General features: G+C 43.7%; 5 protein-coding genes across 8 annotated transcripts; 2 read left to right on the top strand and 3 right to left on the bottom strand.

Annotated features, from left to right (window-relative positions):
* Positions 1 to 2,066: 2,066 nt before the first annotated feature.
* tmod4 (tropomodulin 4 (muscle)) lies at positions 2,067 to 17,047 on the top strand. 2 transcript variants are annotated; one of them, XM_030392808.1, is made up of 10 exons: positions 2,067 to 2,197; positions 9,688 to 9,865; positions 10,305 to 10,461; positions 11,601 to 11,720; positions 15,239 to 15,331; positions 15,590 to 15,720; positions 15,856 to 15,963; positions 16,086 to 16,229; positions 16,339 to 16,483; positions 16,589 to 17,047. In XM_030392808.1, the coding sequence occupies exons 2-10, from the start codon at positions 9,764 to 9,766 to the stop codon at positions 16,609 to 16,611; spliced, it is 1,023 nt and encodes a 340-aa protein (XP_030248668.1). In that variant the 5' UTR covers positions 2,067 to 2,197; positions 9,688 to 9,763; the 3' UTR covers positions 16,612 to 17,047. The 2 variants fall into 2 exon arrangements, with proteins under 2 accessions (XP_030248668.1, XP_030248669.1); XM_030392809.1 differs by lacking the exon at positions 2,067 to 2,197 and adding an exon at positions 2,322 to 2,340.
* Positions 17,048 to 18,908: 1,861 nt separating this feature from the next.
* Positions 18,909 to 21,511, bottom strand: scnm1 (sodium channel modifier 1). The gene is made up of 8 exons (XM_030392811.1): positions 21,342 to 21,511; positions 21,074 to 21,144; positions 20,889 to 20,977; positions 20,643 to 20,737; positions 20,138 to 20,238; positions 19,908 to 20,032; positions 19,699 to 19,819; positions 18,909 to 19,567 (listed from the first exon to the last, which is right to left on the bottom strand). Exons 1-8 carry the CDS (start codon positions 21,390 to 21,392, stop codon positions 19,456 to 19,458), a joined length of 765 nt encoding a protein of 254 aa, XP_030248671.1. The 5' UTR covers positions 21,393 to 21,511; the 3' UTR covers positions 18,909 to 19,455.
* A 221-nt stretch (positions 21,512 to 21,732) lies between these two features.
* Positions 21,733 to 25,153, top strand: lysmd1 (LysM, putative peptidoglycan-binding, domain containing 1). 2 transcript variants are annotated; one of them, XM_030392813.1, is made up of 4 exons: positions 21,733 to 21,866; positions 22,135 to 22,350; positions 22,836 to 23,155; positions 24,317 to 25,153. In XM_030392813.1, exons 2-4 carry the CDS (start codon positions 22,171 to 22,173, stop codon positions 24,498 to 24,500), a joined length of 684 nt encoding a protein of 227 aa, XP_030248673.1. In that variant the 5' UTR covers positions 21,733 to 21,866; positions 22,135 to 22,170; the 3' UTR covers positions 24,501 to 25,153. The 2 variants fall into 2 exon arrangements, with proteins under 2 accessions (XP_030248673.1, XP_030248672.1); XM_030392812.1 differs by having other exon boundaries at positions 21,747 to 22,350.
* A 5-nt stretch (positions 25,154 to 25,158) lies between these two features.
* On the bottom strand, positions 25,159 to 34,074 carry tnfaip8l2b (tumor necrosis factor, alpha-induced protein 8-like 2b). Its single transcript, XM_030392814.1, has 3 exons — positions 33,687 to 34,074; positions 27,217 to 27,537; positions 25,159 to 26,420 (listed from the first exon to the last, which is right to left on the bottom strand). The coding sequence occupies exons 2-3, from the start codon at positions 27,529 to 27,531 to the stop codon at positions 26,178 to 26,180; spliced, it is 558 nt and encodes a 185-aa protein (XP_030248674.1). The 5' UTR covers positions 27,532 to 27,537; positions 33,687 to 34,074; the 3' UTR covers positions 25,159 to 26,177.
* A 3,876-nt stretch (positions 34,075 to 37,950) lies between these two features.
* On the bottom strand, positions 37,951 to 50,483 carry LOC115566807 (soluble guanylate cyclase 88E-like). 2 transcript variants are annotated; one of them, XM_030392807.1, is made up of 18 exons: positions 50,355 to 50,447; positions 50,058 to 50,114; positions 49,619 to 49,795; positions 49,073 to 49,205; positions 48,602 to 48,776; positions 48,203 to 48,294; positions 47,502 to 47,759; positions 47,272 to 47,416; positions 46,488 to 46,613; positions 46,230 to 46,350; positions 45,333 to 45,462; positions 44,795 to 44,941; positions 44,022 to 44,168; positions 43,553 to 43,709; positions 42,194 to 42,303; positions 41,613 to 41,702; positions 41,111 to 41,229; positions 37,951 to 39,221 (listed from the first exon to the last, which is right to left on the bottom strand). In XM_030392807.1, the coding sequence occupies exons 3-18, from the start codon at positions 49,744 to 49,746 to the stop codon at positions 38,852 to 38,854; spliced, it is 2,448 nt and encodes an 815-aa protein (XP_030248667.1). In that variant the 5' UTR covers positions 49,747 to 49,795; positions 50,058 to 50,114; positions 50,355 to 50,447; the 3' UTR covers positions 37,951 to 38,851. The 2 variants fall into 2 exon arrangements, with proteins under 2 accessions (XP_030248667.1, XP_030248666.1); XM_030392806.1 differs by lacking the exon at positions 50,058 to 50,114 and having other exon boundaries at positions 50,355 to 50,483.
* Positions 50,484 to 60,948: the final 10,465 nt, after the last annotated feature.

Raw genomic sequence — 60,948 nt, 5'->3', positions numbered from 1 at the left:
GGGGAATTCATGACAAGTCGAGGAATGACTGTAAGACATGGTGTTACAGTAACCACAACAAAATAAAAGTGCTCAGTGACGAATGATGTTATGATGAGATGAGAAGTGTTCGTGTGTGCATCAGGAATCACTGAACTCAAAGGACTGAACTCAAAACTTCAGAGACCGGAGAAGAAAAGAAGAGATGGTCTAAAAGAAGATGTGTTGCTGCTTTTAATGTTTCAACACGACGTTAAAGGAGAAGGAAGTCACCGAGAAAACAAACGTTGGGAAAGAAAAGCTGAAAGAGAAAGTCAAAGAGATGAAACCTGTGAGAGAGAAGGAGGAGGTGAAGGAGGAGATGGAGAAGAGGCTTTGAAACAAACAAAGAGGAGGAAAAACCCTGCTCGGCTGCTTTTTAAATCCTCATCCTTTATCGTGTTATAAGGTTTTAAATTTAAGTACATTTAAAAGTAAATCCTCCTAGTTTTGAATGTAATAAGAATTTAGGTCAACTTTCGATATGAGTTTCAAATTGGATCAGAAACGAGAATATTTATTGGAGACTGAATCAGCTGTCAGCGATCAGCCGTCCTCTGCAGCTGTTGTCACTCCATGTATGTCGGTGGACAGGTACTTGATTAAAGGGCTGGTTCACCCAAAAACATGACGCGAGGAGGTGGGGAGTCAGATTACAGCTGAGGAGACGCGTGAAGAAACTGAACAGAGAAACAGAACCAGTGCAGATCAAGACTCAAGACACAAGGGTCGGAAAAAAACACAGCTGGGTTCATTTCTATTTTATATATAAATAAATAAATAAATAAATAAATAACCTCCAACATGACATTTGTTGTGAATTTCCAAGTCTGAATAAATCATTCGGTTTACATCCTAAAACATCAACTTTTTTAAATACTTGCACATTTTACATTTCTGAGAATAAAACTTGTTTTTTTATCTTACCATTATCTGACTCTGTTTTTACATTATTGGTAAAAACTTTATGACGATATCAGGCAGGATGTTTGATTACAGATGGTTACATCATTGGGTTTTGTTTTGAACAGGTTAAGTACAAGTTTTATTCCTTTTTTAGGGAAATTGCAACATGATTGGTTTTGTTTTATATTTTAACAGGTTAAGTGTAATTTCTATTCCTTTACAATTCTGAGAATACATTTTTATCTTAACATTATCCTTCAACAATATTACAATATCAGGCAGGATATTTTATTACAAATTATCACATTATTGTGTTTCGTTTTATATTTTAACAGGTCAAATTCAAGTTTTTATTCCTTTTTATAGGAAATCATTGGGTTTTATTTAAAATCTGGACAGCTTAAGCACAAGTTTTATTCCTTTATTAAAGGAAATCATCACAATATTGGGTTTTTTTTTATATTTTAACAGGCTAACTGCAAGTTTTATTCCTTTTTATAAGAAATTATTGGGTTTTATTTAATATCTGGACGGGTTAAGTGCAAGTTTTATTCCTTTATTAAAATAAATTATCACATTATTGTGTTTTGTTTTATATTTTAACAGGTTAAATTCAAGTTATTTTCCTTTTTATAGGAATTTATTTGGTTTTATTTATTATCTGCACAGATTAAGTACACGTTTTGTTCCTTTTTTAAAGGAAATGATCACAATATTTGGTTTTATTTTATATTTGAACAGGTTAACTGCAAGTTTTGTTCCTTTTTTAAAGGAAATGATCACAATATTGGGTTGTGTTTTATATTTGAACAGGTTAACTGTAAGCTTTGTTCCTTTTTTTGAGGAAATGATCACATTATTGGGTTTTCTTACATCACTGTGTGCTGTACAGCTCCACTCAGTCCACTAGATGTCAGCCCGGCTCTTTCCGTCCTGCTGCTCTCACTTTTTAATTGAAGGACTAATGAGTGTTTGAGTTCATGCCCCACTTCTCTCTCTCTCTCTCTGTGACTCTCTGCTCCCCCAACAGCCAAAATAACAAAATGCTGACTTCTCAAAGTGCCGTCCGTCAGTATGTCTGTCTCAGCACAGCAGCCCTGAGGCCTGACGAGGGAGAGAGGGGGGAGGTAGAGTGACATAGATAGAGAGAGGGAGGGAGAGAGAGAGAGAGAGAGAGAGGAGGGGGGCAAAGAAAAAAAGAGAAACAACTTTCTCTGGTTTCTAACTGCAGGCTCTGTAGCTGGAGGGGCTTCAGCACTGAGCTTCTGTGAAGGTAGGTGTGAGGCTGCGTCCTCTGTCTCTGTCTCTCTGTGTGGCTCGTTGTGTTTGAGGGGATCCTGCTGGCATGTTGGGCCGACCCACACTGGGGTCATTCTCTCTGGGTCGCCTGTTCTGAGACGGCTCATGTGTGAGACTGTGGGTTCACGTTTGGGGATGAAGCTGCAGGATGAATGAGTGAATGTTTCTGGATTTTCAGTATTCAGACTCTCGACTGTCGGAGGCTTCTGCAGAGGGTCAGCCACCCCCCCTCCAAAAAAAAAACTGAAATAACTGTCTGTCAGAATGAAGCGATCAGCGTGGTATGTGGAAGGGTTAAGCCCGTCCAATAGCTGTCCAATCGCTGTGTAGTTAATTCGCCACAGGGGGATTTGGAGATGTTGTCTCAGGGGAGGCTGTGGAGTTTGGAAACCAGGAAAGGAGGGTTAGGTTTGCCCTCCATCTGCACGATGTCTGATTTGTATCTGTCACTGGATTAAATGTCTTTTGGGGACAGATGCCTTTAATAGGAATTTAATAGGCCTTGCTCTTTAACCTCACTGCAGATTCAGCTCAGTTACTGTGTGGGAAAAAAAAAAAGTCGTCCTCAATTCCACCTGTTGCTTCTTTACTTTGCTCCCAAATTCGCTGGCTTTTCCTTGCAACAAATACAAAGTTAAAGCTCAATCTACGCAGCCGGCTTCGTTCCCTGGGCCTCCGATACAGATACAAGGAGCAACCCAAGCCGGGGAGGATTCACACGGCTGGAAGTAGCTGACTTGTGAAGCTAAAATTAATCTGAGGGGCAGATCTGGAATGTTACACTCGGGCGGTAAGACGTGCAGGAGGCGACCTGCGGATGGTGACAAATCTCCTGAGCTGTCCGGTGGCAGAACGGGAACCTCGCAAGCCGGATCATTTGAGAGAAGAAAAAAAAGAACCCCTCAGTCCACTTCTGCGACCGGCGCACACAGAAAATAGCAATGAAACCGAGAGCAGTGACTTCAAAGTTTATTTTCTGCTCAGGAGAAATAAACTCCCTGGCACAGGAGCGGAGTGTAAATCATTTTGGAGCATTTATGAGTGTATAACCTTTGTCACTGTGTAATCTAAACCCCTTGTAATGGTCTCTGACTTGTAAAAACACACAGTAACTCGTCTCCGCTGCTCGCATCGACGCAGCACTTTGGACGCGGAGACGCCGGAGCTCCTCAATTGACGAGGATGATTTAAAAAAATTGGACAAGCGTACGTTCAGTGAATCATCAAGATAAGTGCCTCCACCCATCTCGGCTCAGAAATCAAGAAACTACAGTCGGTGTGTCCTCCAACAAACATTCAGCCATTAAAACTCCACCTAGTTTAACTGCTGTGACCAAAGTGCTCTTGGGCATGTTTTACTATACAACTGGTTAGACGTAACTGGTCGCAATGATCAGCTGTTCTGGATCCAGTTTGTAGAAAACACCCAGTCTGTCCAATATGTTCTTGCAGCTCCAGCTCAGTTCTACAGAAGCCTTCATGACGGACAACTTGAAGCTTGACTCTCCTGTTTTGGTTTGATCTCCCGGCCGACGGGTCAGAGTTCATCTTTGAGTTTAACTTCGACCTAATGGACGTGTTCAGTCATGCACCGTGTGTAGAAACAGAAGAAGAACAGTTGTAAATGTTGTAAATGTAAGTTTCAGGGAACAGAAGATACGTGTGGCTTTTCCATTTCTTTATGCTGCAAATGAACGTTTCATTAGCCTCAATTTTATGTTGCAAGAACGCACAAAATCATAATAAAATACCTGGTTCTGTTGTATCGCACGGCTGCAAAGTGTCCTGACATCTTCTCAAAAAATATCCCGCGGTCTCACGCTTACAAATGTTGAAACCACAACCTGAACGGTGGTCTCTGGCTTGGCAGGAGTCTCGCCTGGCTCCACCATCGCGTCCACCTCCAACATGACAGTCAACTTGTACATTTAATGTGATATTAATATAATTTATGTTATGTTTGACGCCCTCAAAGTTTCTAAAGACAGGACACTCACGAATTAAGCTCGCAGTAACATGAAAATCCAGCGCACCGGTCCGTTCATCCCCGTGTTTATTGCACCAAACAGTTTGGAATTGATCCGATCAATATCACCTACACCTTCAGTCCATCAGCCTGTATGCAGCAACGGCGCTCTGTCACATCAGGACTCCTGCAAAAAGCCCTGCAGACCTGCACAGGTGGTTTCAATCATTCTGCATTTCAATCATGGCTTTGTAAGTCTTTTTATCAGTGGTGTACTCAGTAAAGGTCACGCTACTTTCTTTGCTCCATCGTAGGAGGTCTTGAGGGCGCTACTGTGGAGTGTGCACACATTTAACACCCAGAATTAAAATGGTGGAGGGTAAAGTAAATGCACCGTGTAGCTTCAGTCGATCTCCTATCTGGGTGGATTTGACGGCGCGCTAACAAACTCCACCCTGTTGTGATAACGATGACAAATTCTGCTCCGACTCGTTAGGAAGAGTCTCACGTCGGTAACATGTTTCCCCGTCAGAATGTGGACAACTTGTTCCAGGTCAGAAGCGAAAGAAATGTGACCCCGCGAGCTTTTTCTGGTCTTCGACAACCAATCAGGCCTGAGTCGCATACGACGGATAATTGAGACCCGGCACGCTTCCAGATGGTGGTTTTGAATATTTAAAGATAAAAGCTGTCATTAATAAAACACCAATTAGAAATGAAGACATGCGTTTATAAGCGGGGCTCAGCTGAGTGTCACGACGCTCATAAAGCGCACAGACAGACGCTGCAGGTGCAGAGAGAGCGAGAGAGAGAGAGAGGACGGGTGGAGATTTAAAACTGGAAAAAGAAACGAGCGGGGCCAGCTGGCAGCAGCAGGTGACGTACCGCCGCTCCCACTTTGTTTTGGTCCGTATAGAAAATCCTGCTGGGACCGCCGGGGACAGATGCACATTCACAAACCGTCCAGCCTGTTTCCAGTGCGGTCGCAGGTGTGTGGAACGTGCCAAATTAAATGTCAAAACAAATGAAAACACAATGTGGGGCCGGAGTCTTTGTCACCCTCACACGGCGCTTTCTGCCAAAGTCCTTTCACCTTTTGAAAGATCTTATCTATTTCATATTTTAACAGCTGACGGCAAAGTATCGATCTAATCTGGAAGAGGAGACGTAGAGTTGTAACCAGAGTCAGTTTGTCTTCCTCAAACTGTGCAGATATATTAAAGTGGTGCGGGCTGCTGGTACGCGGGCCGAGCCCTCCCTCTCAGCTCAAGTGTCAGAAAACAGCCATGTATTTAGCTCAACAATAAGCGAGGCTCAAAGGCTTGACAGCCGGCAAATCACATGAGCCTCGTTGGGACGGAGCCCTGGGCTGCATGCACTCCTTAAGACTGCTTTCTGCATTAATTAGATCAATAAAAACGACACTGCAACTGTTACAAATCTCATATTGTTGACGTACAGTGTTCACATGTTGCATTATATTCAAAAAAAAGGGGACGGAAATCTCAGAAAGTATCTAAATAGTCAAACCAGAGAGAGAAATAATCACAGTCTGGATCAGAACCTGTGCCGTCAAACCAGCCACCAGGACTTCTGTGAGGTTGTGATGTCACAATGCTAGCAGAGCTGATGTAGCAGCATGGTGGGTGCTGCCTTGCTCAGGCCTGTCAGAGCTGACCAATCAGAGCGCAGTGAGGCGCAGGGGGGCCTTAAAGAGACAGGCGCTTAATAGGAGAGCTCAGACATTAAAGCGTGTAAAGCATGATAAACATGATAAACAACCGTGGAAATACAGTATTTTCATATGAATGACATCATTTGATGACTGATGTTAATAAATCAAATTAAGAGTACTTTTTCTCAGGGACACTTCAGCACTGAGGAAACTCGAAGTTGAAGTTTTAAAACGGAATCTTCTGGTTATGTTATATTGATGAAAGTTGCATAAGAGTCGAGAATTCAGACTTGTAAGACTTGAAGGTGCTGAAGGCGACGGTGGTAAAAACATTTTATCCCACATAAAAAAGAGAGTCTAGGTAGATTCATCCTCCAGCTGGTCCTTTGAGCCGCAGCCTCCTTCCTGTCATCCTTTTTTAAATCTCCTCCGTCTTCCTCCTCGCTCGGCCGTGTGATCCGCCGGTTGTGTCGTTGGCTTCACGCGTTAGAGCCGTGCAGCGTTGGCGAGGAGCTGCCACGTACACAGGAGCATCGTTTCTACTGGTGCTTCTTTTGGTTTTCAGAAGAAAGACTGCGGGATGGTGTCACATCTGTGCCAAGCTTTACATCTTCATGGTTTATCTGTTGGAAGTTGGTCTGCTGTTTGTGCCGGTAGAGGAGACGCGTCACTGTAAATCAGCTTTTTCTTGCCGAAAGCTGGAAGAAATTTCTGTCCATATTCGAATATACAATGCTGCTGTGTCGACATTTATGCTGGATCGGATGGTTAGAATACTGATAGAGAAGTGAAGTGAGGAAAAGCCAGTGGGAAGGTGAAAATCGAAGGTGTGCTCATTTAAATTCACAGTAAAGCCTCTGGGATATTAAGGTCAGAAGAGACCATACAAACACACAGACACACACCAAGTTGTCGCTCTTTGAGTCACGGCACTGATGGTGTGTATCACTGTGTGTGTGTGTGTGTGTGTGTCCTTTCCAATAAAGTGTAATCTGATCAGGACTCCAGGCGTTACCTTGAGAAGAACAAGGTCATTCGGTCACATAGTTTGTGTGTCACTGGAGTAAAGCAGTGCAGCGAACACAAGACAGCAGAACACGTATAAAGTCATTTCCTGCCGTCTCCAACGAAACACTGCTCAAAGTTTTGTTATTAACGAGCTGTGACAGCGTCAGCATGCATTGTAGTAGAAAGACGGTTAAATTGTAAGTAAGCTCGTGTGCTGCAGGTTTTTAAATCCAGAAGTGATTGTGAATAAACGTCGTGATCGGGTCTGTAGTTTCATTTCCATGGTTCCAGTTCTGTTCTGTTGTCAAGGGGAAACTGGATCATTTGACTGTGGTTCTGTCCGGACTTTCTGCTCTACTTAATAACTCCTCCACTTGTTACCACAACACACAAAGTTACACAAGCAAACGGCTGTTAACTCGAGAGAGAGAAAAAGTAAATTAGTGGTAAATCCAGCCTAAAATTTCATTTTGGTAAATTGTCTCTATTATATTCAGCGGTGGAGACAAGTTATAGCCCAGAATAACATCTGGAAACTTAAAATGAAACTCTCGCCAAAAAGTAACCTAGGTTTTTTTTTGTGAATGTACCCGAGTCAAACCTTCATGTAAAAGCATAATTACTATGAAAGGGGCACTTTTAAGATTTACCGTATTTTCGTTTTTGGGTCAAACTCATTTTCAATGGGAGTGCTACGGGCACTTTTACAATAGCATCAAAATCTCTATTTTTAAAACAGTAAGAAGTCTCGACACAACATGAAACTTTGCTGGTAGTATCACCAGGGTCTCTACACATGAACACGAGCATTGAGAACATTGTTTGTGTACACAGAGTTTACTAAAAAGAAGCTTTTTGGACAACTCACGTTAGCAGTAGCTTGTTCCGCTCGCCGCCGTCCTGCCAGTGGAGAAGTGTCGATCTCAGAATGAGACGTAACCTGGAGGACAGTTAAGGTGGAACGCTACTAAAGCTTAGTTCCACATAAATGCACGAATAATTTGTTGTTTTGTCGTTAGTGAAAAACAATATTGACCTTGAAGTTGAAAAAGGAGCCTCATATAAGAAACAATACTAAAATCAAAAGCTGGAAAAGTCACGTGAGATCTCACGTGGATAGTTGTTGCTGGAAGACAGTAGTTCCACCTTAACTGTCCTCCAGGTTACGTCACATTCTGAGATCGACACTTCTCCACTGGCAGGACGGCGGCGAGCGGAACAAGCTACTGCTAACATGAGTTGTTCAAAAAGCTTCTTTTTAGTAAACTCTGTGTACACAAACAATGTTCTCAATGCTCGTGTTCATGTGTAGAGACCCTGGTGATGCTACGAGCAAAGTTTCATGTTGTGTCGAGACTTCTTACTGTTTTAAAAATAGAGATTTTGATGCTATCGTAAAAGTGCCCGTAGCACTCCCATTGAAAATGAGTTTGACCCGAAAATGAAAATACAGTAAATCTTAAAAGTGCCTCTTTCGTCGTAATTATGCTTTGACTCATATACGTTCACAAAAAAAGCCTAGGTTGCATTTTGGTGAGAGTTTCACTTTAATTTGAGTTAAACATTTCTAACATTACCTCTGTTTTCTCATAGCGGGTCACGAATTCAGTGTCAGTGGATCGTGTTGGAAAATGTGGGGGATCTTTCGTGCGCTGATGTTGCGGCTAACAGACCAGACAGCGTTACAGAAGTGATAATGGCCTATGTTATTTAATATCTCTTTAATTAATCCCTGAGATCATATACCTGCAGTAACGAGACTCTTGTTGCCATCACAGATCACATATGTGGATCGTGGCTGTCGTTATACAAGCACGCCGACTGAAACCACATTCTGTGACCTGACCTTCGATGAGCGTTTTCTTCTCCGGGCCAAGTTTGGATGAAAGTTGGACTGAAAATTAAAAACATCAGACCTCACAAACCTGATAGCTGCATGACTCATACTGTGACCCAGAGCTATCGTTGTGGTATTTTCCCACTTCGAGCGCTCTGATGTTTCGTTTCTGCGCTTTTTTTCTTTACAGTGTCGGAGGCGGTTTGTCCTCATGTGTCCGCCCGCTCCGCGTCTCCTCATCTTCTGGGTGCAGATATGTTTTCGGGCGTGTCCACTACTGTATGAACGTCGATGATAAATAAGGGATTACGCTCTCCACCCTCTCCTCTCTGCTATTCTTAGCAGCTGTGTGGTGAGCTAAGGGTTTAGAGTTACAAAGACTTTGCTCTCTCTCTCTCTCCTTTTCCTCCTTCACTTCTCAGCCTCGCTCGACCGCTTCGCGGTTTCAAACCGCGGGGGCATCAGCGGGTGGGTTCTTCACCTCTTGTGTGCTTTTTAGGTGAGAACGAGGTTTACGTAAGCGTGTGACCTGAAGGCTGCCGCTGCATATTTATACAGTCTCTGCCTTCCTGAGTATCGGAGATTTATTATCGGAAATGCATCTATTATTATCATCGGCATATTATTGCAGCGCTCTGGACAGGGCAGCCGATAAGCTCAATGGAGATCATGAATCTGTTTGGCAAGGACAGTGGTTCCCAAAAAATGTAGAGCAGGGGACCCCCTGCAGTCCTCTACAGGCCTCTGGGGGGTCCCCGGGTAACGTCAGGACAGGGATTTACAACTTTGTCAAATAGTTGAAACATTTTGGGTTGTGATAAGGGTTAAGGACGAGCTTTCATACTCGAAAAGTAACTCTCAGAAGCTCCTCGGTCGCATGTAACATTCGTTGACGATGACGTTTACTTTTTGTACGAATCCCTCCAAAGACTCCCCTCATCTCTCTCTCTCTCTCTCCTCTCGTCCCTCCCCTCACAGTGCCCTCTCGCCCAGGGGTGTGCAAGCGGTGTGTATGAGTGAGTGTGTGTGTATGTGAGCCAGAACCTCAGGAGCCATGTCGGACCCCAGGGACATCGACGAGGATGCCATCCTCAAGGGCCTCAGCGCTGAGGAGCTGGATCAGCTGGAGTACGAGCTGCAGGAGATGGACCCGGAGGTACGAGGGGGGGGGGGGGCGCTCGATTCGTCTTAGCCTGCCGGGCGGTCGGCTTCTGACCAATTTCTCAGAGACCTTGGCGGTCAGATCAAACTCATCAAACAGACCTTCAAGCTGTTTTATCCTTCCTGCAGTGCACACATCAAGTCTCAGTTGCTCAGTTCATGCACAGTGCACCTCACACTATGCTACATTCATGAGGCACATTTAATGCTGGAAGGAAGAAAATCAGGGATGACTTTCACTTCCAGTCAAACCTTGTGGTGCATAAAACAAATTAAAGTTGCAGTCACTAATCAAAGTCTGAAACTTCACATTTATTCATGACGCATCGTCTCACTCAGAACACCCACGCACTCAAACACCTCTGAACCGTTTCTCTCGTGTCCTCTAGTCTTAATGTCACATCAACATGACATTTGACCTCTTGTTCTCCCAGAATGCCATGCTGCCCGCTGGCTACCGGCAGCGTGACCAGACGAAGAAGACCCCGACGGGTCCGTTCGACCGCGACGCCCTGCAGCAGCACTTGGAGAAGCAGGCCCTGGAGCACGAGGACCGGGACGACCTGGTGCCCTTCACCGGGGAGAAGAAAGGTGGGCGAGCTGGAGCCCGAGAAATATCACATTTAAACCACAGAGTTGTTTTATTTTGTAAGAGACGTGTGGACATGTTTGTCTACATCACATGATCTTAACCTGGAAAGAGGAGGAGGATTGGACATCACATAACGTCACCATAATACAGGATATAAAGCAGCGGTACAACAGCTCTTAACGTCTTTACACATCGTTCCTGCAAAGGTTTAAATCTTGATAGACTTGTTCCCTCTCCGTCAGACAGCTTCTGTACTCTGTGACGCTCCACTGCACAGCTGCTCAGGCTCTGAGCTGCAGGTCTGTGTGGGGTTTTCTGCAGCTCACTGAGTTTTTGGAGGCCATTTCCATCATCAGTCCCAGAGGCCCCGACACATCCAGGCCCACACCAGGCGATGATCTGGATGAGAAAATGTGAAGCGTTCCTCTGCAAACCCGTCGAATAAAACCGATAACGCAACAGGCAGCTGAAATTGTGATGATGAATGAGAAAAAGCACAAAGAGAAAGATAAAGAGAATCTAGACTCCAGTGAAAAATCGAGTTTATCAGAGCCGTGATAAGCCGCGGCTCACTCATGTTTTGGGAAACACGATCCGAACAGAGCTGTTAACAAAACAAAGACAAATTTATGGATTAAAGATTAAAGAAAAAGCGAGAGAAAGACTTGTGAAATTGGTTTGCAGACACAAACACACACAGACGCCAGATACGACCTCTCACACAGTTATTTCTTTCCTAACCAGCTGGCCAACACTCTCCCTGTGGTCTGGCTAGCTGCACGGCTAACTGAGCTAACAAGCTAACAGTAGCTGCAGTCATGGATGTGTGAGAGGAATGCGGTTTTCAGCAGATAGCAGTTACTCTGGTGACATGCTGCTCCTGTTTGTTGGGAGTGTTAATCCAATCATACATTCCTACATACTGCAGCTTTAATACTTTTAATTATTATCAATAAAAAGAAGATGTATTATTTTAGAAGTCTTTAAAGTGATAAAAATGATCTCCACCTTCTTTACGAACAGGAAATGCAGAACTTTTAAGTCTACTAAAGTATTTGCACACAGTTCTTCAACCTCTGCCCGCGTTTTGTCCCTCTGCTTCTTCTTTAACTCGTCGACTATTTCTTCTCCGCTCCAGGAAAGACCTTCGTTTCCAAGACAAAACCGGGGATCCCCGAGAGCGAGCAAGTGGTCCTGGAGCCGGAGCTGGAGGAGGCTCTGAAAAACGCCACAGACGCCGAGATGTGTGATATTGCAGGTGAGACAAACACGACTGTACAACACAGGTGGCTGTATAAACATAATTCTTTGCCATCGTTAATGTTGTCAGCCTCACCTGCGCTTTACCTGCTCCGTACGACGAGTCAGAACACCTGTAGCTGTGCAAATCTGATTCAGTTGGGAACATTAAGAAGACAACGGCGCTCTGATGCTCCTCAGTAAGCAATTATTTTTCATTCACACGACATGAAATTGAAAAGAAATTATCTGAGAGTCAGGGAAGAAAAACAAAAAGCTCTGTTGGCTCAACAAACCAGCTTTCCATCTCCATAAAAAAAAAAAATAGTGATTGAAAAGAATTTCCAGCATCTTTGTGACCCTTTGACATGTTTAATATAGAATAATACTACAGAGCTTTTTTCACGGCAGACATTTTGAGCTGTCAGTGCAGGAAGAACTTCAGCCTGCGATGGCCCAGTTCCATCCAGAGTCCCAGTCCGGCCCGAGCCAGTCAGCCGGTCCACTCAACAGCAGGCTCATGAAACTACAGCTCCTCTAAGTGGAGCGTCGTCACTGTTCATGATTAAACACACCTGTGTGGTCTCTGCTATTACATGCAAAAAACGTCTGCTGTGAAAAATGTCTTTTCCCCTGATGATGTCATCTGTTTGTCTTCATGCTGTTTCCCAGCAGCAGCAGCAGCTTCTTCAGAACGGTACAGTACACAGCCCAGTGTGACCTCAGTGTTTCATCACAGCGGCTCTGACCCACATAGGTCCATTATACAGACCCAGTTATCTCTCTTCTGTCAGCTTCATATTGTTTCCCCCCAAACACTGAGACCGCTCAGTCGTCGCAGGCTAACAGACATGGCCAGACATGCGATGGGGTCCAATTCCCCATGCTAAGCAACACAGAAATAAATAAGCCTGGCCCCGGGCCACCGGAGGAAGGGTGGGGTTGGACATGGAGATGGTGGGGGCAGAGATACTGTATCTGTTTCACGCAGACCAGTGGGAAGCTACTGTGTTCACAGATAGAAAAACACAACAGTTTTACATGTTCCCTGCAGCTCAGAGTCATTTTTACTGAAGGTTAGAATCAACAGAGCTGTGGGAGTTTGTTTTTTATTCAAATACGACCTCATTTAACTACATTTCTGTAGGTGTTCGTCTTCAACAACATTAAAGTGTAATTATGCAGATGGAAAAGTGTAGTGGTCCGGACCGGGAGCTCGGAGCACCAGAGGAGCGCTGGTGTTTATGCTGCTGGTGCCCGAGCTTTGGACTGGGACGGGCCGCTGCTAGCTTAGCAACACGCTAACTTCAGTAGATCTCTGCAGCACAATATGTCAACATTAATTCCTCACATCCCGCTGATAATTTGAGGGTCATTTGTGAATGTTTTCAACTAAAAAATCTTACATAATGAACCTTTTAATCATCAGATCCTGATTCGTAAAAAAAACAACAACACTTTTGCTGTAGCTCGAGCTAACATTTGAGAAAAGAGCTAGCACTTTGTGTTTCTGGTGCTGGACAGGTGAATAGGAGGTAACACCCTTGAGAGCAGTGCTGTTACTGCAGACAGATGCACTTTGGCTTGTGGAGAAATTCAGAGTTTGACAGGCTTGCCTCGCCGGGTGAACTGTCCCCGATGAATAATTTAAAACAGAAGTGGAACAATATGTCTGGACCCAGATAAAGTACAGAGAATTTCAGTCACCATTAGTTCATCGGTGTACTAGGCCTAGACATTTTTTATAAAAGTCTCCAAGTATGCATGTTGGATGACTTCAGAAATCAGGTTATATGAATTAATAAAATATGTTTTCTCGATTGAGTGGGATCGTTCTCTGACGGGGCGAACCGACAGGCAGGCATCCGGGAAAAAGACAGAGCCGGGCAGCCTGTTTGTCCGGCTCCGTCAGCCTGTCAGAGAGACCACCACTCTAACCCTGGATGGAGTCCAGATGGGGATTAAACCTCAGTTAGCCTCTGTCACTCTTTTGTGTGGGCTTTTTGGCAAACACGCTAAAAGGGGGATGAATAGCTTGGCCGACCCGCTTCGCGAGCTCAGAGGGAGAGCGGTCCAACAAGTCCCCGAGGTGACTCAATTTTCACGTTTCATTCATATTAGCACGTTGCTATACTGAGCCGTTTTTAGTTATCTGCAGTCTAGTTTGTGCCGCAAAGCTACTGTGGGTTATTCTCAGGGCCAAACCGGATGATGAGGGGGGTGTTTATGGTCGGTAACGCCCACCCATGAGCAGGCAGCTGTCCCCCCGGCCTCCCTCTCCTCACAAGGCCCTTCCCATGGTCGCCCACACCGGGTCAGGAGGCTGGTGGGCGGGAAGGTGAAGTGACGGTGGAGGGGAGAGGAGAAGGGGAGGTGGGAGGTGGGGGGGTTGCTGTCACAGCAGTTGGCATGTGACACAGTTTAGCAGGTTACAACGGCAGCAGGGGAAGCAGCAGCAGGTCTTCTGCCCCCTGCTGGTCATAAAGAGCAACTACAGCAGGAGAGGGAGAGAAAAGTGTCACCATCATCTGTTCAGTGAAGGTGTGGAGGAAGATAGTCAGTCGATACAAGTCAACATAGATCAGTAATTGTTAGACGATTTGGTTTTGAGTTGCACTGAACATTTCTATATTCATCTGTCAGCTGCAGCTTTTACACACAAAATATATGATGTGCTCATAAACTTTGATGCAATGCTGGAGATTGAACGTTCAAGCGTTAAATGAAGTGATAAAATTATCTATTTTCTCATTAATATGCGTCATCAATTAGAGCAAATAACTTGGCGCTGTGAAAAAGGAGCTATCTGCATAATAATTAGTTTTAATTTTGATACTAGAAGTATAAAAATATCAACAATATACAAAAATGACTGTGTATAATCTGAGTGGAGTTGCTCTTGGTTCAGGTGTCATGCTGCAGACGTCATATTCTACCAACGTTTATATAAATTGAGCCAGAAATCAGAGATAGTTTTATTTTACTTAATTAAAACACAGAGGGTAAAATCATTTATTTGCATTCTTTATGCATGTCAAACTTTATATCTGTTTACGCCCCAAACCTCACACATCATCGTCCAAATTCTGTCCTTAGAATGAAGTTGTTCACGCTCATGAATATATTTTGAAAGTCTAAGGCGGTGGACTTTTAACAACACACTCACCTTGAAACTTGTGCATAAACACGGCGGCACGACTTCCTCTGGTGCGCCTGGAAACTGTGACACCGAGCTTCCTGCTGAGCTCAGACAACAATATCTTTATCTCGTCAAACAGGCGCGCAGAGTCGAGCGGCGCGTGAGACGCGGGCGGGAAACACGTAACTGGGTCCAAACAAAATCAGAAACAATTTATTCGCAAATTCAGCAAAGCGCATTAAATCGTCTTGGGGGGATCTCAGCGTGGTGCGCGCGGCACAGGCTGTAACTGCAGCCGTGACAAAAGCATAATCCCGGACGTGTAATACGATTTTATTCAGATATCACAGAGACATTTATCTCGTGTTCACAGTGATTTGTTTCCCCTGTCGTTGCAGCCATCCTTGGAATGTACACGCTGATGAGCAACAAGCAGTATTACGACGCTCTGGGCACCACCGGCACCATCGCCAACACCGAGGGCATCAACAGTACGTATGACATCACGACAGAAACAGTCAAGATGTTTTAGAGGCTAATATTGAAAGTCCTAAGAATAGAAATTGCACAAACTGAATGAAATACTCTTAATATTCTCCAGGTAAGCTATCATTAAAAGCGTTCCGGTATTTGTAAAGGTTTCATTTGGGAACTGATCTTATTGCTGAGTCTTTTTGCAGCCTGATTATAAACTGGACAGACGCGTCTTAAGATATTTCTTCTGACCTTGGATGTTGTGCCTCCTGCAGGTGTGGTGAAACCGGATCCCTTCAAGATCTTCCCCGACGAGCCGCCGAACCCCACCAACGTGGAGGAAACCCTGGAGAGAATCCACAACAACGACAGCAGCCTGACTGAAGTCAACCTCAACAACATCAAGGTCAGCTGAGCGGGAGCGAAACAGTGACGAAGCAGCGCCGGAAATAACAATATTTCTCTGATAACCCACCCAGCTTCAATAAGTGTAAATCCTCTGCAGAAAGGTAAAGGTGATGTCTTTCTGTCTGTGCTGCAGGACATTCCCATCCCAACACTGAAAGAGATCTTTGAGGCGATGAAGGGAAACTCTCACGTGGAGTTTCTGAGCATCGCTGCGACCCGCAGCAACGACCCTGTGGCCTACGTGAGTGCAGTGTCACGTCATTCATAGATAATAAAACCTTGCAGGTAGATGCTCTGTTTACACCTGTGATATGGAAGAGTTGCACTAAACGATCCCACGCTGTGATTGTGTGTGTGCACCAGGCGTGTGCGGAGATGCTGCAGGAGAACACCAGCTTGCAGAGTCTTAATATCGAGTCAAACTTCATCACCTCGGACGGCATGATGGCGGTCATCAAAGCTGTGGCCAAAAACGCCACGCTGGTGGAGCTTAAGATCGATAACCAGGTTAGTTAGAGGGGATTTAATGTTCTTGTACTTGTCTTGTCACATTCCTGAAAAAGGTTTGGGATCTCTCTTGTGAACGAGCTGCATCTCCCTCTTCTCTCCCGTGCAGAGGCAGAAGTTGGGAGACTCGGTCGAGATGGAGATCGCCTCCATGTTGGAGAACAACTCCAGCATCCTCAAATTCGGCTACCACTTCACCCAGCAGGGTCCCCGTGCCAGAGCCGCCATGGCCATCACGCGAAACAACGACATGAGTGAGAGACGCTCGGAAAATCTTCATACCCACGTAGAATTACGGAATTATCAGCCTGTCATGTTGTGTCATATGTTTTCTGATCCCATCTCTCTTCTCGCCGCAGTTCGCCAGCAGAGATTAAGATGAAAACAAGACTGAGCAAACAGAAGAAGAACCACTTCAGCCTGCGAACAGACGGCCACCAACAGGCTCGTGCCAGCTTTCTTCGATGTGTCGCTTCAGAGCCGAACCCCTCGCAAAAACCAAGCCGGGTCGTCGTGCATGGTGCAACCCACCTAACACTCATGTCCCCCAAACATTTCATTTCATTTCTCGCAGCCAGCTTTTTATTTTTTGTAGACTGCTGATTTCATCATAAAGACGTGTATAGGTCACAAGCCAAATGTGAAGTGTCTTTTTTTTTTGTGCTTTTGTTTTTTTCCTTTTTGTTTGTGCATCGCCGACATCATCCCAAACAAAAGGTTAACTCCTTTCATCCATGAAAACATTTACAATGTGGTGCTATCTGTGGGGAGGAAACCAAACTGTAAATACTTTAAATAAAAAAATATATCTTCAAGTATTTCTTGTAAATGTTTGGCAAGTTTAATTTGATTTTTTCTACACCTTATCTGGACACGACTATCTCGTATTGGATATAGGAATATATTCCTCGATAAATTTATGGTTTTAAGTAGCAACTGCAGCCGAAACTGGACAGAATTGTTCGTGTAGAAGATTAAATTTACTCTCAAACATGTCGTATTCATTTGGATTATTATACAAAAGTATAACATTATTAATGGATGTAATCTGTGGTTAACATTAAGCGATAATTTCCCCCCCCGAGACCGACTTCTGCTGCAGCCTTAAGGGATGAATCCTTCACGTAAAGAATCACAGCGCTGTAATCCCTCAAACTCTCTCCTGATCCTCTGACTTCCCTCAAGCACCTGAGCTATTTTTAACCCTCTCCAAACCCTGCTGGGAAACACAACCTGGTCCACCGGGCTTGAGTTACCTCGTTCCAAATATAAGAAGCAACTTTTAAGAGGGTTGCACCCGCGTGCACCCGCTGAGATTTATGAACAGAAACAGCTGCTAACCTCTGAGGATTTTGACAGCATTGCCGGAGTTCCCGCTCTACCTCCCCTCGACTCTTCAACCTACTTCCTTTTTCTTTTAAAAGGGCTCTGACTTAATGTCAAGTCTGACAGGACCTTAAAGTAATAAGCAAAAAGAAAAAAAAACGTATTCTTTAGATTTCTCAAATGTCACATTTTAAAGGCGCACAGGCTTCGCTGACATTTGGCATCTTGAAATGATTTAAAGTTGCCTTGACAGAATCTATTTGGAGGGTTTCACCTCCCTTTGATCGTCTTTCTCAGTAAAACACAGGTGTATTTTTGGATTGCAACGCTCGGTGCCATGAATGCTGTGACAGACGTATTTACCCTATTGTGTTTCATGTGTTTGTTATCATTTGCATCAGAGGATTGTGTCAGTCTATAAGTTGTGAAGTTGCAGACATGATATTAAAGGTCACCAGCAATCAGAAAACAAAGGTTTGTGTCCAAAAGCATATCAGATGTCATGCTGCCAAGTCTCCATACAACTGAGAACTTCAGCGCATCAGATGCCTCCCCGTGTGTTTGTGATGCTCTGAGCTCCGAAATAATGAAGTGAGCGTGCCACATATTAGCGGTGTCATCAGAAACTAGCCCATGTTAAGTCCCGCTGCACCCTCCCACTGACCCCGACAGTGTGATCCAATTTATACCAACTGTGCTGAGCGAACAACGCTAACCGGTGGCTTCGCTACCCAGATTAGCACCAACACGGCCTTATCTGCTGCTGATTTATAGCAAAGCTGACTGAGGATTAGTCCGAGCGGCGAGGAGATGGGACTCAATTGAAAGGAGTGAAATAGACAACAAAGGCTGATGGAAATAGTCTCAGTCATCCTGTAGGCTGCAAGTGTTTGTTCAGTTTCCAGCGCTGCTCTTCTGATACTGAAGGGGGGCCGTGGACCAGACATGAGGCTGATGTCAGAGGGAATATCTGTTAGTGATGCTGTTTAAAACTCAACACAATTAACTGATGAGACATTCAGGCTGTATACAAATGCCCTGGTTATTTAGAAGGCGATGGATTCAATTATTATATCATCCATCACAGTTTGAAGAGCAGATTTCAGGCTGCCAATGGATTTCAGATGTCAGTTTGATCCACTGTGCTTGCCATAGTCATGCACACACATCCTTCCTGCACAATAATGACAAGGGAGACGATGGCATTCAAATGTTTCTGAACACTTAACATTGTGAAAGATTCTATTTTGACCCAAACTATGATATTTTCCTGAACCTGGCCAAGAAGTTCTGGTCCCTAACCGAACTTAACCAAACTGTTACTGACAACAGAACAACTCGTGTGGACTTGTGTGTGTTTTATCGCTCTTTATTTGATGCCACTTGCTTCCTAAAGCTGTTCATCTGACACCAGCGCAGTGCCTGATCAAAACATGCTGTTAGCAAAGACTATCTGGGAATGTGATGTTGTTTTTTTGTCATCAGATCTGATTCAATAATATCAAAAGCAATTATAAACTGGGATTATCCTTTAATGTCCTCCAGACAATTGGAGAAAACCAAAGAAAGAAAGAGGAAAGACAACACTTGTTCAAAAATTGTACTCTCTCTTGAAATCTTTATGTTTTAAAGTTTTTCAGGAAGTTAAAGTGTAATGAATTTGATATAAAAAAATATAAAGACATGTTTTGAAGAACAAGCTGATAAAAATCCTATTTTTCATTAAATTAAAGAACAATAAAAGCACCAACAGTTGCAGCTGATGACCTGGTGAAAGGTTGATGTATCTGTTTAAGTCCTTTTCACGTGGAGCTCTGTCTGTTTCAAACAGCAATGTGACTTCTGAATGTTCCACTGTGGTACAAGTTTAATCCCTGTTTTCCCACAGTTCTTAGTTTTCTCAGTGACCTTCAGGTTGGGGGGCAGGTGACGGAGGCTCCTCCTCATCGGAATCAAACTCCACGTTCTCGTCTTTAACCCACTGGCCGCTCCGGTCCTGCAGCCAGCCCTGACTGAGAAACAGAAAAAGATGACATGCAGTGAAACCCACGAGGTCGGCGCAGTCGAACAAACAGAACTGACTTCTAGTTGGAGAAAGCAAAACTTCAGCCAGTTCCAATGAAAATAAAAAAACGATCTGTACCTTTTCAGTTTGAGGTAGTGCTCCAACTCTCTCCTCCTCTGGGCTGTTAGAGGCTCTGCTTCCTGTTTCACTGCAGCCTGGGATCCTGTTGTATCATCAGATGAATGTGAACCTTTGTTGGCTACAGAAGACAAAACAAGTTCACACTTAAAGCACAATCAGGCCTGGGTGTTTTCTTCAACACAAACAATTCTTATGACAGACTTTACCTGCTGTGCAGCCACTAGAGCTGCTTTGTGATAAATTGTTTGAAACTTCAGTTTTTTGACAGGCTTTCTCTTGTTCAGATGTGTTGTCGATGGGATCTGAGCCGATGCTCTGTTGTCCTTTTGTACTAAAAATAATTACAAATTTCGATTAAAAAGTCTGTTTTTCGCTATTTTAAGAGATTTTAAAATATATGTTGGAATTTGTGGATCTGAACCTCCATCTCACTCACCTGGTTATTCTATGGCAGCTGTTGTATGGTACAGTTTTCAATAAAGCGTGATGTGTAAGCTTCCTCGTCTGTTCCAGTAAAGGGGCTGAACACGAGGGTTCCTTAAAAACACAACGAAACACTGCATATATTGAGGAAGTGCCTCTCAAAAAGATACTGAGAGCTCACTCAGAAATCGACTCGACTAAATGCTCTGTCGAGTTCCGTTTATCTTTTCCACAACAGACAGCAACTTTAAATTGATTTGGCAGGATGTCATTTGTCAGGGTCAGATGGAAGTCACGAGGCCACACGGAGCATTTGACAGGAGACGACAACATGGACCAACAGTCTCAGCCAGTGAAGAGGAAGACTGTTCAGCTCATGTTGTTATTCTCCAGTGATGATGATTCATCCACATTCTGCCTGTTGAAACAACCTTTCTGTACGACTATCAGGAGATTCTGGACAGTTTGCTTCGGAGTCGACTGAACAGAAACTTGACAGAGTTCACACAGATACCAACCTGTCCTTTGTCTTCAGTCTGGACGTAGTTTTCATGTCGTCTTTTGGTTATTTCATTCTTCAGTCGTGCTTTCTTGCCATAGAATCCTTTTAATCCTGGAGAAATACATAAAAAAAAGAATAACGTTTATTTTCTTAGCAATTAATACATTCTTTTAGATGTTTCCATCTACGGTTGGACGATAAAACGATATATAATATTAAACAATACTTTTAAAATCACTTCCCAAACACAGACACGTTTTACCTTCCAGGTGTTTTTTCCCCTTCCTGTGGACTGTCAGCATGTCAACGGTATCAAACACAGGCCGGTAGGAGCACACAAGGCACGTGTATCTACAAAACAGATTCAACAGGTTGAATTCCAGCTTCATGTCACTCATTACCTGCTTTTTCCCCCCAAACTTATCAATGTTTTGAAGTGCATTTCACCTTCCATTCTTCATCAGAGCTGCTTCATCCTCCGGTATAAAATTAGACAGAAGATCCGCCACACGACGTTTCTGAAGCACACGACAGCAATAAAACAGTGGTTAATTTATCAGGTTCTTATTTTATTCGAGTTTTAAAGATGCATCTCTGAACACTACAGCTCCTACAGTTAGCTAGCAAAGTTAGTTAGCAGGATGCTAACCATAACAACATAACATTTCAACTTAAGTCTCTCAAGCAAAGCCGAAAAATAAACTGTCACCGTTACCTTCAGGATGTTCAGTTGACTCTTGTCATCGCCTTCCCGTTTAAAAGACATAATTATTACGGTTGGTAATCAGAAAGTAGATGTAAGTTACAGGTGAGCTAACTAGTGTTAGCCACCTTACGACAGCGACAAGCGTGATAGCAATGTTGCATTCGAAGTCAACGGGGAGGATGGGAATAATGGCTTTTCGTTTTGAAAATACCGGTCTGCTTCTTTTTAGGTGGTACGTCGTTTTAAACGCAGAGTTTATGAATGGCCACGTTTCTATTACAGCCATTATAACATCACAACTAGGCATCCACAAATGAGTTATTATGTTTCTAAACAAAGAAGGCACCATAACGTAACACGTCTAGTATTTTCCTATCGTTATGAATGCAGCACCAGTGACGGATCATGGGACCAGTCATGCAACGCGGCAGTCATGGCAACATATGGCAGCAGACAGCTGACTGCAGGAAGCATGAAAACATTAACTTTAACAACTTTCTCAGATACTTTTCAGGTGTTTGTTTGAAAGCTAAGGTAGGTTAAACTTGCAGCCAAGTATGTTAAGTTACTGTAATAACTTTTGGTAGCGGTTCAACAGGTGACTTCAGCGAAATACAGTCACAGCTTGACTGTCGTTAAAAGGGATGAGCGTCATCGTTAATTAGCTAAGCTAGCAGGCTACCTAAGCTGCTAGTTTGATTAACGTTACTCAGACGCATATGTAGGTTAAATAAACTGTATTCTCATGATGTAAACAACATGGAAGTGTGCTGGTGAACGTAATTTACCACCGTTTGCTCAGTTGCCAACTTAACGAAGCTAAAAGTGGTTCACGAACATGTCCGGGGAGCGAGCGCCTTTGCCAGCCGGGAGTAACGGCCTGCTCCGGGGGAACCGTACGAGGTCTTACGGCAGCCTGGTTCGGTCTCCGCTGTCTCCGGTTCGACAGAGACGCATTGAACACAAAATTCAGCCGGGAGAAACACTACAAGGCCTGGCCCTGAAATATGGAGTGTCTGTAAGTATTAGTTACTACTAAAACTATCCTGTTTCTGTCTCTGTTTCCTTCCTCTAAAAATTCATTTTAAGGATTTATTGGAAATAGTTTATACTGTGATATCATGTCTCCTCATGTAGTATACAATATAAACTTTTGTTATTATATATGCTTCAAACACTGTCTTTTTAGTGTTATTTTTATCTTGGCTAATGAATTTCTTCATCCATTTTAAGCTGTATCAAGTGAGATAAAGCTGATAATGAGCCCTTAACACTGGCATGTGTAAAATGGTGCTAAATCTTTAAAAGGAAAACAAATTAAAGCAGGAGAATGCTTTAATTAGATTACTTATTCAGTTGTTACCAATTTGTGTGCTGAGGAAGAGCATCCGCCTTAAATATCCAAAGTAATTAAGCAAAAATGATCAACCAACTTTTTATAATACTGCAAGACGAGCTATATCAAGTTTATATCAAGGCTGACAAGACAATCTTCTCTTACAGATGGAGCAAATCAAAAGAGCGAACAGGATGTACACCAACGACTCCATATTCCTGAAGAAGTCCTTGTCCATCCCGGTGATGTCAGACTTGGACCCATGTGTGAACGGGATGGATTTGAATTTAGAGGACAGTGCAGAAGACAATGCTGGCAGTGGTTCGGCTCAGAATGGGCGCACAGAGAGCTCCTCTGAGGAGAAGCGAGATGATGGCAGTGACATCGTGTCAGACCTCACTCCGGAGGATTTTCTCAAAAGGTTGGATGGCTTGATAAGCCAGTCCAAGCAGGCTGCCGTCAAAGGATGCCAGGATGCGGAGCGAAGGTATGTCTGCCTGCCTGTCACTGCTCGCTTGTTTACTCTGGTTGTTCAGACACAGTCATGCTCCGTGTTGGCGGTGTGACAGGGGCCTCAAGTCTTGCCATCTTAGTTATGTCTGTGCTGAAGGTTTGCATTCCAACATGAATGTCTTTATTTTGTTGACGACCCCAAATACCAACCAGTTAATGTTACTCAAGAGCTCAACAATGACCCCTTTTTTAATGACTCCGGTTCTGTAAATAAGTTTCCCATTCATTAATTCACTCCATTGACTTTTCAGAAAATCCTTAGAAAAAATGTTAATCCTGGGAAATCCTCTTTGTTGTGCTCAAGAAGTGGGAAATAACACATCTGTTTAGTTGTACATCCCCAAAATGATGTTTATGTCCAGTTTGAACATTGTATCTGCAAAACTTCATGAACTTTGCGGATGCTGTATGTTCAGCATGTTGGTCCACTTGGTGATATAGAGGAATTATTGTGGCAATGGATCCAATATGTAAATACCAATTAAGGATTTTATTTAAATTTGATGCTGACTACATCGACCTATATATGTCTACAAGTATAGCAGTTAATGAGAGCTACAAAGGTTAAATTAATCAGTTGATTTAATTGTCAACGATTAAATTAACCGTCAACTATTTTGATAATAGATTAGAACAAAAGTCAGATTTCTCTGATTCCAGGTTCTTAAATGTGAATATTTGCTTGTTTATTTTCTCCTCAATGACAGCAAACTGTATATTTTTGAAAAAACAAGACATTTAAGGAAATCATCTTGGACTTAATGATAACTGATCAACATTTTTCCTCATTTTCTCTCAGCTGATTAATAGAGAAAATAATCAACATGAAAGTAATTGTAAGTGACAGCCCTAGACAAAAATAGATCCACCATCTCTCCGGTCTCCTCATTCAGATGAAGCACTTCCTGTTTTAACACCAAGTCTGAAAATTAAGAATGAGATAATCAAAATGTGTTAGTTTCAGATTGATTTGATTCATAGACGACCTGTTTGATATTCTAGCATACTCTCATAATCTCATAGCAAGAGGTGGTCTATCAAAAATCACTGAAATCGGCTGTGCATGCTGATTGTGGGACTCTGCGGCTGTCAGCCTCAGTCTAACTGTATCTTTTCATCTGTTTGTTTATCACAGGGTTGCCGCCCTGGAAGCAGCTTGCCTCAGCAGGACGTCAGACTGGCGGCCGCTCACAAGGTCACAGAGTGCCATTTCATCTTCCACAATGCAGCAGCAGGCACCACATGGAGCAGTGCCCCTAACTATCACCAAACTCACTAAGAAACTGAGAGACAGGGAAGATGAGATCTTCCAGCTGTGACCTATTGTTTCTGCTGTGTCACTCTGATCATTGAAGAAACTTTTGGCAGAGCGCCGCAGGATTTGGCCTTCAGGATAAAAGAGCATTGCGGTAAAAGGAATAGATCTCCAGTGATACCCCTGCTGCTGTATGGACTTGGAGCTTGAAAGTCATTTTTTTTTTTAATTGCCATTTAATATAGATGGGAAGTTACACTGTCTTGTATCAGGTTTTTTAAAAGAAAAATTGCACTTTTTTATTTATTTGTTGGAACAAACTGTAGATTTAAAAAAAAGCTCCATATTTTCTCACAGCTGTGTCGGGCTTGTTTTCACAAGCAGGAAATATGAGCGTGAACTGTTCAAAATTAGAATTTGCGGTCACATGTTGGTTTTAGTCATGTGACTCTTCATATGGTGGTTCAACATGTGGTTTGTGTGTGACGCTACCTCACAGCCTGCTAATGCAAAGTGGTCTCACTAAACCCTTTTAGCTGTGTTATGTAAAGTATGAAATCACCCTGAAACTGGTCTGTAACTGCTGAAGAATGGAATCTTTAATATATATTGACAGCACTCTTTTATTGTTTGTAATGGGCATATTTTTTATTTCAAAAGATTTGTGTAGCTCATTTTCAAATAATGATAATAATAAAAAGATAGTCTGTTCAGTCATCCAGTTCAGGTCTGAATATATGCATTTGTCTACAGTTGTTGAGAAGGTTGAGCTCTCTTGTTCCTCATAACAGCACCTCCAGGATATGTTGACTCTCATTAGCACTTAATCTCCAAACATCTTTCTGTAATTTGATAGATCAATTAACTTTTCTCCACATATTGGCAAATTATTAGCTAAATTACAATGTTTGACTCCTGTATAAGATGAGTGTCGAGCCAGGACTTGATTTTTTCCTTTTGTCTGTTGATGTTCGGTGTCTTTTGTCACGTAAAACCAAAGAATAACACCAGTGATCCAATCTTTAGAAAAACATGAATTACAGGATTATCATTCAAGCTCGTGCAGTCAACACCGCTTTAAGAGTCGGTCTTTTCTGTTCGTGCTCCTAAACATGTTTTGAAGCTGAGACTACAAAGTGTTGTGTAAGTAATTGTCCACTGTGGGGTCATTTGCTTTATTATCGGCTGCTTTGTCTTCCGGACGTCTCGGTAAATACAGCACGTTGAGTTGCTGAAGCGTCATCTTGACCACCAGATGGCAGTGCTTTATTACAGTGGCATTGTTCCCCGTCTGTTCTCATGATGCAATCTGTCCAGCTGTTTCAACTCCTCCTCTTCACAATACATCAGTAGCTCTGAATGAAACATTTCAAGGTCTCAAATATTAAACAGGGGCTGAAATGTAATAATCAAAATAAACAGCTGATAGTATAAACCAGTTCATATTCAAGTTTGGTTGCTGTGAACTTTGTCTGAATAGACAAGTATATATCACAATTTAACATCATATATATAATCACCTCTAAACATTAAAAACTCGAGCATTTGACTCAACCAACTTATTTTTTTTATCCCACATACTCTTTGAGAACGACGGGGCAGCAGTTTTGTTCTCAAATCACATGTCTTACGTTGCCAGTCCTCGGCAGCAGTAAGACCAATTTCGTCCACCAGTTATGAGTCTCAAGTGAGTCTGACTGTAGCTCTCCCAGTGTCTGACTTGTGTTTCATTGTTTCTATGTCATATTGTCCCCTCATCGACCAGTTTGTTGAGTCCTTTGCAGATCTTGGTTAGGTTGGGTCTGAAGGGGCCACTGGGGTCGTACAGTTTGGCAAGGAGGTCCGGGTTGGAGTAATGGTTGAAGACGTGGTTGATGCGACCGTGGGACTTGGGGGTGAGGTGGGCGTTGACCAGCTTCAGCAGCAGATCCCTGCTGCTATTCAGGATCTCCTCCATCACGTCCTTGTCGAAGGTGAAGTCCACCTGCACCAGGTGGGAGAAATATAGAAGGTTATTACTGTGGGGGTGAATCTATATTTCTGGCAAAAGACTAAACCTAATTTTGGTTTGAGATTTTAATCAGGATATCTGCTCATCATCTAAAAGAAATAAACGTGTTAAAAGAAATGTTCACCCAAAATTGAAAATGTAATCATCATCTACTCGCTCTCAGGCTGATAGAAAGTCGGGTGTAAGAAAAAAGTTTTTTAGTCCACAAGAGCCTTCTGGAACTTAACAGCAAAACAGTGTTGCAGCATTTTCCTGAACAACTCAAGTAGTGTTATAAAACAAGTCATTTTTGAGTAAACGTATCCTTTAAATGCTGCTACATACAGTTCTGAGAGGTATTAATTTCTCATCTAGCAATGACATCCTTTTTTGCAGTTTTCATTTTAATATAAATATAAGATCAGACTGCAACAAACATATTTGTGTTCTGTCGTGTGTCACTGATGACCAGTGATGGTACGTACATTAACTGAAGTGCAGCAATTAAGTATTTTCGTTTTCTGCTACTTAATCCATCCACATCCACGTAATCCAAATATTGTACTTTTTACCCCTCAACATTTATGTGAGAACTTGCGCTCCTACTTACTTTGCGTACATGAGTACATGATGCACCAGAGCCAGTAAAGCATTTTGTTTATCTGTGTTAAAATATAAATAGTCTTGAAAGAGTCATTTTTTTCCCCACATCAGTGAGTATGTAGAAGTTCTTGTTTTTTAAAGCCACTGTTTATCTTGTACAGTAAACAGTTGATCTGTCCTAACGTACCTCGTAGAAGCTGATAGCCGTCATGGCCCCCATGTGCAGCTTCTTCTTGAACTCTGTGGCCACTCCCAGCTCCTCTGTGCTAAAACGGTTGTTCCTGAACAGCAGGCCAATCTTCACGGCGATCTTGATCAGGTCTTTGATCACCTTCTGGGCCTCTGATTTATTGCCCGAGAAGCCTTTGGAGACTTGGTACAGTTCATCCAGGATCTCGCTGGTGGTGTCGTCAATGAACATTTGGACCGAGGCCTTGGTGGCCATCTTGCTGAGGATCTTCTTCTGCGCCCTCAAGGCCATGTCCTTTGAGCTGAACTCCATGGTTGCCTGAATTGTCAGGGAGAAGGAAAAAGCATTTTGATGAGTAAAAAACATTTCAATTTTTGCCTAAATATACACCGTTTAGTAATTAAACCGGCCACTGACAACTGTGGGTGTTGTTTGATGTTATGACCAGCGTGAGGAGTGAAAGTTTGTTCGAAAGCAACGATTGGGACCCCTTAAAACGATTAGCGTGGCTGCTATCGAAATCAGTTAGAACTGGAGAGTATATTTAATTGAAAGAAGAGCAAGAAGATAACCATGAAGGCTTTCCACTATGGAAAAGATACTTTTGCTCTTCTCCTGATTGGCTTCGGAAAGAGTTTTATTTAACAGCTGGTGCCCTGGTGGCTCTTTCCTTCTACATCACATGGTTCATTTATCTGCATGGTTGAGGTTAGCCTGTGATAGACCCGGGCTCATCCTCTCACCTGCCAAGTGTTTTTTGAGAGTGTCTGACCTTTTTTACACACAGTTTGGAGAGGCGACCTGCCGGTTGGTTCTGTGTAACAAACCATCTGGTGCGGCAGGTTAATACATTAGGACTTCATTCAAAACAACATCATTAAACTGCTCGTTGTGCTCCCAGTCAGAGAGGCAAAAACATTCACAGTTACAGCTTTCTCTGAGTGGATTATCAACTCATTGGTGTGTGAGAAAATGTTTTTTCTGCAGTTTGAAATATTCTCTGACACTATACCTGACACCAGATTATAAGTCACTCAGAACAGAACAGGAGTAGTTTCACTGTGTTCCCTTTTCTCTATCGCATGTATACAAATATAAAATGTAAGAGAGCCCAAAAATACTGAAGATATTCATAAATGCAGCCCTCAATGAGGAGGAAGACCAACATTTTCACACCTGGTTGCCGCTCGACACTGCTGCAGTGTTTCATTGCCAGACAGCCAGCAGCTTCAGTGGAGTAGTTGGAGGTTAAGTGCCATGTTCAAGGGCCAACAGTTTGTTGTGATGGCGGCTGGGGAGAGCAACACATGTTCGCCTCTCTTATCCAAAATTTCACAGATCATCTGGGGGATATGAACTGGCGACCCTCCAGTCATTAGTCTGACTCTGTAACCTTCAGATTGCTTCCTATTCTCAAGCTTACTTGCAGATGTAATATCAGTGACGCAATTCTTTAGAAATTTAAGCTCAAATATTTGTCCATTTATAAAAGTATATTCACGTTCCCTCAGTGGAAAAATTAACAGACATTTAAAAATTCAGTGTCAAATTTGTAAGTCAGCTTTAATGTTGTTCGTTCCAGTGTTTGTTTTTGTGTCTGACATGTACATCTGAAGCCAGAAGGGAAAAGGAACCATGGAAGAGACTCCGCAGAGGCTTTTAGTTTCTCCACTGAGATTTTAACCACTCCTAGCATCCATCACAGACAAACCCCCCCAGGGAGGTCATCATCCGCTCGCATACAGCCGACTATGACACAACTGCAAAATCCCCTGTTTATCTTTGATTGTCAACACAGTTTGGATTAATTCCTTTTTAATTGCGCCTAATTGTCCCCTAATCTCTAACATGAAAAACAGGCAGATTTGCGGTGAATCATTCGCAGAGGAAAAAACTACAGTTTTACTGAGCTGACGTTCTGATTAAAGAGGCGAACAAAGACTGGGCAAGCAAAAATAAGGTTGTATTCCCACATCAACTAAACACAGATTGAAAGGATCAGAGTAACATGACTCTCAGAGAAGATGAAGCAAATATGTGTCCTTGTAGAATACTTACGCCTGATAGATAAATCCCAGTTTTATACCACAAAACCACACATAAAGAAAAAGACTTAAGTTTAATTCTTTAAACCCCACTTCACCTTAATCCAGAGTATTTGCTGTGAGTAAGACAGAATCAACAAAAGGCATTCAGTTCTCTCGCATGCACCAGTTCCTCCGAGACTTCTGCGTATCCTCTCCTTACTTCCTGCGATCCATTTATATTCACACATTTATAGACCCGTAGTGTGCAAGCGGGCCTGCAGAAAGTTACAAAATATCTTTGTGTGTAATTTTCCACCCTTAACCTTACTTCTGGCCTGTGTGAACAAGTATTCGACTGCATAGCTGAGGCAGGTCCATGCCTGCTGTTTCCAGATTACATCAGTGATGATGGGGAAAGAGCAGAAAAGTCACCATCCTGAAACCCAATGGCTGCCGTAATTACTGGCCTTGCCTCTGCCGTTGGGTAGAACGACACCTTATCTGTCGCTGAAACATGCAATAAACAGGATTTGTTTGCCAATTGTCAATCGGCTTTGTATCACTACGGTGTTGGTGTTACATCCAGCTGAACAACGGTAAACATCTCTCCCTTTCGCCTGCAGCCAGTCAGCCGCTCACTCTGCCAGAAGAAATCCATCATGGGCTGTTTTATCAACCACAGATTGTACTTCTGCATTTTTGTATCCTTGGACGCATGTTAGTGTAGTCTGATCGAGGCGTGTCTCGCTAAACTCCATCAAACTGTCCGAGCTAGGCAGTGCTGATATACAGCAGACCACGATTCTGTGACTACGCTGCCTATTTCTAGTCTACAATGTTATTTTAGCATACTGTTCAGTGGCTGCGGCAAAAGTCTGTGAACAGGAAGTTGCACCATGTTGATCCTGTATTGTGAAAACAGACAGAAAGATCACAGATCACACACTGTGATATTGTACAGTGGTGCTTAAATATTAACCCTGATCCCCTAAAACAATATATTGTACTCTTTAGCTGTAATATGATATTGTTTGTCATCAGCTGGCAAGTACAAATACTTCATTACTGTACGTATTTTATCAGGTATCTGTACTTGAGTGTTTACATCTTTTTTACTTTCCCTCCCTACATCTGAACACGAATATCTGAACTTTCTCCTCCTCACATGTTCAAAACAAGCTTTTGCCTGTAGTTTGGATGCACTTGAAGGGAAATATCTCTTTGTTTTTGTTTTGCATCATAGGACACAAGAGTTATTTCAACCTATCAGTGCATTCCAGGCACGGCAGATGTGGCAAGATGAGACGGCGTTAAAGATGGAAGCAGAATTTTTTTTTTTGCTTTGCTTTACCAAACCCAAAATTTGACATCCTGGGAATGGGACGCAACAATCAACTGTCTTTTGTGGTGCGTTCAGGAACAGCCGGAACAAAATCCCACTGATTCTACCTTTTAACTTTAATAGTCTTTGAATTATATTAATACGACGTGAGCTTCAGTTAGCTTTGCACAGAAATGGCCGGTAGAAATGTCCCTCAGATTGATACCTTTTACTTCTGGTCTCTAGTTTCTCACATTTACATGAGTAACAAAGTTGAATCAGCACCTCAAGTCTTTTTTTTACACAAGTATCTGCACTTCTACTTGAGCAGAGAATGTTTGTTCTTTTAGCACCTCTGCCAGCTGGCCGCCCTACTGTTTCCTGTTTCAAAGCGGATGATGAGCGTAAACCACGAACCGTGTAACTCACCTATCAGCGGGAGTGTTTATCGGCCCGGTACATTCTGATCGTTGTAGGTTTTTGAGCAAATGGGAACATCACCACCCTTTTATCTCCGCTTCCTGTGTCTTTCAACTGCATCACCAGCCCATTTTTATTCAGGGGCCATCTCTCCGGTGGTGAAATACTTCTTAAAGTACTGCATGTTGTCTGTAAGCTGTCAGTTAAATGACTGCCTGATGGCTGCTTTAATGTTTGTGCATTGCAGACAGCATTATTCAAATGATGACATTCTCGTCTAACTCCAGCGATGCACAGTCAGCACTGTCGGCGAACGACTCCACAACCCTGCTAATAAACGAAGAAAGCGATCCGGTCGCATTAACGATCATATCATGCAAAATAGGCTCCGATTCTTCCCACCGCAAATCCCAGCTGCGACATCCATAATAAGCAAACAGACACTTTTATAGAATTCCTAACTCGGTTCTGTTTTACATGCACAGCCATTTGTTCTGAACAAGTGTCACATTTCTAATAGCTCGCTTTGTTCCAAAAGCTTCGGGTTCCCTGTGGGGAATTAAAGAACATTCATTAGATTAATTTCCCTGAACGGTGATAATGGAAGTGGAGCAGCGTGATAGCTGTTTCAGATTCATGCTCCAATCTCATTTATTTGCTAAAAAGACTACAGGGATTTGAGGGACATGCACTGTGCGTAGTCATCAGCCAGTATTCCACATAGTGAAATGTAGCTCCGCAGCTGGAGACGGCTTGCTGCTTGGCTTTTCTGTTGCTCCTATGTTGTTTATCTTATGCAGATCTGTCAGGCCGGGGGGGGGGGTTCAGGCCATTTGGAGAGTGTTGAAACATTTCTGTGTTAAAGCTGCACATTGCCATGAAACCACTTTCCTTTAATGGATGTCGTTCGCTCGATCACATCGAGGACGCTTTGAATGTTGAGCATCAATTTGCCGGCGCAGATGGATTGAAGAGGGCTTTTAAGCATCAGCTCGTGGTTGACATCCAACAGGGAGGGACCGCGTTACACGTTCAAGTGTTTGTTTCCCTCCCAAATGCACGACTGAATTGAGAAGCACCTGTGTGCGCCGCGAGACCGAATTCTGGGAAAAAACAGCAGAGCAGATGGTCATATTTGGTTTCAGAGTTACTGTAACAGGCGGACAGCAGGAATCTTTGAACGTTTGGTTAATGGACGGTCGAGGAGAGAGTGCTGATTGGTGGAGCCACCCAGGCCGGCCGGAGAGGTAAATATTTAGCATTCCTGGGATGAGTGCAGCCTCAGTGTTTGTGTACATGCATGAACATGTGTGCATGTGGATGTGCATTTTTGAGTAAAAGTGGTTTCCGGTTGTTTTTGGTGCTTTTTAAAAGGAAATGTGGGATTAGTTTGTATGTGTATTTGCCTTTTTTGGGTCCTCATATGTAATAAATCCCCTCTGAGGGCTTAGAGGGGGGATTCACCAAGCCCCCTTTTTGACTCAGCAGATCAAAATGCGCCTTGTTCTGTTACTAGAGGGCAGCGGGGCCTCGTTACGATCAGCTCGACAGATGGACGTCCTCGCTGACTTTCAGCACCAGGCTCGGGGCCGGGTACACTGATGACACTGAGCGGAGGGGGTCAGGTCTCTTTTTAGCCGCCCGCAGCCTTTGATCAGGTTGAACACTGAGAATGTTCCAGAAAAAAAACCCCAAAAACAAACATAGAAGAGCTGTATCACTCAATCAGACGGAAACAAGGAGGCTATTGTTGAGAGGTCATCGGTGGTGGAGAAACGTATTTTCTCCCGGTGATGAACCAGAGAGGATTCAGCAGTAACAGTGTTTCTGTGTGCTTCGACAGCAGCTCTCTGTGCTCGACGAGTGCCAGGATGAGGCGTCACTTCCGCTGTGTGTTTTGAACCAGGGGCATCACGGCTACAGGCTGAGATGGTAATCTTGTGGTTAACTTCTCGTGTAGCAGGAGGATACTAAAGTTTGTAATGATTCATTTGGTTTCGTGTTTTACTGCGCTCATTTCCTTCTGTGTTCGACAGATCTTTATCGCTTCAACGTGGATTCCTCAATAAACTCGTTTTAGTAATAGACGAGGAAGCATTTTGAAATCAGTCAAAAAGCACATATTACAGTTGCTTTTTCAACATTGCACAACTCTTCTGAATTGTCGTTGCTCAACCCGGACCCCGTCCGTCTGCAGCGGCCTCAAAAGGGAAGCGAAACAGGCGACGGTTGGCGAAACGACCGGCTGCCATCCGCAGAGGCCCCACAGGTTGCGTTTGTGCCTCCTATCTGCACCGCAACGTTGCTGACATCTTTTACTGTCTCTGACCCAACGTGATTCAAATCAAAGTAGGCCAGTGAAGGAGGGAAAAGTCCACTGCCTCGAAGATTTGAGTTGAGCAACTCCCCGAGTGCGCAAACACACAAGTGTGTGCTCCACATCTGTTCCTGTCACACTGTACTTGTTCCAGCATGACTGTGAGTGTACATGCATGTCTCCCAACCCCGCGCTCAAGATGGGGAAGTGAGAGAAGTCACATAATTTCTGTTCCAATCTTCCCCTCTACTTCTTCTGGCTGTCTACGGTGAATACGCTTAATTTTTTCCAAGAACAAAAAGCGGAGAGTCTAATCTGGGCCTGTAGAGTTTTAGTTTAGTTTTTATCTCACAGATACATGAACACGGCAGAAGTGTCTTACCTGAGTGTGTGTGTTCTGAGTCCCCCTCCCTCCTGGTCTGTGTCAGATCTCTCTCTCTCTCTCTCCCTCCGCTCTGTGCCTCAGGTTGACAGCACAGGCTGGTTGATTTAATGAGATCCCTTCATCTTCACCAGAGCAGAGCCAAAACCCCCCAAAAAGCAGCCCTCCTGCAGCGCTTCTGTCACTGCTGCCACCCTATCTTAAGATAGTGTTGAGTTCTACTTCCTTGAGGAACTAAATTGCTGGACACACCCCTCAGCGTGCGAGTGTGTGTCTCTCTCTCTCTCTCTCTCTCTCACTCTCACTCTGTCTCACTCTCCAGCCGCTCTCTGTCTTGTGTTTCCCTCTGAAATTCAAACTCTTCAAAAAACTGCTGTGTTTTCTCTCTCCCGCCCCGGCTCATCACACCTTGGCACTCTCTCTGAATCTGTCCATCTAACCTAACCTCCCCCCCCCCCCGTCCACCCCGTCCTGCTCGTCTCTGTACTGCTGACGTTGTGCCTCTGCTTGTTCTGACAAGTGAAAACCCCAGAAAGAATTTAGCAATAAGCCCAGTGTGATGCAGCCAGCTGAAAAGGGAGTGGCTTAACCCCCTTTTTTTTTGTGTGTTCACCTTCGCTGGAATGCGGCTCCTGTCAGTGCTGCCGAGCGCCATGTCCACTCCCTGTGTGTGTGTCTCTTGTTCAAGGTAGAATCACAACAATGAGTAGCCAGGAGTGTGTCGCAGTCTGACACACACACACACACACACACACACACACACGCACGTGCACATAGCCACAGCAACATTAAGTCAGTTTGTGTGTCACCTGCCTCTTATATTTGCTTGCAGCACCATATTTTATTGTCCTTCTGCACTTTCCTGTTGGTTTAAAGGGTCACTGTGTAGTTTTGGAAAGGAAATTCAAACTTACTATTTGAATATTTACAATACTAATGAGCTATTTATACAAAATAATACATAGCTGAATAAACAAGCTGTTCTCCAGGTCTCCGGAACACTGTTTGAAGCTAGAGAGGTGGCAGGGTCCGCCACTTATAAACAAAGTGCAAAGTGAAATTGGGTTGTCAGTCATGAAAACAAACACAGTTTGTCGATTAAGTTTGTTTATGCATTAAAAAATAAGTCAATGACGATCTTTCTCCTCTGATTAAGATTTCCACATACTGCACCTTTAATACGTTTTAATCGGTAACAAATAACAAGCCTGTTTTTTTAAAAATATAACGCAATAACTTGTACAGATATTTAGAAACTAACCACTCTAATTTCCTCAAAGTTGCAGAGAAATCAAACATGCACTTTGTGACAGTTTTGTCTCTGACTGATTTTCATTTCTCTTTTTTACGAGGACTTAAATGTTATCAGCTTTTTGTTTCTTTGACACTCGTGATTCATACATTTTGTGCGTATCGCTGCTGTTAAGTTAACTCCTGGAGTGATTATATGCGTCTCCTGAGGTTGAAAATTACAAATGAACCCCAGTTGAACTTGAACTAACTGCAGATGAAACGACCCACTTGTCTAAATCTGGCACACTGACATCATCACGGTGTAAATGAGCGCACTTTGTCCCTGATAATTAATCCTGGTGAAAAACACTCTTCATGAGGTAATTCCCCTCAGAGTGGTGAGTGTAATTGTAGTCACGACACACGCTAACAAACTCGAAAGGCTGATATCACTCTTATGAATGAAGCGTTGTTTGAGCCGGAGGCCATAAAAACTCGCCGACCTTTTGAAGACTTATTTAAGGGAGTGAAATGCAAATACAAACGAGAGCAATGCAGGATATAACCCAGAGAAACCAGCAGTGAGCCTGGTATTGTTCAATCAGCGTTGGCAGCTACAGCAAACACGTCCGACATGAGTTCAACGATTCATTTAGAATCAGGAAGTGTCCCCTGTTTGTTTATCTTTGGGTTAATCTGAATGGCAACCAGCTGTGCTGAAGTGCTGTTGGCTGGAGCCCAGGCCATTCAAAACGAATCGTCCAATGAACTCTCGCGAATGTTAATTGTTGTCAGATGTCGGGGGTTAAAGGTGGCGCTGAGCCCCAGCTGGACTGGAGTCCCCCGGACAGGATACCAGGCCCACCGGTGTGCGGCGTGGGCCCGAGACACACCTGCCTCTTTGTTTTACCTCCCACTCGGCCCCCTTCTGCAAGAAATTAACTCGAGCGGAGTCATGGTAAAGTTTGCAACTGCAGAATGAGGTCTGTCACCGTGGCAACAGACAGGAAGTAGTGCTTAAGCGGTTTCCTGATGGCTTCCTCTTTATCATGTAATGACATCTCACAAGGAAACATCAGCAGGGAGGTGAATATCTCTCTGTATGTGTGCGAGTGTGCACGCCGGCTTGTGTTTGTGCCCGTGTGCACGTCGCGCTCGCCCTGAAATGAGCTCTCACCTGTCTCACCTTCGCACTGTACACAGCTTTACACTGCTCGCCTCTTTTGGTTATGAGATAATGAAGAGCGACTTCAATTATGTCACTTATGTTTCATTAAGAGATCACATGGACCTTCAGCCTCGAACCTGACACACACACACACACATACAGTCACTGGCATAATGGCAGTGTGTTATCACCAGATGACTAAGACGGGAATAACTGACCTCATAACCACGGAGGTCAGGGAACTGCACCTGAAGATTTGGAGTCTGAATTGGATGGAGGGATTTGGCGAGCTTAGGTGCGTCCTGCGCTCGCGCAGCTTTTCCACTCGGAGTTATAGACTAGATGGTGAACACAGATCGAGATGAGCAGATGCTGCTCAGGAGAGGCCAGAGATTTAATTTGATCAGGATTTCACTTTCCCTCCCAACAGGATGATCAGATATACGACTTCCATCTCACCTCAGGGAACCAGGAAATAACTAATCCATCGTTCCCACTCCAAGATTGATTAACTTATTCATTGAATCATTAACGTGCGGCTACCAGAACTCCTCCTAGTGGCTAATGAAGAGCGTGGCATTGTCTGTAGGTGACCCTCAGAAAGGCTGATTTATTGTGTTAGTCACGTCCTCTCTGCAGTTCTGTGGAACTGTGTGGGCTGCTGTGTGTGACACTGCTGCTTTTCTTTCATTTTTGTGTTCAAGTGTTTCTCAGTTAATTAGTCCAGCGACAGAAAATCGGTTCTGATTGATTTGTTGAATCCATCAATCAAGAAAAATGACAAATATTTGCTTTTAATGGAAATTTTTTTTCTTTCTCTGGCAGTTTGTTGACACAGTAATAAGTAGATCAATTGTCATAAGTGCTAAAATTGTGAAACTTCTTTCGGTGATGTTTTATTTTACCAGCTGGCAATTTCCAGCGCAGTCACCAGAGTAAAATGTCAAGGTTTTACGTTTCCCGCAAACCAAAGCAACACGTTCACAGCACACGTGTATGGGCTGACCTTCACGTCTGGAGGTGCAGGGGATGGTGGTGATGTAGCAGCTGGGTGGCACAGCTGCCACCAAGCCAGGGACCACCGGTGGAAACGGGGTTTTAAAAAATGTAAGCGTGAAACCCCTCGATACTTTTGTGGAGACGTATCGAACCCCAGCTGTGTTTGTGGTGACAAAATCAGGTATTTTAGATAAAACACGACCAACCATAACCAAACCAAACCGTGCAGAGTGGTCCAAACTTAACATTGGCCTTTTTAATGTAGAGAACTGTAAAGATGGACCAAAATGGACCAAATATGGCGTCACACGTGTCCTTTAGTCGACGCTCCCCTCGTCTCTCTCTGTCATTCTTGGACAACTATGAACAACCAACCTTTGTACCTTTTCATCTGCATACCTAACCTATTTAAATGTGAGTAATGTGTTTCATGTTGCTGGAGTTTTGACCCTTTTTAGACTTTTTCCCCCGGACCATGGAAGTAGGTGAAGTTAGAAGTTGTGCCAGATATTCCCTCCTCTCTCCTTGCCAACAATTATTTTGGCGATTGGGTTGCAATTACAGAATCATTTCCCTCAGAATGTTTGTGGAAATTTGTTAACTGGCTGTAAATCGCAGATCAAACAGATTTGCAAATGATGGGGATGCAAACATTTCCCAAATAGAAGCATTCAGATCACGTACATGCTGTCGGTTGAGGTTCACACAAGCCTCAAGCCAAAACCAGGTGAATTCTGGTTACACCTGTAACTGTTAGCTCGCTGTTTTTTTTGTTTTTGTTTAAAACCACAAACCACTTTCACCAGAAGCCGAGTATGTGTGTCATGACCTAATTATAGAAAAAATGCAAACGGCATGTTTTAGTGGCTGTACATACAGTTTTATATAAATAAACACTATCATACATTGAAACAAATACAGTCAGTTACATGTACAGAAAGTAGAACCAGAACTCTTTAAGACAATGTTGTGAAGGTCTAGACAAATGCCTATCTGAAGTACCATACCCCTAGTTTAAACAAAATAGAACCCAACCTCTGATGTGAAACTTCTGCTTCCGTGAAAAGGTCCCGCCTGAAGTTAACAACCTGTAGTCCTGTCATGAAATGGCATACTTAAATTCTCCAAAAACATCCTTTAATTTGTTGTTACCGTACATTTGAATCTATATTTCCTGTAGCAGTAATAACAGCGAGGTGTAAAACAATGCAGCAAATGGCGTAAAGAAACCAGAAATCAACACATCGCCGTGGCTGTCGTTACTTGTGGTACAAGTTCGAAGTCATGTTTCTGTTTCTGTGTGCTGTTCGTATGCGGAGGACATCGCACTTCCTTTTTTTTTAAATTTTGAAATAGTTGACATAAGGCAGGCATGTTGTGAAATCTTTACAGTCTGTATGATTGGAGAGTGAATATAACTGAGCTTAAATAATAACATTTTCATCCTCAAATAAAAAAAAAAAGATATTTTCCTCTTCCATGGAATATAAATGTTTCATTTTGTGGTTGAACTGTCTCTTTTAAAGTGTTGCTGTCCGGTTTAAGTTGCCGTATAACTCTTACTTTACTCAAAATGTCACAAAAACCTACGTCTCTCACAACCTCACATTCACAATGCGTTAAAATGCAGATCGTCGGTAACCACGAGTGTTAAAAAAAAAAAAAAAAAATCCCTGCTTTATTTTGCTTTTGATTAAACTTCAATCATTTTTTGAGCATCACACCCTCGTCACGTCTCGTGATCTGACGCTGACGACCGTCGTGCTCACAGAATGGAGCAGGCGGCGCTGCGCATGGGCAGGGTGGTGGGCAGCTTGACGTACTGCTCCCTGAAGCTGTTCCTCTTGCTGCTGAGAAAAGGAGCCGGGTTCTCCAGCCCGTCAGCGGGTTGCGAAGACTCCGGCCTCGCGTTCAGTTGAGGCACCTCCAACTTGGCCCCCTTGTTGTTTTTAGTCTTTTTGGCTTTCTCCTTCTCCTGCGGCTCGGCCGAGACGGCGGGGGGCTCGTTAGGGGCCTCTGGCGGCGGCAGGGTGTCCAGGGGGAGGTCGTTGGGGCTCGGCTTCCCTTCCGCCTGCTCCTCACCGCCGGTGATGTTGAGGGTGGAGGCCATTGGCTTGGAGTTGGAGCTTGTAGAACTAGTGTGGTTACACATGGTTAGTTTCACAGTGAAGGTTCTCAAACAAATTAACAAAAGACATAAAAAAAAAAACATTGTCTAAAGCAGTGGTGCTCCAAGTTGGGTTCCTGAGGGGGGCTGCTGGTCCCAGGAAAAAGTTTTTGTATTAAAACATCTGAAAACTAGATTCTTATTAGATGTTATAAGATCTGTGGTCTTCTTTGTGTCGGTTTAGAGGTGCTTGATGGGAAAAAGTTGGACAACCGCTGGTCTAAAGCAGAATCACACTGTCTGAAATCCAACATTTCTACATTTAGCTCCAGGGATGATAGTTGTATTAAAATCACCTTTCTCTCCAACCTGAAATAGTTTTAAGATCTGACAGACAGATTCTCCTCTCACACTGCAGAAATATCCTCTATAAATCATGAACCAAATCCATAATAACCATTTTCCACAAGAGCACATTTTCATGTTATTAGTGCACATTATTTCGGCCCTTTTCTGTTTTTGTTTCAAGATACCGACACGTCTCGTCCCAAAAAAATCATCGAAACACAGGAAGCTGTGTGGAACAAGTGGAATCATGTCGTAGCAGAATCATTTCTTATTTATAGTGGAAACAGACAACTTCCCCCTGCCAGCATTTCTCAGTGGTATTACTGTTGGCACCGCCGCGGCAAAGACAAGCAGATCGCTTTCCGTTTTTCACAGAGCAGCAGCGACCGACAGCACAGGGACGAAACACAAGTTTATTTATTCACTCAGTCTATAATGGAGACGTAAAAGCAGGAACGCCTGAATAAAATACCTGTCAGCCCTGATTTTCCTGGGAGATTTCGTGCCTGTTAGCTGACGGAATATAATCTTGAAAACAGGGTTTTAGGGGACTAAAACTCCAAAGGTGTCATTATTCTAAAGCCATCACGAAGTTAAATCAACATTTACTTTATACTATGGATGAATAAGAGAGATTTCTCTCTCAGCCGATACCAAAGACAGATCATTACCTGCCTCTCATGGCCGATAACGATAAGACAACTGATCATTTTTATTTTAAAATCAAGTTCCTACCAAAGGCTGAGATGTAGTGAGTGAAAGATGGATGATGTTCCACAGCTCTAATAAGATTTGTTGTGTTAAAACTTGTAAACTTTTCTCGGGAATTTGTATTGCAAATGGCAATTGTGTTGTCTCACTCTGGAACTGTAAAAAATCTAAATCTAAATCTATACTGGTAACAACATAGTTCATAGACTGGCATCATCAGCGTGACAACATCGCAGGTCAAACACATCGTCTGCATGCGAAGCTTGTGTGCACCGCAGAACTTCTCGCTTTTCATATCTAGGACAACTTAAAAAGCGCGGGGTCAAGTGAGGCTGCAGCGCTGCATCATCTAGAGATCTGAGATAGAGTCTCGCCTGCTTTTACCGCAACATGCAGTTGTTGGCAGAAATAGACCTGAAAACATATTGACGTCGTACGAGCGTTTCAGTACATTTTAATATCTGTATCTGTAGAAAATGTCACAGACATGAAGAGAACTCAAGCAACCAAATGTGTCAATCGCACATTTTATTAAAAATAAGTCCCAAAGCTTCAAACTGAACCGGTGGACCTGCTGTGTTTCCTGTTTTGTCTCACCCCGTCTTGTTTTTCCGCTGTGCCTCAGTAACCTAAGACCTGCACTGACCCATCTCAGTGAAATCTTTGTTTCTGTGGTCAGCACGACGCCTTCAAACAAACTAAATCAGACAAACAGCCTCTCGGCTCGCCTGCTGTCTGGAACTGCAGGGGGCAATGAGCACAGCTCCGCCTGAATCAACGGGGGGGGCATCCAGGGTCCAGTCTGAACCCAGGAAAAGTGATTCTGTGGTACCGACTGCTCTTCTGTTGTCTACTCACCCATTAGAGCTCTTGTCCTCGGAGTCTTTCTGTTCGCTGCTGTAGCGCAGCTCTGCCGGGGTCTTGAACGATAGATCTTTCTTTCCTTTCAGCCAGTAGGTCTTCATGTATCCTTTACCCTGAAAGCAGGTTTGGAAAAATAACCTCAGTGTTCTCATCAAAAATGCTCACTTTTATATTTTGGAAAAGTACAGTCCATCCAAAATGTATCTTTATCAAAACCCCTCAGGTCCAAATTATCGTTGAATTGACTCAACATTGTGAATAGAGACAGAGACAGAAAGTCTCCCAGCAGAGGCACGCGTCCCATTTTTCAAATTAAAAACCTCATCATGGAAAAAAGAAATTGATTCAATATTCCAGCGACAAGACTGGCAAGACCTGACACGCAAAGTATTAATCACCATGTCCATCTCAATCAGTGGATGGATAAGAACTCCGTAATTGGCTGTGGAAAAAAAAAAACAAAGACGACCAATTAGAGCTGATATTAACGACTCACCTTTACAAAGATTTTGCCCCTCTCCTCGATGATGTAGGGCTCGTGTTCCAGGTGGTCTTTGGTGGTCTGACTGATGTGTATCTGCATGCCCTGCTCAGACAGAACCGCACACAGAAAACTGATGCTAAAGCCAAATATAAAAAAAAAAAAAACGCCAGCTCCGTCTCTGCTGCTGCCTCTTTAAATCACGAACAGGGATGTGAAAACATTTATCTCACTGGACTCTTTAAAACGAGAGTTCACTCAAGGTTTTTCTTCCTTTCTGGGAGCGTTGGGGAGTATAATAAGCCTGCCACCTCCTTTTTAATTTTCTTGTCATCAGAACACATTTCCCACAAAACATATTAACTTGTATTACCGTACGTAATGGAAAGGAAATGAAGTGATTAGCCTGTGTCATTAACTAAAAAGCAGCAAGCACAATGCCGCCATTACACAGCAAATGGTTTTCTGTGCTAATCTATACGAGGTCGACTGAGGGGGAAATCACGGACGTCACCGCAGTTATTTATGCCGTCGCCACGGGTTATTTAGCACATTTTTGCCGGCCGATCGGTCGTTAAATATGTTAGTGTAGTCACCACTCCGTTGCTCTCCATCCTCGAGGCCGTGTTCACGGTGTCGCCGAACAGACAGTAGCGAGGCATCTTCAGACCCACGACGCCGGCCACCACCATACCTGAGTGAATACCTGAGAGAGGAAACGCAGTTCAGAGAAGCAAACACGAGATGATTTATTCATAAACTTGCCTGAATGTGTGTTTTATAGCAGCTGTTTTCCACATTTTTTTTTCCCCCTCCCAGACAAAAACTGGCACATGTCCACAGCGAGGACGATAACCCCGCTGATGAACGATAACAGTCTGAAGCACCAAGCACGTGCTTTTCAAACTCCAGCTGTTTCAGCTGCGTAGGATAATGGACATTGATTACATGATACTGCTGTATCTTGCAGAAACGAGAGATAAAACAAAGAAAACAGATGGGTGTGAGATCACGAAGTTCTGTAAAGACGAGAGGAGAAGGGAAACTCCAACTCTCTGTAACAGGGGAAACTTTTGTACGAGTCAACATCTGTTATCCGGGCAGTCGTCAAAGAGGACCGTTTAAGACTGGTACCGGCAGTTTGTCTCAGGTATATAGATTATAGACTCGCTTTTATGTGAAGTCACCGTTTTTATTTCTTCTACTGTTCTTAATCTATTCATCTTCATCTTTATTCCTCTCATGTGATGAGATCTTCTGTTGATTTTATCATTTATATATTTACTTTACTTTGCACACTCGGTTTAAAAGGTGCTGTTAAATATCTTTTTGTTGAAAAAGTGCTTTAAGTGAAACTACGTCGAATACATAAAGGTCAAAAAAGAAAGTGGAAGTTAAGTACATGTGTTTAGTGGATCACGTCGGCTCCAATGCAGCGTTACTTATTTCTTTGGCAGTTACATGACGTGAATGACAAATCAGATTATTTAATGCACCTTAAATTCAAAATATTAAGTCACAGTTTGTGCCTCTGAGTTCCTGCTGCCTGTCTCGAGTCCTCAGCTGAAGTAATTCACTAAATCTGAAACACAGTTGGGAATATAAACTGTTATTTGGCAAAGCTTGTGTTTTGATGTTGAGGTTAAAACAGTGACCCCTTGTGACAAGAAGGAATCAGTGTCTCGATCTGTGTCCTTTTTTCAGGGGTTCTGTGGTTGAACAAATATATTTCTCTTGTGCCACAAAATCCCAAGATCGTATTTTCGTGTAGGTGGTGGTTGAGTGGATAAACAGCCCATCCTGCAGAAGTCTGAGGAACAAGGATCAAGACACTGAATCCCTGCCAGTTCAGAGGCAGCGGCGGGTGGCCGACCCTGAGCTCGAGGCCTCCCGACGGCCAGCAACAGGCGAAATAATCTGTGCGCCCGATCGCGGCTGACAGTTGTCCTGCTCACCGACTCTGATCTGGATGTTATCTCCGGTGGAAGGGTCTTTGAGGTGGTCGATGGAGCTCAGCATGTCCAGGGCCATGTCGCAGATGTGGTGCGCATGAAAGGTGGTCTTGTTGGGAACCCCCGCCACCACCATGTAGGCGTCACGGATCGTCTCCACCTGGACAGAAAGACACCGGAAAATATTCACATTCAAGAAACTGAAGTCAGAGAATTTTGACCTTTTTTCTCACTCTTAACAGTTTTACTGATTGTCACAATTATTCTATTGGGCTTCAGTAAATTCAGGTTTAGCATAAGTTTGCATGCACCATGGTTTTTAAAATGCCACCACAGAAGTTTCTCTGCAGGACTTTAGCAGGAAAAAGGTCATCTAAAGAAAAATAATATTCACAGGGAGCAAAAACTGACCTTAAACACTTAAAACGACTAGAGACAGTTGAGAGTAACGTCAGGCTTTTCTTCGACTGACCTTGTAGACGTTGTGCTTCTCGCTGAGCGTGTCGAACACGATGTAGATCTCGTTGAGCATGTCCACCACCTGCATGGGGGTGATGTGGATGCAGATCTCGTTGAACTTGACCACGTCGCTGAACAGGATGGTCACATCTGGGAAGACCTGGGAGGTAAAGAATCATAAAACTTTGCACCGTGATCAAACACCCAGTATGTATTTTTTTTGCTTCATCTCTAGGATTTCTTGTTTTGAATGTCAGTGCATTTTCTTTGTGCACTTAGAGGAGTAAAAGCAAATCAACAGTAATACTTTGATCTTCACCTTCATCTTAATGTTTGTCTTTGAAATCTTTGGACCATGGTGGAAACCCTCATAAATACACATTGTCACCCAGCGACTCAATAATATTCTCACTCTTCGTGTGCTTACTTGCACGACTGCTGCAGCAGAACATAAATCGAATTCTTCTGTCGGTCACAAACTTGCCCTTTTTGCTTTGAGACAATGGCACTTCCATTTCACGTGAAGTTCACTGCCAAGGTAAAAGCATTGTTGCATGACTGACTCCTGACCTCCATGTCGAGTGGGTTGATGGAACAACACGTACTTGAAATACAAGCTGTGCTTCCTTTCAGTACATTTGCTGCTGCGATCACAGCCACATATTACCAAGGATAGCAGAAGAAAAAAACATCTAGAGCCTCAGTTTTGCATGTTTCAGAGGCTGATGCTCTGATATTTTGTGGTTTTTCGAGCACCACTATCCTCGCTGACAGCTGTCTTTGTACCTGGCACGTCTCCAGTGCAGTGATCCCCTTCCTGAGGCGGTCGGCCACAGCTTTAGGGATCATGGCGTACAACAAAGAATCTCCTCTCTTCTTCTCTTCGTCCAGCTTCTTGATGATTTCCTGCAGCTGAGCATATTTTTGTTGCTCCTGGAGGATCAGAAAATGGGACATAAGAGTCTACGGTTACAGTCGTACCTCTCCTAAAAGCTCAAAAAAATCCCTCTTTGCCTTCTCTAATCCTCTTAATCCACATCTGTCCTGCATGACTGAAGTGGATTTAATGGGTGAAATCAATAGGGGAGCGGAGCTTTCACCTGGGTTCACCTGGTGAGGCTGTTTTATAAAGAGAACTGGCACTTCTTACATTTTGTGCTCAGCATATCACATAATGTGACTTCTGCTTTGACAGTATATTTTATGAGGCTACACGAACCACCACAGACTGCGCACTTGTCTGTGATTTTGTACAAATTGAGTTCCCCGTTGTTGAACACGAGTCTGCTTTGCTAATAGGACGCTCTTTATCTGGAGGCTTCACCTGGTCCAGGGCCAGCTGCAGCTCAGCCGATTGTTGTGTCCCGGCCAGAATCAGCTCTCTGCTGGAGTCGTGCAGGTTCAGGTCGTTCACGTACACACCCATCTTAATCATGTCCTCCACCGTCTCTATACTGCAAGGAACAGGAGACGAAAAGGAAAAAATGCGTCAGGAGAGAGTGTAAATGAATCCACTTGATTTGCATACGTAATCCAATCTGTAAAATCAGATGCGATTTTGGGGAAAAGGAAATTAAATGCGTCAACACATGCATACAGAAGTAATTACAGAGGATTGCATGGAAGATCACAGGCAGTTTAGTACACTTTGAGCACTGTGATGCAGTTTCATTTAACTCCTCAAATGAAAGCGGATTTATTAAAAAAAAGAAGTCCCTCGCAGTTATGGGTCGCTGTCTCGACTAAACATCAGAAGGCTCGTCCTGAATCCAGGCAATCCCAAGTTTCTCTTCCCAACAGTCACACTTGATTAGTTTCCTCAGTTAAGCTGACGTTAATGAAACCTAACAGGAGAAGAAAAAAGGAATATGTCCTTGTGAACCGCTAAAAATTGTTGGTTGGGTGTGAAAACAGATGGATGAAGTGTTTGGAGCGTGAAAAAAGAAACAACAGCAATGAAATTAAGACGTCAACAAGGACAAGATCAGGCAACAGGAAGGCTTCTTACTAAAACTCCGGACTCACTCAGGTGTTCGACACATTGACATACGTACCTGGTACTTGCAGCAATAGAACAGGAATGTACTGATCCCCCTATTAGCCTGAATATACTACAATTTGGACCCAGCCTGGAGTTGGAGTCCCAGTGTCTAGGAACCATGTGGACCTGTCAAGACCTCTGACACCATCAAATGTCGGTCTGTAGGCTCTGTGGTCTTACATGGGTGTCCCCAGGAAGATGAGCGAGTCCCACTGGGGGACATACTTCATCTGGCCCTTCAGGTGGAGAGGCTTCTTCGGAGGCTCGCGCATGTCCTCGAAGATGGTCTCGCTACACTTTCCTGCAAAGAACCCACAAGGTCGACGGGATTGTGGCAATAAAAGACAAACAGGCGAACAGAAAAGTTGCTGTAAGTGGGTCGGTCGTTGGATGTCTTTAAAAACAGTTTGAAATGTCGGAAGTGTAACTGGTTCTAACCGGTGACGGTCTGGAACGCCAGCAGTTCGATATCTTCCCCTCCGGAGTTGGCAGAGCTGTTGTATTGGGTGAGAGCGCTGCTGTACTCCTGGTCCGTGCCCTTCATCTCCTCCACTGCGTTTTGCTCTGAGCGGCAGAAACAGAGAGAGGACGGATGACAGAGTGAACTGGTGTTTGAGTTAAGTCGGCGAGCTAACGAGGGCAGTGAGGACGGCGCGCTGAATTCTAATCAGGCGATGGCAGATCATTTTCGACGAGTGAATATATTACAAATTCATCGTCCTCGTTATAAGTTCTGCTCTGGTACGCTGTTGATGGTTCTGTTCTGGATTATATCCGTAATGTTTCATTCTTACACGTAACAAAATGGTGATTTCCCCTTGAAATAATTTCATCTTTCATTTCCTTTTCATCTCTTTGTATTCTGACGACACATTTCTGTTGGCTGCCGGCTGCATGATGGTTCTCATCAGGATTCTTGTTGCATCAACATGCAGAGCGCATTTCTCTTTACAGCATGTGTTGGAATAAAGTCCAACGTGCTTTGAGGAGTGTATTTAACTTTGCTGTTAAACCAACAATAGTTTCTGGCTCTTCAAACCATCGCCTGGATGTATTATAAATATTTGACTTTGCTCTGGATGGACACAATAACCTTGGGGAGAAAATGAAGGAGTGAAATGTGTGGATGGACATTTTGTCATCTCATCCATTTGAAATGAACCCTTTTATATATATTATGCATTGAAAATGAAGTAAATGATTGATATGGAAAGACTGGCACCTCTTTCTTCTTCCCTCTTTGCTTTCTCGCTCTCTTCCTTCTCCTCCGGCTCCTCTTTGCTCAGTTTGGGGATGTTGACCTTCTGCTTGCTCTCCACCACCGCTTTAGACAGCAGCTCAAACACATTGTTCAAATGGGTGTAGATCTGATGAGAGTCAGCAGAAAGAGTTCTGTGGATTAGTATGTCAGCAAGGCAGTGATTTAAGTCGCTGGAGCAGATTTAAACTCACATTATCCCAGCTGAACTCCAGCATGGGTCGGACCAGGGTGAACTCCTCGTTGACCTTCTTGCCCTGGAGGTCGGAGAAGACCTCCTTGAGGCCGTCGCCGATGCGGTACATGGTCATGTCCCGGCGGAAGATGACGCTGAAGGGGAACATGTCGAAAAAGATGCCGCGCTTCATCGGCAGCTTCTCGTAGCTCGGCGCCGTCTTCTGCTGGGGCATGCGGTGTTTGAAGGCGGCGTTGTCGAAGTTCATCTTGTAAACCTGGACGAGCCGAGAGAAGTTAATTAAACCAGTGAAATGTGAGTCAGTTCGTGTGCATGCAGATGTGATGCAGATATTTCATTTTGCCCACAAACACTTTTAAAATCCACATTAAAAAGAGACCTTTAAACTATGCCTCATTAAAAGTGATGCCAGAATATGTCTGCAGTTGCTGTATGATGGGTGACATCGATGTTACTTAGTATTAGAGCTTCCACATTGCAGATATCCTCTGCTGTCAATTATGAGTTGACCCAAAGTCCCGTCCCAATAAACACTTATCTCCATCCAATAAACACTTGCTGTCTGAGTGTAAACATGAGTCCGCCTGCTGTCTCGTTGAAGGTGATGGAATCATTTCCATGCTGATAGAAGTGACTCAGGGTTGAAGGTCAGACACTGGACGGCTGGATTTGATACTCGACCTCAGGCGGAGTACGTACCACGTATGTCATTTTTTCAGTCTCCTCTTTGGACAGGATTTCCACTTCAATATCTGTGTTGTAGAATTGCCGTCCCACTTGAGAGAGCTGCCCTGCAGGAGTCAATTACACACAGCGGTCATGGATGCGTAGAGGTCAACGTTTGCTCTGAAGGAGTTCAGTCGAAACGGGTATACGTAAACATATAAGAACCGACTGAAGTGTCAACCAGAGTCACTGTTTTTATTGAATCAATTACTTTGTCTGACGGCCTTGTTCCTGTGAACCAGCTCGTTCGTTTTACTTCTCAACACAGAGTCCGTGTCCGTTTCCTGTGTTGAGAAGTAAACAACACAATGGCTTAAACTCGTGACGATTCTCTCAGGCGTTGGGTTTGGGATCAGTTTCAGTCGCTGTTACCTTTGACGAACTGCGTGAAGCCCTTGCGGGTGCTGCGGTAGTGCAGCGTGAGGCTGGTCTCGCACTCCTCCTCCACGCAGAAGCTCGGCGGCTGCACCTTGGGGAAGGAGAAGCGGAAGTACTCGTGCAGGTTGTCCAGCTCGTTGATGAAGTCGCGCACATTTCGCCCCAACACCTGGAAGAAACGGACGATAATGACATTTAAAGTTTTAAACAAGAGCTGTTTTAATGTCACTTTCAACTTCAATTTGAACATTTTGTATTTTTGTTTTTTTTATCACAAATGACTAAATCTGTACAGCAGATAATAAATAATCATCACCCATGAAGTTAAGGTGGATGCTCTCCACATTGTTGCTCTCGTGCATTATAATGGTGGGGGTAAACCTTGTTAGCTTTGATGCTAACTACCCAGCTCTTAATCCTTTCATTCTGAAATTGGAAACAAAGGATTCTTGGGGGGAGGGTCACCTTAAGGATCCTCTCGTATCCATAGTTTCCAATCCTCTTCACCATGTAGACCCCGAAGGCGTACATCAGCTCATCGTGGGTCTTTCCCAGAACCTCGCCTGCAGCCTTCGCCAACCTCAAGATCAGATTGTCACTGTGGAAGAAACGAGGAAAGCGAGTACTTTGTTTGTTTTGTTCCAATCAACAATGACCAACAAACCACCCACCCTGTTAAAATGGATAATTTAAATGTATAAACGGTCAAAACAATAATTGACCAGTCTGAGTGTTAAACATGTTGGATCATTGAACCGCTTTGTTACATTTTCCGACAGCTGTTTGTGACATTTGTGGAAGTGTGACGTCATTGTTAGCACATCATCAGAACTACGGAGCTATATAATTATTAATATTTCCTCGATGCAACTGGAACTATTTTTGCATTTCTTTAGGTTTTAGTCAGCGGTTGAGTCATTGGAAGTCTGCTGTGCTGTTATACTTGTATAATATGACACTTCTCAGTACACAATGTGGACGATTTCTAAAAAAAAAACCCCATCAACCTACTTGTACATCTGATGTCTGACAAACTTGAGGTGGGGTATCTCCGCTCGGTTCTCGATCAGCCTCCACACATCCTCTCCGTAGGATTCGTTGATGTAATCGTTGACTGCTTCTAAGTACAGGCCGTACATCTTAAGAGGGTTGGACACCTCCAGACTGAAGCCGAAGTTAACTGCTTAGCTGAGGAGAGACGGACAGAGACGAGGGGACAAATTGCATATTAGAATCTTCTCTGTTGGGTCAGCAGTTTAAAATATCTCTGACAAGAATATCTCTCAGAATCTGCTCTTCCTCGAGGGGGACGGGGGGGGCTGTCTTCTTATGGGATTAAAATAAGATATTTTGCCCGTGTGTTAAGATTTAATGAAGTGCTAAAAGGCATACTTTAAATGCATACTATTCTATCCACATGGCAGGGAAAGAAGGAAAAATAAGCTTTTACCTGTTTCACACACAACCTCATGAAACCTCAGGTAACCTCTTCAGACACCAGCTACATCTAAGAGAAGAGAAAATACTCTCAAAGGAATTATTTTCCTGTAAATCCAGCAATTACAGCTGCGCGTGTGGATGTCTGCTGCTGCTTTATTCTACACTTTCTGTGAAATTTCTCAAACATGAGCGACAGAGGAAAAAACATCACAGGGAAATCAAGCATGGACGAGATATTCCATCCTACCTGTTAACTAAAGGAAAACACCAAAAAGGAGAAGAAGGTGAAAAGTGAAAGCCCCCTTACCTGCAGTCCCTCAGTTACTGTGTTATCCTGGGCTCCAACTGTGCCGACAGACGCCACAGAACTGCTGCCTGCGGAGAGTTTCCACCTGCAGCTGACATGTGGCTCTCCCCCCTGACACTTGCCTGTCAGGTCAACAGGTGACCGGCGGCCAAAATAGCAGCGGCGAGGCATGTTTGTGGCAGGTAGCAAAGAAAAGCCTATAAATTCAGTGTTTGTCAGGCTCCCAGCTGCACTCGCCGGCAAACATACTGCGTCTAATTTGTAAGGTATTTGTATGGAGATGGAGTCTGTGGGTGGATGTTACTGTACATGGCAATCTCTTTAAAAAAAAAAACCAAAAACAGACATTTTCTTTCAGTGTTGTGTAAACCGGAGCGCTCAATGTGAGCCTCATTATCCAAAATTAGCCTGTACTCTTTCTGCAACAACTCATTAGGCCTTCCAGGTTTCTTGGCTAATTACTTTCAAATTTGCATAATTACGGTCAGGTGCACAGTAAACTGACGGGCACTGTGCTGAGATTGGCGTTTGGTATTGTTTTGTTGCAGTGTGACGTGGAGCTGAATAATCCTTTCAAAACATTTGGGCCTCCTGTAAAGGCTGCCATTATCCAAGTGAAGGCTGAGATGTGGCAAACATTTAGTGTTTTGACTCGCACCGTGATGTCTGTTTTGACCTGCCGAAGCCACATTTACATTTAAAAAGATGTTTTTTTTTTCCATCTTAAAATGAGGCAAATGTGACACAGAGAGAGCTGAGGCTTTATTAAATAACTGTCAGCCAGTGTGGCTGCTTCAAGGTGAGCTGACACGGACACAAATGCTCACCCACTTTTTTCTCGCCGTGTCCACTAGGGGGCACTGTTACAACACCCTTGACATATTGCTGGTGTATCCACGGCTCCTGCTGCAGGAAATGAGCTTGAAAATGAGCAGAAATGTGTGTGTGACTCTGGCCTTTTTTGATAAGTCCAGACAAAGAACATCAGGCATTCTGTTTTCTCATGACATCCGTGGCCTTTCTATATCCGCCCTGTTGCACAATATACAAACCTGATACAAAGCATGATAAAAAAAAAAAATGGACACGAACAATGAAAAATGGCTCTACGTCGACTGTTTTTCTCATATTCAAATTCTAACCCTGGAAGGTTAGGAGGCTCGCACCTATCATGTCGAGGTCTAATTAAGAAAACACTCTCAGCCGGGATGAAATTTCCCAGCCGCCACTTCGCTCCTCACACCTACTCTCCGCTGGGGGAAACCAAAGGTCCGCTGACAGCTCGCCTGTAATACTCCGCTCTGAGCGATAATGAGCCGCTCTCTCCTCCGTTTCTTCTGTGAGCTTTTGGCTTTCCATTTCGCCTCCCCCTCCCCTGCCTCACCCCGCCAGGCGTCCCCCCCTATTTGCCAGGTGCCGCTGTCTGTCTTTAATGGCCTCTAGTGTGACGGTGCCACGCGTCGGCCTGGGAGGTCCGCCGCTGCCTCTTAGCCAGGGAACAGAGGGAGATAACAATGTGCTGATGGTGCCAACCGCAACTCCGCACACAGATGCCGCGGGTGCTTTCATTAAAGTCGACATGACTCATCTTCTTTTTTCGCTCCGCCAATATTACACCCTGCTTTCCCCTTCCTTCGCACAAAGAGAGAGGTGCCGCTGTTTTCAAAGGGTGTCCATTCATGTCATTTTTCAAACGCTAACAGGGAGCCAAGGAACACCTCCCCTCCCATTGTTTGATGTGAGCAACACAGATGCACACTCGCAAGAAATTGACACACACACACACACACACAGTCCTGTTTTTCCTATTTCTGCCACCCAATACAGGTGGTGTCGTTTTCACTGTATGTTTCCTCTCCTGTCCCCGCTTGTTATCTGCTAAAGGAGTTATCAGGCTCAGGCAGCCTAACGGATAGGGATGATCCAATCTCTGGGGAGTATCGGGGTCACCGGAGGAAGCCATGCATAGTCAGCTCCGGCAAAGAAGTGACATGTTGATATCATTTTTATATCGCCGACGCAGGAGCAGTGCCCGCCGTTCAGACGTAGTCGGGGTGGGGGGGGGGGCGATGATTAAAGCATCAGCACGAAGCACAAACAGGTTATTGGAGCATTTCGCCCGAGTCAGACGGCTAAGTTATTGGGTGACAAACTCGCACCGTAAACCGCTTCTTATTGTTTACAACCAGCAGCCCCTCCAGATAAAATTGTAAATCCCTTCGGCGCGGCGGGGACTGTGACTGCACAAAAGCTGCAGGGATGAGTCGCAGGATGTCGGCGAAATGGAAATCTGTGCCTCCCGCGGTGGAGCTGTAACTGCTGTGACCCTGTGGTCGAATACTTAATGGGAGTGCATCTGTATCCCAGCCGTCCTATCTCTCAATCCCCCCCCTCTCTCAGCCGCTCAGCCTCTCCCCCTCCACCCCCCCACACACTGCAAGAGAAAGTGCCGTATTTCTGCAGCACATTCCCATGATACCTCCCTCTTATTGGTTTTACGATAGACACAGCAGGAGTCGGGCTATAATGCTACGCTAGCTGAATGCTAACAATGTCGGGGCGTCTTATTGTGGATTTATGCAGCATCCGAGGGCCTCTCTCTCTCTCTCTCTCTCTGTATTTATAGCTCCTCTGTGACTCTCCCCCCCTCCTCCCCTTCCTCCCTGCTTCCTACCTCTCTGTTTCTTTTCAGTTTCACCTGTCAGCATCCATATCTTCCCCCCTCCCCGCTATCCTTTACCGCACCTGCTACTCTCCTCCTTTCACTCTCTGCTCTCAATCTTCCAGATCTCCATCATTATTTCATACCGCATTTTGCCGATGATAGTCCAGATTATTGTTGTTGTTCGTTTGCGTTGGCATTAATGGAGCAGTTCGCCAAAAAGGTCGAATGGAAATGGAAGTTCGAGGGACGTTTTGTAGCTTTACAGTAAATAAAGCGTTTGCAGCAGTCGCCTAAACAACTGACGTAACTTAGGGACTTGTTTTAAAACAGAACATTTTAAGAAGCTAAATGCTTCTGTGCAGCTCATCCAGTGTAATCCAAATCTCCTGAGGCCCCAAGATCCCGATTTGATTTGTAATTTAGGCTCTCGACATGCAGTTGAACTTGGTATTTCACCTGGTTGGGCCTGATTTTTCAGGATGAATCATGTTTTGCGATTATGTATGTATGTGCGTTGTGATAGTCTGCCTTGTAAGACCCATTGGGTGGCTTTTAAAGAAGTTTTCTGCCAGAAAACCGTGAGGAAGTCAGGTTCAGATTCATTATAGCAAGTCGAATTTGTTGAAACGATCTTGCGTCTGACTTCCACGTGGGCGATGGGAGTTTGTGTCTTGTGTGTGGATGGGTTTTTTTAGATTTGGTTAGTTTCTGAATATCATCTTCTTCGCTAAATTACTCTGGATTGATTGGAGTAGATTCAGGTGACCTGTTGCAGGGTGTGGAGGTGTGGAGTCTGCCTCTCGGTTAATGACTGAGAGCAGCTCGGGGCATTCCCCTCATAACCAATCAGGGTGTGACGACGGCCTTCTGTGAAGAGAGGTGAGGAACGGCACAGCTGGGTCATTCTGAGTCTGTCCTTGACACACTTCAATCCTCATCCAGAGAGATACTCAGACAGAAACACTGCTCAGTTCAGGCCCTGTTGAGATTTCTTCGCTGCCCTTGTTCTTTTATTGTGGAGGAAATTTTTGTGTGGTTGCCTTTCTGTTGCCTGGATTCTTTCAGTTTGTCTGAACTGAACCTCTTGATACCAAAGCTCCTCGATACACTCTTCAGTATTTTATTTCTCCGTTTCATTTCATTGGGGACTTAAGAGGTGGTTAAAGAAGACATATATCTCAGTTTCCTAAAGAGCAATAATTCCATAATCGCTTTAAGAGGCATTTAGTAAGTAAGTAATCAAAGTACTTTTGAACTTTGGGCTTCCTCATAAATATATATTATTTATATTAATGTATAGTTTGAGGCTGGTTGTCAGGCTTCATTCAGGCCAAAACTGCTGCAAAACTACCTGGTTAGGTTTAGGAAAAGATCGAGGTTTGGATTAAAAATAATTCGACATTCACTTTGGAATTCACGAGGGACATGAACAGTGATGATCACCAAAAATAACAAATAATAATCTCTGAAATGTGACGTTACAGGTGACAAGACACTTGTGGTTAGCGTTTTAAAAGCCCAGCTCCATCAGTTGTTTAGGAGAATGCTGCAACGTTGTTTTGTTGTGAGGCTCCAGAAATGTTTCCATCATCATGGGATCAAGTGGATAATGAGATATTAGTAGATACGTTTTTATTTCTTGGGGGAACTATTCCTTTAATTGAATCCTCCACCGCCGGTTTAAAAAGCGTGTGTGATGTGGGGTCGTCCATTGTTACTCCTTTTGCATTAACTTCAGTGTTGCTCAGTGTGGTGAGGCTAATGGCACCTGACCAGAAGCTTCTCACATTCACTCCGTCTCTCTGCAGGCCCCTCTCAGCTGCAGCCGGTGGAAAATACAGTGCTCTCGGAGGTGTAAAAATAGTGTCAAATCCTAACAAAGGCAATTCTAGAGCGGGGAGATAGGCGGATGTATAGAAGGGGGGCGGTTGCACGCTGGTTGGAAAAGAAAGGAAATTCAGGGTTTCCACAGTCTGCATATAAATATTCCATTAACTTCAGCCGGCTCCATAACGGCATGGCGGCGCGGTTATGCATTCAGTGCCTGGAATTTGAAATGAAATTATGGTGGAGGTGGAGAAGGGAGGAGGTGGAGGTGGCGGTGGTGAAATAGCCGTTTCCTTTCTTCCAATTTTCTCCTCTTCCCTCTTTCGCCCCATCGTCTTATCACGGGTGACACTAATCCAATTTCAGCTCTGCTTGTGACAGCTCTAACGTGGTTTTGTGTACTGATTCCAGCCCCCCTCCCGCACACGAACACACACACACACTCACACTAAGTGATGCACACACACTCCAAAAGGTCACATACAGTATCCAGACACGTCTAGATGTCCACACATTTGTCTGAACGTGCACGGTGCGCCTAACAAATCCATCTGCGGCTGCACGCCGGCAACACATAAACGCTTCTTGTCTTTTCCCAACACCAGCTGACCAATAACACACTCGTCTTATGATCAACAACATCTACAGATCCACCCAGCGCGTAGGTTCATCCACAACCTTACAAGGTCGATTCGGCCAAAGTACTCCTAACTGCATCCAGCCAAGCGAAGACATTGGCTTTTCTTTACTCCTGCTGCAAAAGCCGCCACTGCAATACAAGAAGAACTCTGCAGGGAAGATATCAAAACCAGCGTCACTGTAATCCTCAGACATCGTACCATTTTACTCCTGAAACTTTCACCCTCACAGCCTCCGTAAATAAAACTGACACCACCTGAATGTCTTTACTCTGCTTCGGGTGAATGCTCATTTATGCTCAGTGTTATATACGGAGCCCTTCTGTATCTTCTTTGTATAAACACCCTCTCAAAAAACATTGGAATCATTCGCTCTCTGGTGTAAACATGCAAGAATCTATGCCATAAAGTAATGTGTCACTTTTGCAAGATTTTAAAGCCCCTTTTTCTTTTTTAAAACTTAAGGTGGGAAGCGTAAATTCTTCTCTCCGGGGCGTCTGAATTTTGTTCAAATGTTCGTTCTCTTCTCCGTTTCTCCGCTCGTCTCTCGCTCACTGAGGAGGACGAGGCGCAGCAGTTACAGCCGAGTCAGAAGCAGGTTGAGATAACAAAAAAAGGGGGAAAATGTGTGAATAATTGTCATAAATCTGGAAGAAATACAGGAGAACTGTGACCTCAGGGTGAAACCGGAGGGAGGGCAATGAAAAACAGAAGCCTCCTGGGAAAATATTGGGTTGGAGTTGGTAGTTTCAACACTGGAGAAAGAACTGGAAATGACGTTTGTCGTCAACCTCGTGCTCTTGACTCCAAGTTGCCCTTTAGTGGATGTTTTTTCTTAGCGTCGCTGCTAACGTGAAGGATGTGGGGAGTTACGGTTACATCGTTTGAGAATGATGCATCTATTTTTGTACATAAAGTGGCCATAAATGAGCCTTAAATGGGAACATACGTTGTTTTTAACCTGTTGTTGTGCCGTCATCATTCAGCTTAAGGTTCACTCACGGCTAAAAGCTTTGGAAATATCTGAGTAAGAGAAATATTTAACCCGAGTTCAAGAGCGAACGCCAGTGCTCACTTTATTATTATTTTGAGTAGTATTTTGTTATGTATGAAGTAATATAATAGGCATGAATGCATGTCAGACCTTCACTGACAGTCTGCAGTATAACCAACAATATATAAAGATATTTACAGATGAAGACGATGAGACTATTGGACATACGAGTGCGTTCTATAACTTCCTACACGTGTCTGTATTGCATTTCGTCTCTGGGGGCGGCTGAAAAAGAGTCTCTGTGCGCCTTCTGCGATGGATTTCTGCGTGTTTTGATTACTGAACGTCGGTGCAGAAATGTGAGATTAGAAATAAACCCTTGGCTCTTTGATTTCTGAGTGACTCACACAGAAAACCTGACGTTTTGCCATTGATGTTTTTAGACGTTCTATTGTGGCGGCTGGAAATGAGAAAAACACACCAGACAGCAACACGGGCCACAAAAGGAGGGTAGAACCAAAAATGCATCTTTTCAGGTATGATACACGTATAAGCTAAGCTTCGTGGTCAAAATTCATAACACAGGGCTTGAGACTATTATAAGAACTTCATAATTCATTGCTTTTGTAACACAGACTATTTTAATATTGCTCTTCTTCAAAATGTTATGTTGAAAAACAAAGAAATGCAGATTTTTCATGCTCATTTTTAACTTTTGTGACCGTCCTCACAGCATCCGACGCCTGAAACCTCGACATGTTTAACGACTACACTTATGTTCATGTATTCATGACAAAGAGCTCCAGTGACCCTGTGAGGTTTGACACATGTCAGTGACAGAGGTGTCTGTGGCGTGATGTCGTTACAGAGCCGTCAGACTCGTTGAGATGTCGGAACGGCTGAATTAGTCAACAAAATGTGTGACTTGGTTATGAGAGACTGACATTCATTTCCTCTTTTCTACCAACAGTCACTGCTTTATCCCCACCAGTGATGCAGGAACTGAACTGTTCAGATCTTTACTAAAGGTGCAATTCAACACTGTGATAATTAACTGTGAAACTATTATCCTGCAAGTATCAAAAGTTGCACAATGTTGCACAATTACTGAGATGTTGTGGAGAGATGGTAAGTTGCATAAAATCGAAATACTTAAAAACTTGATTACAGTGCAGCCAAAAGTCATACCTGAGTGAAGATAATGTGTCTTACAGTTTCTGATATAACATCTACTTAAATATCAAAGTACACGTAAAAGTAAATTATCTATAACATAATGGGTCGGCAGCCAATTATTGGATCCGATTCTGATCCCAAAATCTGTTATTTTTTCACGGGATTACCTTCAATATGAATTAATTTAAAAGTGCGCTGCTTCGTTTCTGATGCAGCATTTAACCTGCAAAGTCACCACCAACCACAGTTATCACATTCATGTAGAAGAGTTGTAGCAGAAAATGGAAATACTCAAATACCACAAAATCGACACAGCTTCTGTACAGCATGAATATATTTTGTGACTTATGTTTGAAATACCCCAAAACTTTTTGAGTTTAGTTTGGACAGAATGGTTCATACTGCACATCTGTTGTTATCAAGAGAGCAGAAACAGACAGACTGCACCTTTACTGGGTTTTAAAGAGACCAAGAGGACGTTCCAGTTTTTGTTGATTCTGGCGCCCCTTTGGACAAAAGTGGTACGATCTGTTGTAAAGATGTTTGTTGGCATGTCATTTTGCTTTGGAAGCGAGTGGCGTGATGAGGTCATGTATTAAAATGTGACTTTATGTGTGATCAGACTCAGGCACATGCATTAATAGTAACTCTATAAAAATATCAGTCTTTTCATTGATTTACAGGTGATTTATAATCATCAGAGTGTTTCATAAAGTTCCTCAGAGTCACTTTAACTTTACTTTCGTTGGAACGATGCGTTTACAGCAGCGTGCGGTGTTTCCAGGCACTGTATCCACGGAATTAAAACTGCAAAGAAAAGCGTTTTCTTTCTAACCGATGCATTAGTTTAATGTGTTTATTGCTGAGAATAACTGGAGGCTGCTAACAGATGCTGCAGCTCCGTGTTGATTTCACACCTTGATCGTGTTATTAGCGAGCGGGAGCGATCGCATCGCCGCGGCGGGTGAAGCCAGGACACTGAGGGCAGTCGCGTAAGTGATAAATGAATTGTAATAATGCCGCTCGGTACTTTATTCATTTTCTCCTTTTATATGTTTCCTGTCTGTGGGTTTTCGGCATTAACCGGCTTTTTATATGTCATTTACTGATCTGCCATCTGCCCACACTGATTTTTATGGGCCGAACAGCCCACGCTGGACTGAATGAAACCAAACAGCAGATAATTGCGGCCATTGTTAGTAACGCTGGCAACCATCCTGTTTTGATTCTGTGCTGAAATCAGGATGTAACATCACGTGTAATTTCATAAATGGCAGCCATTTGGCCCCTCACACAACGAGACGATGAATATAAATCAATCGGCAGCCTTGATCCCTAAACACCCCCCCTCCGTCTCGTAAGGCTTCCGACAGTGTCAGCAGACCTAGTTTTCTAGTCGTGGAACTATTTCTGCTTCAGTGAAGTGGTGAGGCAAAAGCGTACGCGCTGAGAGGAGTCTCTGTGAAGTGAAGCAAAGTTTTTTTTGCATTTTTATTTTAGTAACTTGAGCAAAGTGCTGAAGGAAGCAGTTCTCCAGCGGCTGCTTCTCCCAACGTGTGACTTGAGCGTCCACGCAACACAGGAAGCACCGAGAAAAAGATGTTGATTCTTCTGCCGCTTCTTCTCTTGTAGTGTTGCCGCCACACACATACACAAAAAACTTCATTTATACACACACACACACACACACACACACACACACACTCAACCTGCATTCGTGCACACGCATTCGTAAGCACATCAGTGAACATCTCATTTCCCCGTCTTATTCCTGACTTTCCGCTGGGAGCCGTTCTTCAATTGTGATTTTTTTTTTTTCCCCTTTTCTTTTCCCCCCTCAGTAGGTTTCGTGCGTGGTCGGGTAGCGATGTCTAAACGGGACGCAAGGTCACGGAGTCTTTGTCTGGATGCTCCTGAGAGATCGCACGGAGAAAATAAATGGTGGTGAAACAAAAAGCCAACATCACTCCCTCCGCAGTGAGGGAGGTGATTGCATCACAAAGTGGTAATTCAAAACAGGGTCGTGGCCGAGCTTTGGTAGACGGGCTATAGTGTGTGTGTGTGTGTGTGTGTGGTATATTGTTTCAAAAACACGAGCCTCCGACAGTGAAGCCGTTCAGTCAGCGCCGTCTGTCGTAAATCATTCACACAACAGCGCGGCGGCGTCTCGGAGATCATGTCCGAAGTATTGTTTACGCCAAAATAATGGATGGACTTCATTCTCAGTTTTAACCACATTCGTCACAAACTGTCATCTAGCACAGCCTGAAACCTGAGAATTTACACCAGTGGGTCGATGATGGCGGTAATGAAATGCTTCGTGGGTAATAATAATGGGCTCCGCTCTGTCCTCGGCCGCTCTGTTATTAGTTCAAAAGGTGCCATCAGCAAAACGTTGCGTCTAAATTTAGCGTGTCTACTTGTGTTTTTAGTAGATTTGAAATATCAAGACTAGAGGTTTTCAAGATCTATCGAAACTTAGTGAAGGTTGTTTTTGTCGTGCTCCTGTTGTTTCAGTTTCATTTGATGTTTCTGTGGTGCCATTTGCGCCTGTTTTATAGGGATCCACACCTGTACTGTCCTCTCACCTCCATCCCTGTTCATAGTTTTCATCCACTTATTTCCCTCATCCCCTCGTTAGTTCAGTTTGTATTTAAGTCCAGTCTATCGATCAGTCTCTGTCAAGTCACCTGTTGTGTTTCCTCGATCCTGTTCGTCTCCTCTTACGTATTCCGTATCCCAAGTAAAACTTTATCCATCCATCTTCCTGCCTGCCGTCTGCTGCATTTGGTCCAGCACGACAATTTCATCTCCAAAAAACAAACCTTTACACTCTCAGAACAACACGTTTTTTTATAGTTATAATTTCAATTAGACTTTCCCTGCTGTTACCTTCCCACACATCTTGTATTTTAAGCCCTCGCAGGTGATGAGTGGCAGCACAGCGGCGTCTCTGACTGACGTAAACCTGCCGAGTCAAGTCTGTCCGGTTCTAATATAGCAAACTGACCTGAGTTAATGGATTTCAGGTTGTTTTTTTTAAGCTTGCGTGTTCCGTTCAAAGATAAATAGCCACAAAGTGTAATTCTGTAGATGACAAACACGGATATGCAACAAATCCAACCTAACTCACGCTTCTGTCATGATATGTTGCAACTTAACATTCCTTTTTGTTCAGTTTTAATTTTTATGTCGTGTCAACGCTGCGTGGTGTTGTTAGCTTTAGGCACATGAACCGCTTGGTCATGTTCAGGAAAAGATCATGTTTTGACTTAAATGGAACTTGAAAATGTT

Source organism: Sparus aurata, chromosome 17 (genome assembly GCF_900880675.1).
Source record: "Sparus aurata chromosome 17, fSpaAur1.1, whole genome shotgun sequence".
NCBI classification, from domain to species: Eukaryota; Metazoa; Chordata; class Actinopteri; order Spariformes; family Sparidae; genus Sparus; species Sparus aurata.
This window is presented reverse-complemented; position numbering and strand designations above follow the sequence as displayed.

Coding starts and splice junctions, on each gene's coding strand:
- tmod4 (XM_030392808.1), top strand. CDS start 9,764: ATGTCGGACCCCAGGGACATCGACGAGGATGCCATCCTCAAGGGCCTC. Junction 15,332..15,589: donor CAACACCGAGGGCATCAACA/GTACGTATGACA, acceptor TGCCTCCTGCAG/GTGTGGTGAAACCGGATCCC. Junction 16,230..16,338: donor AGCTTAAGATCGATAACCAG/GTTAGTTAGAGG, acceptor TCTCCCGTGCAG/AGGCAGAAGTTGGGAGACTC.
- scnm1 (XM_030392811.1), bottom strand. CDS start 21,392: ATGTCTTTTAAACGGGAAGGCGATGACAAGAGTCAACTGAACATCCTG. Junction 20,239..20,642: donor AGACTGAAGACAAAGGACAG/GTTGGTATCTGT, acceptor TGTGTTTTTAAG/GAACCCTCGTGTTCAGCCCC. Junction 19,568..19,698: donor CACTACCTCAAACTGAAAAG/GTACAGATCGTT, acceptor TCTGTTTCTCAG/TCAGGGCTGGCTGCAGGACC.
- lysmd1 (XM_030392813.1), top strand. CDS start 22,171: ATGTCCGGGGAGCGAGCGCCTTTGCCAGCCGGGAGTAACGGCCTGCTC. Junction 22,351..22,835: donor CCCTGAAATATGGAGTGTCT/GTAAGTATTAGT, acceptor CTTCTCTTACAG/ATGGAGCAAATCAAAAGAGC. Junction 23,156..24,316: donor TGCCAGGATGCGGAGCGAAG/GTATGTCTGCCT, acceptor TGTTTATCACAG/GGTTGCCGCCCTGGAAGCAG.
- tnfaip8l2b (XM_030392814.1), bottom strand. CDS start 27,531: ATGGAGTTCAGCTCAAAGGACATGGCCTTGAGGGCGCAGAAGAAGATC. Junction 26,421..27,216: donor CGGCTATCAGCTTCTACGAG/GTACGTTAGGAC, acceptor CACCTGGTGCAG/GTGGACTTCACCTTCGACAA.
- LOC115566807 (XM_030392806.1), bottom strand. CDS start 49,746: ATGTACGGCCTGTACTTAGAAGCAGTCAACGATTACATCAACGAATCC. Junction 44,169..44,794: donor CTGCACTGGAGACGTGCCAG/GTACAAAGACAG, acceptor TTTACCTCCCAG/GTCTTCCCAGATGTGACCAT. Junction 39,222..41,110: donor GAGGACAAGAGCTCTAATGG/GTGAGTAGACAA, acceptor TAACCACACTAG/TTCTACAAGCTCCAACTCCA.